Below are 72,089 nucleotides of genomic sequence, written 5' to 3'. Positions count from 1 at the left end.
TGTGGAACCATATAACGATTAAATTAAAGCTAAGAAAAAGTACGACTTTAACACTTCATAAGTTTGTACATTTGAAAATTGTATCTTTAATCAGAACTTTCAAACATATACTTGTCCGGCCATGAGAGGAAATATGCAGAACATTTCGTTTATTTTTTAACTTGAAACTACTCTTGATTTGTTTCTTTCTTCATTAGTTTTGGAACCATTTGTTTGAGTTTGATACATGCATAATAAATATGATTTCATTACTAATGTATTCCTGATTTCTAATTTGTTTACCAAGGGCACAAACCATTCAGCAGTAGTCAGTAGCTGACTAATGACACCAGAAACCATTGGACCTCGCATTATGGCACGACCCTGTCCTGCAAATCCAAAAGATACCAACTTGACTCCCAAGTATTCAGTTGGAAGAATGGTTCTCGTCTCTGGATTCTGTAGAAATTTTATACATCCGTAATCTATCATCACTTTCTAAGAAAATTTTGATTGAAATGTCGAAAAGTTACCATTTCTAGCAGTCTGTTTTCAGGAGAAACCATAGTGGGCAAACTTGGTCCATAAACATCAGCATCAAAAATACCAACTCTAGCACCCATACCAGCCAAAGTATACGCCAGATTTACAGCTACAGTTGATTTCCCTACACCACCCTGCATTAAACGTTATCCATCTACTTTAACAAGAAAGAAGAAGAGAACACACAGAATTTGCTGATGCAAAAAAGAACACCAAATCAGTAGCAATTTTTTATGGTAGTATTTCATAATGTTTATGATAGGCCCCAAATTACACAAGCGCTTACATGTAAGTGCGTCAGAAAGAGTGAGGGCGTGTGAGAGAAGAGTTAACATGATTTCAGATGACCATAGTATTTTGTTAGTTAGGACACGAGGGCCACGGAGGTGGGGGTATATACCTGCGGATTGTCTGTTGGGGGGGAGTGTCTTTTTTTGGCTGTGTTTTGTATGGATATTCTTTTTGAAGATTGGGAGAGGTGGGGCTCACAAATCTTCCCTTGTTTCCTTGTTATCTTGGTTATAAATAAAATTGTCGGGCAGAGCCTATCAATTTACACAAATATAACAAGAGAGAATTTAAAGAAATCATGCAACAAACTCTTTTCCAGCAAAGAAGTCAATCTTAGAAGTAAATGATCTACGCATTGGACAGAGATTCATATCAAGTTGAGTTGAAAATGGATGAAAATGAGTAGCCTACCTTGCAACTAGAAACTGCCACAATGCTTGAGATTCTCTGCAAACCAGGTGGAAGTTCGCCAGCATAAATAGGCTTTGCTGGTTGTGCTGACATTGTCACTTTCACATTTTTAACCCAAGGAAGTGCTGCTACTTCCTCATTTGCCCTCTGTTCAAACTGTCATGTAATGTACGCAACCTTTAATTATGTTATTCGAGCAATAAACAAAAATACCCAGTTCAAACTGTCATGCAATGTATGTTTCTTAAGAGAACTGTGGAAGAAACTTATCTGAAGTTAACAAAAACAAATGCCAACTAATGAAATTACTGTAGCACATGTACAGAGAAAAATCATGGAAAGAACCATGTAGGATGACAAAACTCAGTTCCATTTCTAAGAAACTCGTGGTTAAAAACAAAAACTCTACCCTTCCAAACATATGTCAGTTCTTGTTCAAACAACATGATTGGATCATTTACCATGTCCTTGACTGGACATGCTGGTGTAGTGAGCTCTAACCGGAAAGAAACCTGTGATCCAACAAAATCATCTAGTTTAATTAACAATAAGAAGACATAACAGGAAAAAACTGTCAGTTTTATACTCTCAATAAACCTCTCCTAAAGCCTCATCAATTTGGAGATCTTTCACGAAACCACATGAGACAATATCTGTTCCAAAATCTGGATCGATAATTTGTGACAAGGCTTTTAATACATCAGTCTCAGCCGTCTCAGTGGACATTACAGAAGCACCGGCTACAATTTACAGAAAACAGAAGATATAATTTGGTTATAATATGATTGATGAAACAAATATTTCATGAGAAGGTTAATATTGGATATAACGATAACAAGGACAAATTGGTTTTAAAGCAATGCTCTGATGCCATACACTTGTAACAACTTGATTGTCTGATGACTGGTGTGACAAATTTTTTGCTTAGCTAACATACAAATATGAGATCTTTTGGGATATAAGCATGGATATTGGTTGGTGCACAGCTGATAAGCTGGACTTCATATAGTACGAAAGGCAGACTTCTTTTGCTGAGTCTATAATCGCATGTATTGTATGCGTCCCGATCTTACTCGTTCCTCAACAAATTTAGAGTATAAGCTTTCTTTGAATCTTGATACATTTTGCTCGTCCAAAAGTGCAAAGTGATGGCATGGTTTCCTTATCTTAGCTTAAATTTCCCATTAAATATTGACAACTTGATGAATGAATCAATATTATCTTTTATATACATTCTTTTATTATTTATCTCTTCAAACTTGCATAATTTGCCTGTACAAAAATAACTCAAAATGTAAGGCACCAATTATCATCACAAATCTCAATGATTCAATCCCCCACCTTGTTTGAACTCAACCAAAAAAAGTCTTCCATGATTCTTTTACCTTTTAAAATATGTCAATCTTTATTTTCCCTTAATTCAATGTGGGCATATTTAACACTGGTTCCGAAGCAATGAAAGAATGAAGTTTTAAAAGAAATTCTCTACTTGGAAGCTTTGATTCACAACTTTTACATTCGTGCACTAGAAGTTATGAAGTTTCTAAAAATCTAATCACTGTATATTTTGTATACACATCAGCATACGAGTAAACAAGGACGACCATATTACAAAACTTAAAACAACAGCATTCAACGAAGCAAACATTCAGAGATCTCAGTATGCATTCCATTCATAATACAATAAGTTATCATGAACAACTGAAATATATTAAACAAGAAATCGTAAAGATAAGCAAATAATGTCAACTCTTTTTTCTTATACTACTCGAACGTACCACACCTAATTTACTATTCTAATAAAAATATGCTCCTCACCTATAATGCAATTCCACCGCGCAAAACAAAATAGCAACTTATCAAATTTCTTGTCTCCAGACTCCAATACAACAACAAAAAATCCAAATTCATTCAAGTAGGAATTCACGATCTGGCTAAAGATTAGCAAGGCTCAACAAACCTCTCTACCCATGATAAATGAAGGTTTCGCAGTTCTAAAATTGGATTTAACAAACAGAGAAGCAATAAAGTGAAAAGTTACCTTCAGTAGAAGCAGCATTTCTAGTGAATGAACTGGGAATGAAGTTTCCACGTAATAGGGAAAGCGACCTATCAATTCTTTGGTTGTAAACCAAAGACTTAAAAGCCGAGAGAAGCAGAACATTATCTGAGAAATAGAATAGTAAATTGAGAAACTAAGAAGAGTATTCATCATAAGGAACTGAATATAAGGAGAAAAAGGGATTGAAACATACCTGGTTTTGATTGAGCTTTGATAATATTGAGTGAGAGACATGGCGATGATGGAGTGTGAAGAAGCATTTTTAGAGCGAATGGAAGCGGAAAGCCGTTTCAGTGTGGGTGAGAGAGACGATCCTGAGTGAACTTTAGCTTCTCAACTTCCTGCTCTTGCGGTTGCCATGTAATCTTATTCCTAATCCATTAGAATTCCGTGCAACGACGACGTTTCATTGTTTTGCAAATCTTAACTTTGTTTATTTATTTATTCTTTGCGAATTTGTGATCATGTTCTCGAGTCTCGTCTTTTCAAGATTACCGATTGCAGTTGTTCCACGTGTACCTATGACAAATTTTTTTTTTTTTTTTTTTTTTTAATTTTCATTGCAATATTTTCTTAATTATCGATAAATGTGATAACAAAAAATAGAATGGTAATGGGTGGCAAAATAAATTGGTCCATCTGGTAGTGAAGTTCTCAAGCGATTTTTCTCGTGTAGTGACTTGGTCAACTTTTTCATGAAGTTGTATTCGTCAACTTCCATGTGAAAGATGAACTTTCTCTAATGTTGACTTTGTCACCATCACGAAAAAGTTGACTTCTTGTAAAAGTTTATTGGTCAACTTTATTGATAAGAGTTCCCGAGTTCAAACCCATCACCTCTCAAGTTGTATTAAAAAAAATAATTCAAAATCTTTTTAAAACACATATACTTTTGTATTTTTCATCGGCAATTAAGTTTTATCATCACTTGCAAAATGTTTTGTTGTGTTTGTTTGGAAGAGGATGAGCGAGAATACACAGACGATGATCTAGGGGGGTTTGAACTTGTGAGATTTGATATTTACTTTCAAGACTTCTTGTTGGAGTTGTATAATCTTAGTGGGGTTACCCAAATAAACATGAGTTCACCCTAAGAATTTTATATACAATTTTACATGCATGGTTCCTACATATTTGATACAAAATGATTAAGAATTTAAATTCTATTTAAATGGTGATGATGCAGGTAGCCTTCTATCTATTTTTAACGAAGTTGAAACCTATATATGACAATTGTGACTTAAAGAATCTAAGTTGTTTATACCAACCAAACTTTCAGTACAATTTGCCTAAGAATATCCAAGTTCTTATATTATCTTACACGACCTTCTTTCGAATAAAATTATCCAACTGGTTATTTTCAGAACAAAATTATCTATCGGTTATGTTCCATCACTAACCACCTTAGGTAATAATATGTTCCCCATTTAACCTATTTGAAGACTTCTTTATCCACATAATCTTGAGTCTGATGCCCCGTCATCCTCATTGTACGGAATGGAGGACAATGTTTGTGTAGATAGGGGGTTTGGGCATAATGTAACCAAGGAGAATGGGGTAGAAGATGAAAACATAGCCGTAGAAGGGGTGGTTGGGGTTGATGTAGGAGAGGAGAACTTGGACAAGGGGGAAAATGTAGTAAATGAAGAAGACTTGGACTTCAATTGAAATTACATGAGGAATTAGGTGATGAGTCTAACTATGATTGAAGAATATGATAGCTACATCACGAAAGATGTTGAGTGTGATAATAGTCAATTTGAGGTTACAAACCCCAAAATTGGAAAATACTCATGTGCAACCTTCGAGTGCATGTCCCAGAGTGGCCATGACTGAGTTAGCTTGGATACTTGAGAGTGAAACATTGATATTGTGATAGGACAAATATATATTTCAAAGGAAGAGTTTTCATTTGCACCATCTCTCTTCGCTAGCTATACGTCAAAATTTTGAACATAGGATTGACAAATCCACGAAATCATTACTAGTTGTCAAGTGCAGACATGATGCTTGTCAATGGAGGATTTGAGCTAAAAAGCTTAAGAGTTCTCAATTGTTTAAAATTACGAGGTAACAAAATGTCCATATATGCTCACAATAATTAATGGAACAACTAATGGATCATGACCACCGTCAAGCTAGAGGTAAATTGGTAAGTCATTTGATGAAGTCCAAGTTCACCATTGTTAGTTATGAAGGGAAACGAGTCCTTACTCAATGAAATAAATTTTACAGAGCTAAAACTCAATTTTAATTAGGAAATTGAAATACCCATCCATTAACAAAATACTAAAGAATTTAATTCAAGCTTCTAGGCTAAGCATGCTTTTGAAAAAAAAATTCAGAAAAGAAATCTCACGTACGTTGAAGTTTTTGAATCTATAATACGTCTTTTTGGGAGTCATAAGCTAGAATACCACTAATCTAACACTTGCCTATTCTTTTGAGTTGTGAGGTTTGGTTCCCCAAACCAAACGTGAATTTGTGATACCTTATGTAGGGCAATTGAGATGGAGAGATAAATAGAGAAAAATAGAGAAGGGTTTTTAGAGCATTTCCTCTCACTTCTTTGCTTTGTATTCGCTAGATATTTGGAAAAAACATGGGGGAGAATCCTACGTAACAAGTAACTCCCACGTGTAGGAGAGTTACTTTTAATTTAATTTTACATTTAAATTAAAATAAATAAATATGATATAATTTAATTAATTATTTCATTTAAATCATATTTAAATGAACATCTTCCACGTAACCTATACTTTTAATTCAACTAATTTAATTTAATCAAATTTAATTAACCTAAATTCACTAGAAGAAATTTAGCCTTTAATGTCGGGTGAAAAAAATGACAAATGAGCTTTAATGTCGGTTTTCAAAAGGCGGATGACCGACATTAAAGATAGAGCTTTAATGTCGGTTTAAAACCGACATTAAACATCCTGCCTTTTGAGAACTGACATTAAAGCTCTTTTTTATTATTTATTATTTTTTTATTTTGTAAGAAATTAAAGCTTTTCTCTCTCTTACTTTACCCTTTTCTCAAAACCACCATGTAAATACAATGCCTCTTACAATTTTTTTCGCAATTCTTTGCAATCTTCCGTCTCTTGACCTCTCCAAATTTCCTTACAAGTCTCTCATTCGCACCGTTTTTGAATCATTTCTTCAAGAATGTTATGAACAATGCCCTAAAAACCAACTTGTGGATGCCTCTACAGCTATGAAGAAAGGGTACGACGACGATGGCGATCTCATTGTTTGCTGGGTTTGTGTGTTTTTTCCTGCCTCTTCTCGTTTCCAGTAGCTTGTGATTGTATTTTCTTTTTGCTATTATGTTTTTTATGAAATTTGAAAATTTGGTGTTATTTGGCTCAGTTATCAAGCAAGAGGAAGGTGACGATTCAGAATTTTAAGGGGAAGACTCTGGTTTCGATTATGGAGTTTTATAGAAATTAGGATGGGAAAGACCTAGTTCTCAATGGATAAAAGAGATTCTGATCCAAATTTTATTTTTGTTGTGTTTATGGATTTTTGTTTGTTAATATATTACTTACAGAGACTGCAAATTAGGCAAAACTCCTGTCAATTTTTTATGGTGGTTCATGTCTTGACCGTTCTCTCTTTTATTGCATTATAGGTTAAAGTTGGTGAGCTTGAGACAGAACTAGTTGAGATAAATGCAAATAATGCGAAGTTACAGTGTTCCTACAATGAACTTGTGGAGTATAAGCTTATTCTGCAGAAGGTAACCCTTTGTTGTAATGTAGTTCTTATGGATGATCGATGCTACTTTAGTAGTTCAGGATTTGAAAAGAAATCAATATGAAGAAAAGACGTTACCTATGATCACCTTTGGGTACTCAATTTGCTCATCCATGGTTTTGCTGCAAGAGGTAAGTTTAATACAAAAAATCCCTTCGAATTTGGACCAATCTATCTATTAGCATTTTGGGCCTCTAAATCCACTGATATTAATACCAAAAAATCCATAAATACCAGTGCATTTGAATCTCTTAGTTTTGGAATTTTTCTCCATCACTTTTGTTCTGCCTTCACATAGTGCTTACCGTGCTTCTACTTTTGGACTTGAATCTCTTAGTTTTGAAAATTTTTGTTTTCAGGTAGTAAGTAAGCAAACATGGTGTATGCAGTAATGAAGCCTATAAAGCCTAGTTTGGAGGAAACACAAGAGCAAATCCACGAGATTAGGATCACTCTTTCTTCAAAAAATGTGAAGAACCTTGAAAAGGGTATCTCCTTATACCTTTATTTTGAAGAAAATTTGATTTTTCTTTTATCTAGTGTTGCATTTGAACTCATATGTTGTTTGTCTCTTGGTTTTGCCTTTTTGTAAATTGTTTCTGAAATGTTGATTCTTCCTCATTTGCTTTGTGATTGTTGTAGTTGTTTCTAATTTGTTAGTTTTTATTCACTTTTCATGTTCTTCTCAATTTTTAATGTGTTAGTTATTTGTTATTTATTTTTCAAATGAACTTTTGATGGTTGCTCTAAGAGAGTCATCCATGATTCACAAATGCATTCAATCCTATTAGGGGGACTTGACTTTACTCAACAACAATGGTTTTGTGTGTTGTAAGTTGATACCTTTAATGAGGGGTTGAAAATTTTTCTTGCTATTTTAAACCTGAAACTTTATGCAAAAAAAAAAAATGTTGAAGATGAAAGTGTATCTGGGGATTCATATTCGTCTCAAATCAGATTCATTCTTTTTCAGTTTGTAGCCATTAGAAATTTTTGGTTTTTTTTTTAATATTTTTAGGTACTGTTATTCATGTTGCTGTAAGGAGTTTGAATTTAGTTCTCTTGGTTACTAAGTGGAATAGAAGAGAGGTTGTTAGGAAAGAAAAAAGGGTTCATCGATGCTTGTGATGCTATCATGCCATTAGGTGCACAGAAGGTCTAGGACAGCCCTCCTTACAAAACCACATTTTTCCTGCCAGTTGCTTTTCATTTTTTATGTCCATCTTCATATGATACCCCATGTTAATATAGTCATTTTTTAAATAGGGTCCATTACTACTTATATTTTTAACAAAGCCTCGATTGCAGCCGCTTGTACTACAATAAAAGAAACATTGGAAAGATTTGTGTAAAAAAAATTATCTGAGATAAATACAAAACTGGTGATTTTCCTTCAATTAGAAACCTCAACAATCTCAGTTTCATTATTACTAGAATCTCCCTAGCGCTTGTATGTACTTGCTTTTTAACTTAGTGTATGTACTTGCTTTTTGTATATTTCAATAACCAAAGGTAGTTTAGTTACATTTCTTTTTTAAATGACATTAGAGATACTTGATTTTAATAATCGGTGATTTTCTAAATTTTAAAGTAGTTTCAGTTTTAATATTGTGTTCTTTTTTATGGTATTGATTTGGTTGTACATTTGGCTGAATGTCAAAATCAAGAAAATCACAAGCACCAAATAATATGTAGGAAATTGATGGTTCAAGTTCAACCTTCAGTCAACTTCTTGGAATTGAAGGTATTACACAAAAAAATTTATCTTACCATGTTTCTCAATTTCTCAATTTAAAAATTTTCAGGCTAAACACCATTATGCGAAGCTAAGGGATCGTGTAGATAGTCAGGCGATCAAGTAGAAAGCTAAATGATCTTTGAAGGTTGAAGACTTTGAAGATTCATGAGTGAATGAGAATGTAAGTTTCTGCAGGTGTCCTTGGTGTGAAATTATTTATATTTTCTTGTGTTACTGATATTTTCCTTAATGAAATTCATGAGTGAATGAGAGCCATCTGAAGTAAACTTCGAAATTAGTTATTGATCCAATTTGGTAATTCTTTTCTGTCGTGCATGTAGCAGAGTCTTTGATGAATAGGAAATGCTGAAGTTGGATATTCAGCCATTGCTTCGCTCTTGAGTTATTGGTCGTTTATTTTGAACATTTTTTCTTTTTTAGTCCCTGCTCACCTAGAATTTTGAATAATGTGTGATGTGAAAGGACATTTAGGTGGACAAACTACAAATGAATGATTAATTATTATTAGGTCTGCACTAGACTTGGGGTGGTCGATGGCATAGGTTGTTGGATTTGTGGTTGAGTATTGTGGTTTAAAACTAGGAAAATAGTGTAATTGTTCTTTTGTGTTCATTTATCAAAATTTGTTATCTATTCAATCAAGACACCTCATTCCAATTTTATGAAGTTGAGTGCCAAGTCAACATTCCATCAAAATTGCAAGGACCAAAAATAGTATAGATCAAAGTTTAGGAGCAATGGAACATAGATGAAAATTTGCTCAGTAGATACATAGATACAATTATAAAATGCACATGAATATGTAACTTAACTTTTTGAATAGTAGTGTCTAAGTTAGTTTTCTCTTCACAGCTTGTTATGAGAAGAGAAGAATTAATTGGTTAAGTATTTTCTCTTGGTTCAAATTCAACCACTCTAATTAAACTTTAAAACATTCTAATCAATAAGCATTCTCAATATTTACATTTGATTTTTGCCGTAAATGTTGGTCTGTAGTACTTTTTTTCCTTCAACATATGATATAGTTTTGCATTCCAATGTTGGAGAAACGTGACCTTTAATGTCAGTGAAAGTGCCATCTTTTTGTTAGCATGAAAGACTTGAAACTTGAAAATATTAGGTTTAAAAAAAAAAACCAGTCCCCTTTGTATGAACATGTGTCTTTGTATGCAAAAAAAAAAAAAAAAAAAAAAGCAGGTGTGCTTGAAGCCTTCTTGTTACTTTTATGCTGAGTGCTATATTTGTATTAGTTGTTATACAACTTTATTCCAAAATCATGGGTTAATTTGTCTGTCACCTTCAATATATTTGACCCCATTTAATGACTTATGTATTTTATGCAGATTATTCCATTTTTGTAGGTTGCCCAACATACTTAAGGAACTTCTGTTTTAAAGGTTAGAACACTTTCTTCTTATAACACTTGCATAATTATGCAATTCGCTATTAAGTAGTATTTGTTAAGGACTTCATGTGTTTGTGTACTTTGTTTCCATCACTTCTGAGCAATGATGAACCTTCTATAGAGGCATATATTAGTTGCTCTTCCGATGGAATGTCTCTCTTTTATTCTTAACATGCGTATGAGCTCATTAAATCACTTATGTACCAAGTAATTGCACATAGATGTTTGGAAAACCAAGGTTGTGATGTAGTTCACTTCTTTTTAATATAAACGATGACAAGTGACATTTGCTCCCTTTATTGAACTGTCATTTCAATATTTCTGTGATACATACTTCAAGATTGCTTCCTTATTGAACAAGATATTTCACTGAAGTTGAAGCATTTATTAGAGCTCTTCACAAGTTCTTTACTTGTTAGTGAATTGTACAGGCATATAATCATTGTGGCATCGCTCGATTTGCAAAATAGTTGAACCAAGTATGTATTGAGATTGTTGTTTACTCATTTGTGCTTTTGTGAACTATAATATTAACTCGTGAACATAGGGAAGGTTAGCTCTAACCATTGAAATATTTAGTGCCTTGAAATTGCTAGGATCCAACATTTTTTTTTCAAAGTTACCTTATTAGAATTGTAAAGATTAAATGGTTTATTTTGATATTGCTTGTAGAATGATTGAAGTCATCAGATTGAAAGCTAAGCGATTGTGTAGATAGCCAGACAATCGTTGAAGGTTGAAGACTGAGAAGACGTTTAGGATTTCTTATTTAAGTCTTGTTTTAGGATCTTGTTTCATGTACTATTATAGAATGTATATATAAACACAATATTAAGTTTTCATTTTGTGTATACAAATGTTAAAGATAAATATTATTGTTTCTAAAATAATATTAATTTTATTGATTTGTTGGAGCGAGAAAAAAATATTTATCTATATGGATTCAATGTTGGTTTATAAAAAATGGACAATAAAACAACAATTAAATAAATATAAATTTCTAAAAATGGACAAAAACAAGCCTTTAATGTCAGTTAACTGACATTAAAGGCCTTTAATGTCGTTTTTAAACCGACATTAAAGGCCTTTAATGTCGTTTTTAAACCGACATTAAAGAGGTCTTTAATGTCGTTTTTAAACCGACATTAAAGCCAAACTGACATTAAAGGCCTTTAATAACACTCGCAAAGATGTCGGTTGTCAAGTGACATTAAAGCCCTTTAATGTCGGTTTTAAACAGACATTAAATGTCAGATTTCTTCTAGTGATTAAAAGATTCATTAATTCTCTTATTAATTAAATATTAAATAAACTATATTATATTTAATATAATCCATATGTAGATCATATTCAAATAAATATTTCTCCCATAATTTATAGTTTTAATATAAATCCAATTCATATTAAATTAATTTGAACTTAATCAAATATTTTATTCTCTCGTAAACTAATTTCGAATCAAATTCAAAATCAAATTTATATTATAAATTAATTAAATATAAACTTTATATTATAATGTATCACCATACATTATATTATTTCCTAACTGAATTGGAACATTTCAATTTTATCCAAAATTTTTAACCTCGTTACTCTTTATAAGCTAAGAAGGGGTTTTAATGGGTTTACAGATTAGAAGCTATAGCAATATATGATTAATTAGCTAAGCTCATTTACCACATTTAATTAATATTCGTTAACTGTGTGTACACGCCACTAAAGCTCGCAACTAAACTCTTCTCATAGTAGATATATTTTTTGTGACCACGGATAAAGACCAATAACAGCAAGTTAGTCCTTCACAAGTGTCCATAACACTAGTTAGGTTAAATTATATCGCTTTACCATAGATTATTTCTTAGTACTTAATACTAGTGCTCCTTTTATCAACAATTTGTTTATAATTTAACCAATAAAGAGAGACCTCTCTCGTGCTAGAGAGGGTAAGACCCTCCGTTCAAGTTTCGAAGACACCATTATTTAAGGGAACATTCATCTATATACCTAAAGTCAGGAAGAAGTGATTCCATCTTGTGAGATTATGTTCTCAACTCCCCACTTGGTATTTTCTTCAAAATGCTAGGTTTATTTAGTCACAATCTGACCACTTTCACCCATACAATTCAAAGGATAACCTCTCTGAATATGAATTCATAATATATTCAAGAATAAGACTAAGTTGCCTAGGTCATTATATTGAAATAGAAACCTAACTAGTTAATAGATAGTGGTTATTATTGCGTGGTCCAATCTTATGCAAACTCATTGCATAGGATGCCTCCACTTGCATTTCACCTACACAAAATGTGTTGGATCCTTGCATTTCTTTCAAATACAAAACAAGTTGTATTCATAGTGATACTTGGCTAAAGTACCTAATCTTATCTTTATATTATAGACCTTTAAGTTGTACCTTGAATATTGATTCATGTATGTCTTGACATACAGTTCAAGACTTATAAGAGAGCTTAGGATGTTAGTTTATTGATTTAGGTTATTAAAACAAAACTAATAAAATAATCAATAACACTTATTGAAATTATGATAATAACACTCTATTAATAACGGTAAATGAATTACATTTACATTTACCTATATACAAGTTTTAGGACATAAAATCTAACAAGTCCAATGTATAGGCCGAGAGACATCATGCAATATATACAAGAGAATTATGATTTTAATATAAGTTACACAAAAGCTTGGAGATCTATAGAAGATATTTTAGTAATGGTTTGAAGTAGGCCAAAGGAGTCATTTGGCTAGCTGCATGCTTATAGAGAAGCTTTGAAGATAACGAAACTTGGTACCGTTTACAAATTGTTGTTTAAAGACGATTGATACTTCAAGTACATCGTCATGGCTTAGGATCCATCAATATGAGACTTCTTAAACTACTTAAGGTAGATCTTGGTTGCTGATAATACAAACTTACAGGGTAAGTTTAAAGGTGTCATGCTAAGCGAGAATTCGGTGGATGGGAATGGTTAAATATTTCTAGTGCATTTTCCATCATTGATAGTGAAACAAAAGAGACTTGAACATGGTTTTTGAATAGGTTAAGGAGGTGTTTGGGGCTATTATTGAAATTGTCAGTGTATCGGACTACAAACCAAGCATTGACAAGGTAATTAGTAGGGTATCCCCTCATGCTTTTTGTTGTTTCTATGTAAACCCTAATTAAATCTAACCTTTCTTAATGATTTCTAAGTTAAAAGGAAAGCCAAAGTTTAATGTTGAAGTGTTGTTTTGTGTTGCATAGTTTGCCTTGTTGAAGGAAGGGTTGAAGAATAGATTAAGTGTTAAGGTGTTGAGAGGTAGGCGGCCATGTGAAGGAAAGAAAGGAAGACTAAGTGGTTTTTGGCTAAGTATTGAAAGACTTGACTTTTTTTAACTTTGTTTGGTGGCCAAAGAATTTGAAGAACCTCTAAGAGCATGTCTTAAGCAGCTAAAAAACACCTATGTGAAAAGGCTAAGGCGTTAAAGGCCAGTATGTTGGGCATTGAGACATGCCAAGAGGAGCTAGGTGATGAGAACCTCTAAAGTGCCAAGCTAGGCACTATGGCAAGCCAACAAAAGAGCATGCATGGTGATTCATGCGGCTAAGAGCATGCGAGGAGGCTTGTAAGGTTAGTTAGGCGACATGGTTTTATTAGGAGGCTTTGGGAGAGAAACTAAGTTATTAGACATTTTTAGAAGACTCTTAGGCATTCAAGGCAAACTTTTGAGTGGAGGAAAAGTGTCCACAACATGCAAAATTTGAGATTGCGGCAAGCAGGAGGTAGCAAAGTTGCCATGTAGAGAGCTTTATATTAAGGTTAGTTCAATTGAGGAGTGCTCTCAATTCTCTGTGCATTTTCTCTTAAACTAGTTACAAAAGTTCACTAAAATAGTCTATTTGATAAGATGAGGTTGCCAGACAAAGAAGAAGTGAAGAAGGTGTTGATCAATTTCAAAGAAGAAGGGAAGGTTAGAATTTGAAGGTTTCTAAGCAGAAACAAAATTCTAAGACAACTCTAAGCAAGTTTGAAGAAGGAACTTTTTCATTTTAAAGGCTAGATTAAAAGTTATGAATGCTTGAAGTTGAAAGAGGTTATCTAAAAAATTCGTAGTTTTCTGGATAAGGTTGAAGGTAGCCGAACTATCAGATTGCAGGGCTCCATGCATGCGCGTGTTTTAAAGGTAAAAGGATATCTGGGCTAGAATCATGCATGCGACATGGCCAACGCACAGCCAGAAGGCATGAGGTACGCTCCCAGGCCATGCGGTGGGCCATGTGTGCGAGGAAGTCCAGATGCATGCAAGGAGTGAGGCACAGAGCTATGTCACGCGACCAATAACGTACGTTATGCTAAGCTCGAGGCAAGGACTCGATCAAGCGTTTTGGTATTTTTATAGGCTATGCAATGCATAGTGTTGCCTATAGATTTATAGTGATTAAATAAGAAATATCTAATAATAATAATATCATAATGGAATCCATTGAAGCTAAACTCTTTGAGGATATATTTCCTTTAAAGAAGGAAGGCCACAAAATTATTGGTTCCTAAAAAAATTAATGAGGTTAGCTCTTCGAAAGGTCAAGACAGTAAAAAACTAAATCTAAACTTAGAAGAAGTAAAAGAGGTAAGAAAGCTACGTCTTTAGGACATTTGAAAGTAAATCAATTACGAGTAAATGGATTTTTAAGAGAAAACTAAATGCTGACGACACTATTGATAAGTACAAAGCCCGCTTAGTAGTTAAAGGCTTTCACCAAAAAGAAAGGTTAGATTTCTTCAATACAAATTCTTCAATGACGACGGTTACATCTATAAGGATGTTAATTACATTAGCAACTTTACAAATGACATAAAAAGTTTGGTCTAAAAGACTTATGACCGTCGGAGATCGAAAGACTTATGACCAATACGGAGCAAAGGGAAGAAACCGTCGGGGGACCGCTTTTTACCCCAGGACGAAAAAACTGAGTCCGGGGCATTCTCGCTCGTGTTTTCTTGGGACGAGCACCAGAAGTCCTCGAGCTCAACCCGTTTCCTTCGCTGCAAGTGCATTTCCAGTGGTTTTTGACACTGGACGAGCGTTCGCCACTCGTTGGAAGCATTGGCCATTTTTTGGACTGTTTTGGATCGCACCACAGTTCTCCCTCCAACGAGCTCGCTTCCCGACCTATACCTTTGGAAAACGTGTCAGGGAGTATGCCAGGAGTGTGGGTTGAAGTCCTCGGAGTACGAGCCCCGAAGATCGAAAGACTTATGACCAATACGGAGCAAAGGAAAGAAACCATCGGGGGACCACCAGTTGAGATATGAGTTGAAACAAGCATCCAAAAAGTTTGATCACACTATGTTATCAAATGGATTTAAGATAAATGAGTGTGATAAATGTGTCTATGTTAAAACAAGATGAGTTTCCTGAAGGAGTTATCGAAGAAGTGAACGACGTGATTGACGCAAGGAACTTTGAGTCTTTGGATCTGTAAACTAAAGGCGATAAGAAAGTAAAGTCATCGATTGAAGAACCACCAGAAATAGAACTCAAGCCATTGCCCAACCACTTGAAATCTGCATACTTGAGGGAGAATGGCACTCTGCTTGTCATTATCTTTGTCCACTTGAATTTTGAAGAAGAGAAGGTGTTAATGAAGATGTTGAAACACCACAAGAATGTGATAGGATATGAACCCCATCGGACATTCAAGGAATTAGGTCATCTTATTGCATGCACAAAATCAGGCTAGAAGAAGGGTAAGTTGGCGTTATTCAATACTAGAGGAGATTGAACCTCGTGATGAAGAAAGTTGTAAAGAAGAAATTATCAAGTGGCTCGACTTGGGGTGATCTATCCAATTTCTTATAGTGAATGGATCAACCCAGTTCAATGTAAGCCCCAGATTGCAGTTCAACCAAATTCAATCGTTGTATCTTACAAAGACGATCGTTGTTGGCTGATTACAAGCTTGTGCAGAGTGACTTTAAGACAAAGCTTATCATAAAGTATGCCTCAATTACAACTTGAGTATACATATTTTCTTTTAGGTGTTTTCAAGTTTTATTTATTTTCATATCTAAGCTTTGTTACATCATATTACTTATGAATATTATACATTAAGTGTATTTGTTTCCAATTGAGGTGTAATCAAGGTGTTAGTGTATTCCATTTATGTTATATTCAAAGTTTCATCCAATAAATAAATATTAGATACGCCCGGTGTTCCATCTAAAACAAAAAACTTGAAATTGTTAAATTACAAGTATATTATGTTTTTTTTTCTTAAGTTTTGGACATGTTTGGTCTAAGTTCAATTGTCTTTAGAAGACAAACTTGATTACATATAAATTACTTTTAAATTCTAAAATCCAAACAATACAAATCCTTAAAACAACATTTTTATGTTTTTAATATATCTAAAATTTAAATTTTAAATTTTTAAATGCATGAAAACATTAAATAAAAATAGAAAAAAAATTAGAAATACACTGTCATAAACTAAGTTCATTTTGTCAGGTTTCCTATGAAGCAAACTCTTAGTAATTTTCGAACAATATGTTGAGAGGGAAAAGAAAACTCTTATAAGTGGAAAACAAGAATGCACGTGTCACACTCTCTCTCGATTCAATTACCTAAACCAAGAGATTATGTGACAGATAAGAGAAGTGCCAACATCCCTTGGTGGGATGATAATCGATGCTATGGATACAACTTCCATAATTACAACACAGTTCCCAACTTATTGTCTACTCACCCATGTTTAGCTGCTTCCTTTAAAATTTAGGTTAAACGCTTAGTATAAATACAAAAAGAAATAATATTGAAACAAAAACATAAACATTTATTGACTTTAATTGTTTAGTAGAACTTGGTGAGCTAACACAAGCAACATTTAAACACAAGAAGAATCCTACACTTTTGCAAACTGACTATGACTTCCAACATACAATACAAAGAACTATGTGATGAACCTAACAAGCAAGAACTTCACGCGGCAAGGGCAAACGACAACTTTTGTAGGGAGCATGGAACTTTTGCTACAGAAGGGAAGAACAAAAATAATTTTCGAAAACATGAGTTCATAAGCTTAATGAGTGACGAGAGTTAAAGAATTTAAAGAAAATAGAAGGTTTGTAAACATAAATAATTTTTCAACAATAATCACAATTTGAAAATCCATCACATAAAGCTTAAAGAAGCGCTTGAAATCCATTTTCTACTCGAGCACTCATCTGATAATGAGCTTTTCACAAAAGGCACCATATGTCAAAAACCTCCTCGAATTTGTATCAGTAAACCCTTGGTCAGACACAGCTTAACGCACCTAGGTCCTAAATTTGGACAACGACTCAACACATTCAGTTTGTCGTGGCAAATACATCTCACGGTGTCAATTCTGCTAAGATATACAGAACTCAACGCACTATAAGATTTAGAGTCTGTGGTAGTAGTCTTTATGTGTTATTGCAACAGTTTTTAATCGTTGGGAGATTTGTCGCAGCAGTTTAGAAACCGTTGACAGATCTTGTGTTGAAAGCCTCTATTATTGTAGAGGTTTTAACAGTCACTGGAATCTATTTTCACGACCTTTGCAATAGGTACCTATATTGTAGCAATTAAAATTACATAAAATGCAACATTTTAGCAACTTTTTTAGTTCGCATGCAACAATTTAGTAATCGTTGCAATCATTTGCAAAATGCTGCAAACACGATTTGGACGACAACAATTCTTTAAATAAATTAGCAACTGTGAATAACCTTTGATAATTAAATCAATTAAAAGAACAATTCAAGCACCTTGTACAAACAGTTTGATCAATTTTACTTTACAAATTTTATTTCACCTCCAGAAATTATAACAAGTAAAAATTCCTAGGGGAAGTAATAATAAAATCAAGTATTATCTGAAAAATTGCAAGATAAAGTATTCAAAATACTATATTGAAATATTGTCAAAATGCAATACCAAATTGTCATAATATATGCCCAACATTAATATATGCATTCAGAGTTCAACTTTTTATTCTGGATACCAAATCAATGGTTTGAAAACATCAATTCCTAGAAAAACATTTCAACATATTTCAAAACACATTTAAAAACATTATGCTCAAAACATGTCAACACATTTTGTATGAACATCATTTCAAACTCATTTTGGTTTGAAGGGTCAACTCACACTAGTTTCACTTCTCTTCCCAACTTCTCTTCTTCCTTAGCAACAACCTAACGCCTTATTCAAGCTCTAATTGTAGCAACACTTCAATCTCCCCCATTCTCTTATTCGCCATCGTTTAAAATGAATAGTCTCCTCTATTTATACCTTCCTTTAAAAATCCTTAGTCAACGCTTAGCTCTTAACTTGTCACCACCTCCTACTAGACCCTGATAATGTTCACTCCTTTGGCTTATCTTTAGTTTATCTTTCCTTAATCTCGCCATCTCTAATCTAACATTCTAGTTACATGACACCTGTCCCTCTTCCATTCTTCCCTCTAGGTGACCAACTTGTCTACCCTAAAATCTTACAAAGTTCACAACTTCAACGTCTAACTCATTGCCAGCCCTCATGATGCTAACCTTAAAACTCCCCATTCAAACTTCTCTTAATTTCTTCTTCTTAACAAACATACCTTCCTCTCCTCACTCATACTTTTACTGTCTCATCCATGGTACCAGCTCTCAACATGGGAGGCAGACATTACAACCTGAGAATTTAGTAATCTCATTTATAAAATGTAAATTATATAACAATTATGAGTAATTACATCACTTTCCTTATTTACTTGTATTAGGTTGTGTATTTATATTTTCATACTTCTCATGTAAAATATAGAATATTCAATGAATAAAATATTCACCACATGATATTAGAGCACAAGTTATGACCTAGCCGCCGCTCCTCCATCTTCTCCAAGTTTTACCGGTCAGACATCGCTGACCACCCTCTGTAACTGAGATCCGTACTAGACCACACCAGTGACTTACGAACTTCACTCAACTTGCTTTGAGACTTAGACTCGCTTAGATCTGCTCCGCTTCAACATCACCTTGCTTCAAGATCTTACAACCGAGATCCACTCCGCTTCGGCTTCACTCAATTAGATTTGCTCCACCCTAGCTTCACTTGCCCAGATTCACTCCGTTTCAGTGGTACCTTGCTTTAGGATATTGCAATCAGATCTACTTTGAGAACTTGCTCAACTCACAAACTTTAGTGGGATCGCTTCATTTCGGTCTTCTCTGTCTCGAGATATACTTCATCTCGATCTTTTTTGCCCAAGATCCCTTTGAGATCCACTTCATTCTTAATCTACTCTAAGATTCGCTTCGTCTCGGTCTTCTCTACCCCTAGGTTTGCTCTGAGATCCACTTCGTTTTGGTCTTCTCTACTCCTATCCAGTTCTCTTTGTTGTGACGTTTTAGCTTGTTTCAAAAAATGAAAAAACCTATATTACTTGATCTATTAGTACAGTACTTGACGGGACCAATTACCTCACTTAGGCCAATCAAATAAAGAGTTTTTTTAATTGGCAGAAAAGTACGATGGGTTGTTACTGAGGTATCGTTAAACCAACAAAGCTAAACAAGGAGGATGGTAGTAAATTTATCAAACGCCTCGAAGAATGGGACAGTAAAAATCATAGATTATCACCTGGCTTGGTAGCATATTCTATCTTTGCTATTCATGCAAAATTTGATGCCTTTAAGGATGCTAAAAAGTTATGAAATTTTTTGTCTACCCGCTTTAAATTTATCGGATTAGTTCATTACTATCAATTGCATAGTACCCTTGTGAATCTTAATCAAGATGTTGGTCATTCTATTAATGAATATCTGGCAGTTCTTCAACCTATCTAAATCGATCAACTTGATCAAGCTAAAATTAGCAGAGATCATCTTCGCCTTATTAAGGTTCTTATGGGATTCCATCCAAAATATGAATCTATTAGGGCTGCCTTACTACATTGTAGTCCCTTGCTCTCATTGGATGCAACTATCCAAGAGATTTTATTTGAGGAAAAACGTCTTGGCATCATTCCCTTCAAACAATCAGATGTTGTTCTTACAAGCACTTATCCATCTAATGGAGCAATAACCACATTTTATAAAAATTGTAAGCTTTTGTGTCAATTTTATTGATTGTCCAAAAATAGAGTGCATGTATTGCCATAAGCGTGGTCATATTTTGAATAATTGTCCCATAAGACCACCTCAACCTCTAGCTTATCCTACAAAAGCAAGGAACTTTAATAAACCTGGTACCTTCTCTATTGTTGCGGCTACTGCCTCAGATGATTATGTTAGGTCTCCTATTATTAATGTATATAAAAGAAAGGGCAAGAATGTAATCCCACAGGACAGCCTGGATGGAAGAAAGAATTAGAATGGGATAGTGGGTTAGTGGAATAGCATGTGGGCCCGACAGGATAATGTCTTTTGTCTTATTTAGGAGCTTGTCCTATAAATACTAGAGGTAAGGGATCAGGGGAGGCAGGAAAAATATTATGAATTTCATGGTGAGAAAGCCCTTGGCAGCTGAGGAGGATTGCCCTAGTCTTTAGAGGATAGAGGGTATGTTTTATTGTTTTCTGTTGTTAATTCCGTGTTATTTTCCTTCATCATCTTATAGCTACTGCTATTTGGCTTTATAAATATATAACTACAGAGTGCTGCCTCTATTTCTGCCATTAAAGTAGTTAAAATAGTATTATAGAAGTAAGGAATCTCAGATTCCTCCTCCCCTAATCTTCAAATAAGTGATCTTCGGAGCTTATTAAATCAGTCAATTTCATTATCTTCATCTACTCTTACCGTCTCACTAGATAATCGATGGCTTCTTGATTTTGCCTGTTGCAATTATATGACATCTAACTTTTCTCTTATGACTACCTTCTAGTCCTGCAAAATCTTTACCTCCAATCCGTACTGTTGATGGCAACTATATGAACATCTCTCATATTGGCACCATTAATACTCCCAGTCAGAGTCTTCCTCATACTTACTATATCCCAAACTTAACCTTTAATCTTGTGTTCATTGGTGAATTGTGTGATCTTGGCTTAATTGTTTCCTTTTTTCCCAATGGTTGTCAAGTTCAAGATCCATAGATGGGACATATGATTGGCACAGGTTGCAAAGTGGGAAGATTATCCAACAAAATATTGGATTTTTCCACTAACTTAATCCAAGGGCCTTTTGGTCATTTGCCCATTAAAGTCAAAGTCAAACTTTGACTTTTTCAAGTCAAAAGTCAATATTTTGACTTTTTACCATTTTGTCCATCTTTACTAATTCCAGCCTCCCGAGCATGAATCCACATTCCTTTTTTGAAATTCAAATCACATTTGAATTAGCCGATAAAAGTTTAACTTTTTAAAGTCAAAAATCAACATTTTGACTTTTCACAACTTTGACCATTTCCATCAATTTCGAGCTTTCGAATATAAATTTGTATTCATATTTTTAATATTTAAATCACATTTAACATAATACTCTATAATCACCGACTATATCACATGTATTCATCGGTTTCTCTCTCTACTTAATTCGAACAATTCGAATTATTCCAACATATTGTTCAAAGTTAATTCCATATGAGCTAGCATGGGAACCAAATGGACCTATAAATCATGGGCTTTAACGATTTGAAATTAACTAGCTAAACCCTTTTAGACCGAGCTAATCAACATTCGTTAACTAACGAGTCATTCCACTAAAGTCTCATAGTTGCACTCACTTTACTATAGATGTATTTGTGTCCATTTGATATAATCATGATCAGTAAGTTAATCCTTTACAGGTTGTTCGTAACCTTAGTTGGGTCAAAATACCATTTTACCCCTCTTGTTCCTTCAGTTCCATTGATCCACTATTGAACAATTGGTTTAAGGTCCAACCTATAAATCGAATTCCTCTCGGGCCAATGAGAGGGTGGAGTCCCTTGTTCAAGACTTGGATTCAATCCTTAAGGGAACAACCTATTTATTAACCCTAAAACGGGTAGGTGTGAATCCTGTCTTACATCTTATGTCCCTAGTCATCCACCCGGTCTGACCACTAAAATAGAAGGCTTATTATGTCAGCACCGTTGAGCTGCCCTCACCTTGCAACTCTAAGGATAATACTGTTTGAACATAAGTTCATAGTTATCTCAGGATTAAGATTAAGTTACCTAGGTCATCATAATCGAAATAGCCAATTTCTATAGAACGGTGTTATAACTAAAAAGTGACTATTTCATAGTTCTAGTCTTACTCAAACTTTTTACATAGGATGCCCTCACTCCCATGTCTCTACATGAATGATTCAAGATCACGTCGTTTCTACTAACTACAGAGCGGGCCGCATCCATAGTGTTCCTAGAATAAGACGCCCAACCTTATTCATACACTATAGACTGTTTTGACTAGAAACTCGAACTGGATCTACGTTTATGTCTCTATATAAAGTTTACGTCTACACTAGATAGCCTCGGGACCTTACTTAATTGGATTCAAGATTATAGTATTCTATTTTCACTAATAAGTCCTCAATAACAACTTTATTGAACAGAATATAATTTCAAACTACAAACTACGAGTTTTAAGACATAAATTCCAACAAACTCTCACTTAGACTAAAACTCCTAGTGTGAGAAAATAATGTTGAATTTAACCATGAGAGAATTACTCATATGAGTACAATAAACATATGAGTACAACAAACTAGGGCATATACTCATGAAGGACTTTGTAAACCAAACAGCCATGAATTGCTCAACAAGTATCGAGGTTACTACAATGTCATTGCGATGCATAGTTACCCAGATAAAATAGTGTACTTTAACCTTATGTTTCTTCACACTACTGCTCTTCCATTTAGAGTAAATACTGATTTCAACATAGACTTTCTAGAATCTTTGGAAATCAGAATCAATGTATCTGATAAGGTTCAGATCCTTAGCACTATACACGAGCACATAGTCTTTTAAATTTCTAAAATATTTTAGAATATACTTAACGGTAATTCAACTCTTTTGGAATTCTATATTTTACATCTAGACAACATTTTGTCTACATAAAATGCTTGAGACTGGCTAGTATTCAGTTCTTGTAATTCCAAACAATTTTGGATCTTTAGAACACATTATGTATTTCTAAATCTCTTATTTAAAAGTGCATAACTAGTCATTTCTAGACGTCAGATAGATAATCTACATCATTCATTGTCTATTTTGTAAGTCAATGGATCCTCTTAAACCGTCATCAAGTATGACAATTTGGTTTTCGATAAAACCAGGTAACGATTAGACTAATGAACAACCTTTCACTACTTCAAGGCACTCTCAACTTTTGAGAAGGATGTGACTAACTAGATTTATCAAGTATGACAATGGTTCCCTAGTTTTATCAACTACTTTAGTGGATGAACTAGATTTATCTATAATGTCTTTGGAAATCCTAATACTAATTTACTACTTGGTTTGATGATTTATGGTGAGGTTTTCCTCTAAGAATTTGGTATTTGTCTATACAAATTCCTTTTTCCTTGAGGATCAAATAGCATAACTCATCATAAAGCAAACCAGGTTCAATAAGGCTTAGTTTCTTCTTTCAGATACACTATCTTGCTTAGACGTACTAGCTGTAGAGAATTGTGACTGATTTCTGTGCCCTATCAAATAGTTTTGGAATCTTAAGTCCACATACTCTCCACCTCGATCTAATCGAAGTGTCTTTTTACAATTTTACCTAATTGAATCTCAACATCAGTCTTATATTCTCTAAACTTTTCAAGAGAATCAGACTTGTGATGCAATAGGTAAATATGACCAAAACTTGAATAATCATCAACAAAATTGATGAAATATTCATATCGTCCTTGAACATTGACATTTATTGGCCCATAGAGGTTTGAATGTACGAGTTCTAATGGTATTTTGGTTCTGAGACATTTTTTGATAAAAAATCTCTTGGTCATTATTCCTTTTAAGATAAGACTCACATGAAGGTAAGGAGTTATATCTTCTAACTAATTTAGAAGTCTACTTTTAACCAATCTCTCAAGTATGAAATATCTATCTAAACAACATCAGATGCTTTTATTTGTTTTCCAGCAGAACATTCAGAACATAAGTTATTAATAGATTGTTTTAACAAAGATACCTCGTGAATAGCTTCAGCCTTCAGATCGTTGCAGATTATAGATATACTCATGTGCCTTAAACGTTTATGCCATAGCATAGTTTTATTCGATTTAGATAAATTTCACTTAAGATTTTTGAAATTATTATCTCAATGATAACAGTTATCTGAAAGACGAGTACCATTCATAACAGCATGTTTCTTTGAATCTAGCACTTCACACTTATCTTTTGAAAAATGTACAATAAAGCCTTGATCACAGAACTGACTAATACTGATTAAATTAGGGAACAAACCTTTAACTAATTTGACGTCATTGAGAATAGGAGCACCAGTCCGATTGATATTTCCTTTTCCATTACATTTTCTTTTACACCATCTCCAAAAGTAACTTGTTCTGTCCTACTCTCTTCTAATTCAGCAAATAGAAGAGAATTTCCCATCATGTGTCTAGAACAGTCATTGTCAAAATACCAGTCTTCAGAATTGCAAATATGAATCGAAGTGAAGGCTACACTACACTTCTCTTGGATGCTAGTTTCTTTTACTCTTCATATAGTCTTACCAGGAGCACGAGCATTTGGGGTACTTCTTTTATAAATATTGTTTCTTATGTTCGATCCTTTCTTGCTGAAATCATTTAGTTTGTAGCAAAACGATCTAATGTAGCTTGGTTTTCCACAGAAGTGATAGACCCACCTTTTATGACGAACTAGCCATTCAACTCAAAGAACCCTTTAAGAACTCTTCAGATTTAGGGATAGTGTCTTGACTCTTGTTCTCTAAGGCCTGAATAAAAACAGTAGAACTAGTTTTAGAGGTCGAGTTTCTTTCTGAAAAATCAAGACCCTATCATTCTTTATTTTCTCCCTACTTAATATATCATGTAGACTGTTAGTACCAAAAGACAGGAGTCTGACCGATTTGAACAAGGAGTTGTAGTCATTTTGAACATTACTCAACTCTTCCTTTAAAGTTGAAATCAATTCCATTGGTCAACAATTATCCTCAGTAAGTACTAAATTACAATTGCGTTGTCGTTTAAGAACATGATCCTCTTCCCACATAGACAGAACTTCTTTAAATTTTGATGGAGTAGCTTTAACCTCTTTCTTTACGGAAGCAATAGGTAAATCTTCCTCAATAGTCTTTGTGATAGAGCTAATTAGTGCTCTTCCAAAGTTTTCACAATCACTATCTGAGGATGATTCCTCATCAGATAAGGTAACTCTGTGTAACGACCCAACTCTTTATACTAAGCTAAGGTCATTACTACTTAAATGATAATAAAACTTTCTTAAATCCAAAAGGAAAAATAACCAACTTTCAAATTTTAAAATCTCAAATACTCATTAAAATCATAAATAACTAAAGTAAGTAGAAATAAATCTAAAAAATAAAATCCTAGTCGAGCTTTATCTAGTTTCAAAAAGAAAAATAATGAAAATACAAAATACTAAAATTAAAACAATAACGTAATGGCGGAAGCACAAGTGTTTTCCTATGGCACGCACGGTCACTTCTTGTCATTCGCTAGTTTACCTCTACCCTAACCTCTACCTCGGTCTGAAAAATTAAACATAAAAGAGCTAGTATAAAAAATATACTCAGTAAAGGACTTACGACTAGTCCCGGTAGGTGTTTATTAACTTCCTATTAGAGTCCTGTAAAATGGTATCCCTAAACTGGCACGTTCCCGAACACGTGCAATCTGTAATCCCGTAGGAACATCTCTGGTCTTCGATGAACACAAGAAACACCTAGGACAAAAATAGTCTTTAGTAAACTCGAAAGAAACACTAAGACAATTGGGCTGTGAGTGACCCTATCGAATCACTCGTAATATATCGTCTCATACTGGACTGGTGATCCCGTCGGACTACTTAGTCATAAAAAGGTGGTGATCCTGAGGGACATCCATGTGGGTACGACTCTAATAGATAAAGCTAACAGTACATCCTAACCATAGTATGTAGCATAACATAACATCATAAGCATGACATGAACATTAATCGTAGTATTCTTAATCAAGGTTAACATTTCATGCATAAACATCGTCATCATATATCATCATCAATATATATCATGTCTTAACTATCAGTCATCTTAAACATAAACTCTCTCATGACTATCAGTCATCGTAAGCATAAACTCTCTCATGACTATTAGTCATCATAAACATAAACTCATTATGCATCTTAGCTACCTCAATGCATAATGGAAAAATTACATGCAAGCTCTTACTTCAGTTTGAAAGTTTAGTAGGAGAATCTCTTACTTGGAGATTAGCTTAATCCAAAAATAATCCTCATAGCAAAGTCAAGCTTCCCAAGAATAAATCCTAAACAGTAAGGGTAAATAGCTAAGTTCAATAACTTAATTAATAGTTGCTTAAGGATCAAAAAATTCAATTAATTCAACTTACCCAAAGTTGAGGTTGAATCCAATTTACTCTTAGTTGGGAAAAATTCCACAGCTCAAACTTCTAATTGATCTAACTAGTCCTTTAAGAAAAATAATTCAATTTAATCTAAAATTAAATTATTTAAGGTTCAAAAATCAATCTTTGTTGGGTATGCCAAAAACCTAATCAACTTACCAAAATAGATGGGAAAAAGAACAAAAAATTAAGACTAGCAACTCAAAAATGGCTTGGCTAAGGAGGAACCAGCTAGACGGATAGGGCGGCTCGCGGCTCACGATTGGAGGTGGCGGCGCATACAGAGAAGGCTCGACGCGGCTTGGATTCAGCGGGTGCACAACGTGGGTTGGGATTGGCAAAGGCGAGGCTCGGGTTCGTGGCTCCAGATGGCTCGTGCATTTGTGAAACCAACGATCGGTGACCGATGAGGCTCGTCGATGGCTGCTGGGCAGATGATGTGGTGAAAGACGACGCAACAAGAAACGACTTGATCGACGGACGACGGGAAAGATGAGCGACTTGCGATCGGAAACGAACGATGCGGTGAGGGGACGATGAACAAACTTGCAGCTGGGCCTCGATCGAGAACACATGAAAGGTGCGACAAGGCTCGTCGACGATTGCTGAACGAAGACAATGCAACGTGATGACTAGCTACGAAAGGAGAATCGACTCGGATAGCTGAACGTCGCCCGATGGAGGGGTCGGCTAACTTCATTTCGTGGTGGTTGCCGAACGGAAAAGGGTGCGCGGCAACACATTGATTGGAGTTTGAGATTAGGGTTTTTTTAGGGTTACTTAAAGAAGGGGATGATGAATAGTAAATGCAAGCACTACGAAGCCTATTTAAACAAAATAATAATAATAAAATTATTTTCATTTTCTTTTCTTTTTCCTTATTCTTTTCCAAATAACCAACTCTTTCTCTCTCTTCATTTAAAACACATCAAAATCTTCTTTTTATCTTCCCAAAACAATATATTCCTAAATAATTATATTATCTTCATAATATAATTATTTTAACTTCAATTTCAATTAATTACATAATCATAACTATAATTAATCAAAATTTCATACAATTCCACCAACCACACTTTTACTTAAACAACCAATTCCAACCATTAATCCAAATTCAATTAATTAGATATTTTTCTAAAATATCTAATTAATTCTAATTTCTACGAATCAAAGATTTCCAACAATTAAATCAAATAACACCCAAAATAATTTCAACAATTGTCAAAATTAAACTTAAGATAATTAAGAATAAATTACCTTAATTCGGAGCGTTACACTCTGTAAATCCCTTTTTCTTACATTTCAATTTGTTTGCACATTCAGCTTGGTAATGCTCAAATCTTTCACATTCATGGCATCTGATGCTTCTATCAATCCTGACAGATTGATTATTACCTCGATCACCATCACTTCATCTCGATGCAGAAAAAGAACTAAAAGATCCTGAACTAAAATTTCTGGAGTTGTTAAACTCTTTGTTTTGCTAAGTAGTAAATTCTCCAGACTTCTTATAAAACTTGCTTTTAATTTTAGAAAACTTTCTTGACAGTAGAGCAAAGTCTCTGGTAAATTCTCATCTGATGTTGTTTATGGTTTGATTTTGTAACATCATCACTTTTCCCTTGGAACGCAATGCCACTTTTCTTCTTAGTTGCATTGTTATCAAATGATAGTTCAAAAGTTCTTAAAGACCCAAATAACTCATCAAGTTTCATGGTGGTGATGTCATTAGCTTCCTCTATGGCGGTGACTTTTATGTTGAACCGAGAAGGAAGAGTTCTCAAAACTTTCTTTACCAAATTTGTATTGGAAAGCTTTTCCCTAAGAGCAAAAGATTCATTCGCCAAGTCCATAACACAAAGTACATTGAATTCAGTTACTATTTCATCTTCAACTATCTTGAGAGCTTTAAATTTTGAAGATAAAACCTGAAGCCTTGATATTTTAACTTTTGAAGTCCCTTCATCAGCAACCTTCAGAATATCCCACGCTTTTTTAACTGATGTGCAAGTATTTATTAGTTTAAATACATTTTGATCAACACCATTATATAGTGCATTTAATGCTTGAGAATTTCTAAGAGATTCTTCATCCTCTTCTTTAGACCAAGAGATTTCAGGTTTCAAGGTGACTTTTCCTACAACATCCTTAGTAGAAGGATGTTCCCATCTAGTGATCACAACTTTCCAAAACTTACTGTCAATAGATTTTTGGAACGATATCATTTTTACTTTCCAGTATGTATAGTTCGCCACATCCAGAATTGTGGGTCTTGATGTTGAAGTTCCTTCCGCACAGAATTCATTAGATGTAGATAACCTTGCTCTGATACCAGATGATAAAACAATGAAGGTGTCAGCAGTAGTGTTTGAGAAGATCCCTCAATTAACAATAGAAGATACAACTGACTGAACAATAAGTAAAGATAGTAGGAACACAAGACATTGTTAACCCAATTCGATGAAACAACATTTACGTGTAGGGGTCCTTGACTCGAGATCAGACATTTGATTTCCTTAATATATAAATCATAATTATAGTCTTATGATCAAAAGTACATAGTTTAAAACACCTATTCTTCACGCAATATTTTAAGTGATACAACTTTACGGTAAGTAAATCTATCACTAATCTATTTTAAAGATGAATTAGATAAATTAAAATCTCCCCCTTAATCATGTTTCTTATCATTCAACAGATTAACGTTGTGTAATTAAGGATCTCCCCCTGAATTTTGTTAATCATAAAAAAGAAATTAAGATTCTTTATTTCTTCATGCAACAAAAGCTTGATCATCGTAATTAGGCCATCAGAACTTTTCTTCACTGAAAAACAAAACAGAAATAATAATCCACACAAGCTAGAAGACTTACGCACTTGGTTTTTCGATTCAAAGAGGTTTTTGTCCAATTTATGTTCTACGCGAGCACACACCAACATATAGAACCAATATTCAGTGACTGAATAGGAAATCAAATCTTGGATGCCGAAAACTTCTCCTTCAAATAATATAACAACTCTAAATAATATCTTTTTAATGCAGAATAGTCTTCACGTCTTCACATATAAAGCTTTTTGCCACATCGTCTTTCACAAGAATAATACTAAACAAATATAACAACAACGGGCCCGCAAATCTTCTAACAATATCTATGTTTGAGGTGTAAACTTTTTGGGGATGTTGAGGTAAAAGATTGAAATTGTAAAAGAGTAATAAGTTATGAAATCTAGAAAATTTTGAACTCCTAAAGCTCACAATGTAAGAGGTGGATAAAATATAGAATTGGTATTTTCAGTGGTGGGACCCACAAACACTTTGAGACAAATAAAAAGTGGAATTCACAACTTCATACTTCTATGCTTCTACTTTCAAACTCCTCATGTCAAATACACTCTTATAGTTTGAGAATGAAATAGTAAACAAATTGTAGCAAATAATAAAATAAATGATGAATGTAAAATATTAAAAACTGCAGCAAATAGTAAACAATGTAGCAAATGGAGATTTTGGAATTGTGTCGATGGTAGTTAATTAGGAAATACAAAATAGTATTGGTTGTAGTAAGAGGTGGTAATTAGAATCTTCGGATAGTCCTTGCCCGGACATTCCTAAGGGCCCGTTTGGTAACATTTATGTTCCCTATTTCCTGTTTATTGTTCCCTATTTCTTCTTTTTTTTAGAACAAGAAACAGGAACGTGTTTGGTAACTGTTTTTGTTTATTATTTCTTTAAAAAAAGAAACAGAAACAGAAAATATGTTTGGTAACTGTTTCTTGTTTTTATTATTTCTTGTTTAATAGTTTGTTTGATTGCTCCTCTTAAAGATTTATTTTTATTTTATTAATTTTATTTTATTCACATGTAATTTAATTAAACATTAAATAAAAATTTATGTCCTACATTAAACATAAAAATGAAAATTATCAAAAGTACTTTATATCATTTAATAAAAAGAATAACATAAACATAAAATTGTATTTATCCTTCAAATGTTGTCCAAATTTGATTCACAATATCATTTCTCACTCAGGCCATTTCTCGTAGATGCTATCAACTCATGTCTAATTCAATTATATCACTCTACAAATTGGCCGACATTATGTGTATCTTCAACGATCATTAATTCATTGCTAAAGTCATTGAAAAGATCAGCTTGACGATCATTCAACCTATATAATTGTGAACTGTGCAACATGCTATCAGTATATATTTTTGTGCCTTGATCGGGTAAGGAGGCATTTGCTTAAGAATAGAAAATTGAGCCTTCAGCACGCCAAAACTACATTCAATGACATTTCACGTACAGTGAAGAATGTCGATAATTAAACACTTCTTCTCTACCTCGAGGGTGATGTCTCCTTTCTCTAAAATCTCGTAAATGGTATCTTTGACCTTGAAATGGTGCTAAAAATCCTGGCATATTTGACCATCATGAATCGACAAGATAGTATTGATCTACATATAATAAAGCAAATAAAAAATTATCAAATATGGAATTAAAGTTCTGGAAAACACATAATTATTTACCTCTCTTAGGCATAGGAAATTTATTCTCGGGATTGTTGATACATTCTAGAAGTATGTGAGAATCATTGGTTGATCCTTCCCAATCGGACATGACGTACGTGAATAACATATCAAATGAATAAATGCACATTATATTCCATGTTATGTTAGTTTTTCTTCCATGAAACGTTATTTGTTCATTTTGGGAAATACTTGCAGCAACATGAGTGCCATCAATAATACCAATACAATCCTAAAGGATAATAAAAACACAAATATATTTCAAAATATTATATTTCTGAAAATAAATCAAAATATTACCCTTAAAGAAAGGGTAATATTCTGAATTTGATACGATCTCTATTGGTACAGTGTCCATATTGGGTGGGCGAATAATTTCTCTAACAAGCTTGCAAACTTTTCTCAAAACAAGGTTAAAAGCTAGAGAAATAGTATAACTCGAATGTTGAAATCTTTCTGCTGCTATACGATTGCTTTTATTATGTGATGTGATTAATAAGAATATAGAAATTTTTTCTTAAACGGTAAGATACCTAGATGATTTCATATTTGTCTTTGATTTTAAATCTTCATAAAACCTTATGAATGTAATTATTTTCATCCTAAAACAATCAAAACATCTACTATCGTTTCTATTTAACAACTCAATCACATAATCATGTCCTCTCAGTGCATAGGTTCTACATGGTTGTTTTGAAGATTGTATCATGTGCAAGCTCATGTAGAATAAAATAAAAAGGATGTAGATACCATCATCATCGTCATCAGAATCAAAATCATCATCAGAATGATTATCTTGAATCAAGTCCATATCAATTCACTAGTTATCCATAGATCAAACACGAAAAACGTACAAATCCATTTCAGTACATAAAACGTGGTCATGTTAAAAACCAACACAAAACCATAAAGTCAAATATATAAAATTTTGAGATTGTGGGGAAAAATTTAAACATTAGTACATAGTAAATCCAACAAAGGAAAGTGATCACTCCAATTAAAAATACCAAGCAAATCATACCCTTCTTTAACCAACTCCTCTAGCTCAAGCCCATCTCTCTTGCCATTACAAAACTCATAACATTTCCCAAAAACAATCATCATCACATTATTTAAAGACCCAAAATGAAGAATCTCCTTAACTCTAACATCCTCTTTTAAAACCATGGATTTCTCAATTTCCCTCAACATAGAACACAAAAAGGAGAAACAATCTTGCACGATTATAGATTTACATAAAACACCAATCAAGAACCCAAATCTTGACTCAAGACCAAAAGATTGATGTTATTTGTTTTTGCTTATCTTTATTAGAGAGACTGTATTCAAATTATACCTCCACCCAACAAACAAATAAAAGCAAATCAAATCCAGTACATTTCAAATTTCAACCCAATTCTTGAACCATTCTCAAACAAACAATTTCCAGTATTAATCCACGTTCAAGAATGAAGAGCCAAAACCCAATTCAGACACAGAAAAACCAATTGTCGGAAACGACTCAAGTTTACATGCAAGAAAATGAAAATGTTATTGTCATTCTCAACAAAAAAATGTTTACATGCAAGAAAATGAAAATGTTATTGTCATTCTAAACAAAAAAAAAATTCCATCAGCCAGAAAAAAAATCATCGTCGTTCTCAGCAAAAAAAAACAGATCTAAAAAAATCCATCAGCAAAATCGACAGGAGAAAGAGGGATTGAGAGCCATACCTTTAGTTAGAGAACAAAGAAGAAACAAAGCACGAAGAGAGCCGAAGAATAAACGGGAGAATAAAGAGAGAAGAAGAATTGGGGAGGAACTAAACAAAGAGAAACGGAGAGCCAGAAAAGAAAGCCCGAGAACGAAGAGAAAGAAGGGAAGGAGAGAGCAAAACTAGAACAAGGAGAAACTTTTTTTTGTCGTTCCCAAAAATTTCTTATTAAACCAAAAACATTTCTAATTATTTTGGGAACAAGAAACAGGAACGTTACCAAACACGTCTGTTTCTTAAAAAAATTAGAAACAGAAACAGGAAACAGAAAACAGAAAAGTTACCAAATGAGCCCTTAGTGTTTTGGGTCAAAAACATCTTTGAACTTCAAAAGTTTCAAAATTATCTTTAAACTTTAAAAAAATTTCAAAAATGCCCTTATTGTTAGTATCTGCATACAACGCATTAATAGTCATATTTTAAAAATATCTTTAAACTCTTAAAAGTTTCAAATTACCTATAAACTTTAACAATAGCCTTGTATAGAGCCCTTTTCTCTTACGATCTATATGATTAGCTTTTGAGATTGCGAATTCGGTATAGAACAAACAAAGGAAGAAAAAGAAACTAAGCATCTAGACTCACATAATTGACTAAAAGATACAAGATTTAAAGCAGCACTAGGAATATAATAAACATCAAAGATAGAGACATGGAACGTAATGATTGAGCCAACACCTACCTATGGCATAGAGCTACCATCAACAGTCACAACTACTACAAGAATTTTGGTCTCTCTAACGCAAAGAAACATGGACAGACCTTAAGAAAAATAATTAAAATAATGATTGTGTATCTTTTAAGGCCATGCATGTATGCGTCGAGAGATAAAAGGATATTCCCGACACCATTAATATTGCATTGAGAGAATTCCCGAAACTTATTGGACTGCGTCGAGAGTTTCCCTTTACAAACCTCACAAAACATATCTGAAAGAAGGAGAAGAAGAAAATCTAAAGCGTCACTGCCCTACCCAGGTCAAAAATGCTAACCACTACAGTCACTCGAAAATTGTCGTCATCATCCATCTACCCCTATCCTACGTTGTCGCCGCCCTGTCTCATTGGTATGTACTTTATTTAGGTATATTTTTAATTTTACCCTAAAATCTCTTTATTTTTTGAAATCTCCCTAAAATTACTTTGATTTGAAATTTTGTTTGATGAATTAATTACTTTGTTTTGAGATTTTGTTTAACAAATTGTTAATTCGAGAAGCTTCCATAAAACCTCCTTTATTGATTCTAGAATTTTTGTTTGATGAATTGTTAATTTTACTCATGGTGATTTCATGGGATTGCCGATGGAAACTTTGGATAGTGTTAAGATTTAAGTATGTGTAGTTTTTTTGTTTGGGGGTGGGGCTGGAAAAAATGTTGCAACATTTAAAATTGTATTGGAATGTGCAAATGATTTGAAATTGTATTGGAATGTAGTTTTTAATTTATTAGTAATTTTGTTGTTGGAAGTATTAGCTAGCTTGTAAATATTGAAGTATGTATGCTTTGTGCAGTTGGGGGAGGGGTAATGTTGCAACATTTGAACATAAAGATTGAAGTGTATTGCAAACTTTGTAAAGTTAGTTAGGTTGTAAAGATTTATTAGTTTCTGTTATTGTTTCTTCATTTTGTAGATTAAGTTGTATATTGTACCATTATGGATAAGTCATGTATGAAAAAGAATAGAATGTCAATTGAGTATAGCTTAGGGATTAAGATTTTCATTAAAAAGGGTCTTGAACATTTGAAAGTACCAAATGTCATGAGTTGTGCTACATAGCATCGTAAGCAATTTTCTGGTTGTCCTGTTTATAGAAAAATTAAAGTTTGAGAACAACTCTATAAGGTTTAGATGAGATATTTAGAAATTAACTAAAACTTTATATTTATATGTGCTAAATATCAAGAGATTCGTAGTCTAGATGCTCTCAACTCCATTTTTTCTAACTTTCAATAATCAAACCTATTTAGCTTTTAGGTCTTTAACGATGAACAAGGAATAGATCAAACATAGAAATAAATTGTCAGTTGAGTATAGAGAGGGAGTGTCCCAATTTTTAAAGGTTACAAAGTTTCATATTGATGATTATGGACGAACAAGTTGTCCATGCAAGAAATGTATAAACTCAATTTAAGAGTCATTAGAGGGTGTGAAGCAACATCTATTAATAGTTGAAATATCCCTTCCTAACAAACTGGATGTATCATGGAGAGCTAGTGAACTTGCGTAGAGGTATAGAAAGAGTTGATGAAGGAACTAGCAACCTTTTTCAAGAAAATGAAATGTTGGATTTGCTTAACGATTTACAAATTTCGATTGAACATAAAGAAGCAATAGAAGAAGGTTTGAAGAATAAAATGCCCTTTAATGGTGAAGAACAATGTATAACAAACTTATATGAGGATTTAATGAATGGAGCACATAATAAACTATACCTTGGTTGTTCAGAACTTTCCTCCTTAAACTTTTTAGTTAAGTTGATGCATATCAAGGTATTCAATGGTTAGAGTAACAAATCCTTTGACATGTTACTAGTACTAGTAAAAGCATTTTTTCTAGCAGATACTAATATCTACTTCGTTCTATGGAACTAAATGAAAATTACATGACGTAGGCCTAGGATACGAGTCTATTCATGCGTGTACGTACGATTGCGTATTGTATTGGAAGAAATTTTGAGATTTGCAACATTGCCTAATTTGTGGTAAGTCTCCGTACAAAGTTAATGATGACAAAGGAAAAAAATTTGCATAAGGTATTGTGCCACTTTCTTCAATACTAAGATTTAAAGTGATTGTTTGCATCAGAAGAAGGCGCTTCTAACATAAGATGGTATAAAGATAAGAGAGTCGTAATCGAGGATGTGTGTTAAGACATCCAGCTGATGCAAAGGGCTGGAAGCATTTTGATCGTAAATTTTCTGATTTCGCTTCAGATTCACGGAATGTTCGTTGGTGGGCGTTCGTGATCCCGAGATGCAAATCAAGGCTTGATCGACAATGTACGATGAGAATCATTTCAACAATACAAATCAAGGCTCGTTCTTTCCACCTTCTTTACTATTTAGAATATTTGTTTGACAGCTATGAGTGAGTGTCTTTTTGTTCTAAGGTGGAGATGAACTTATTTATGGGATTAATGCGTAGTAATTTTATGGATTTTGTAAAATTTAATGTTTTTTAGTATTAAATGTTCAATGTGATAGATTACATATTTTACCAGACTTATAACATTAAATAATTGTTAATCTCTCGTGAAAATAGTCAAGGTTAATAATGAAAGTTGTTTAGGACTTTGTTTAATCCCATGCTTCTTATTTTGGTTTCAACTATGAAGAAATGAGTAATCAACTAAATTTTGCATGAAAAAAGTTTATTGTTAGAACATAGTTTAATTTATTGTTAGAACATAATAAACTAAAGTTTAGTGCCTAGTTTTAAGCATCTCAGTAACACAAAATTTCATAAAACGACATTTTCATTTCTTAATGAAATAACTAATGAAATCAACACCCTAAGGCACTTTCTTTTAAACCAAAAATTCCATTAATCATTTGATTTTCATCCTTTAGACAAAATTGACGCAATTCTAAAATAATTAGATCAAATCATTAAGTTTGATCTCCAAGGATGATATTCGACCCCACAAGACCATTTTACTATATTATGCTTGATGTGTGTCCTTCACTGCATCACAAGATGGCCAAGGTTTCCAGCAAGTGGAGTGCATCTAGTGGTAGAGAAGATGCGAGGGAAAGAGCTTGAACAGAGCAAGTGAGAAGGCTAATGGCACCTAATTTTTGCTCGGATGATAGAAATTATGACCGAAGATGAGTTGTTGCCAAAGAATAACAGAGTGGAGGCTAGGCAACAAGTAGTATAAGGCAAACGGGTTGTGAAAGCAAGACCAAGTTCTTTGGAGGGATGGAAATAAGCTTGAGGAACTCATCTATACCATGTAAAAGAAATAATCAATAACCAAATTCCAACAAAATCTATTTTAGAAATTGTTGTATCACAAATACTATTAATTTTATAGATGTCCGTTAGTCTGTGGCCATATGGCCACATGTCAACCTATTAATCATCATACTCATTCTTAGTGGCCATGTAATTCACCTTATATGTGCCAAATTGCCTAATCTACCAAATACTATTAATTTATAGATGTCCATTATTAGTCTGTGGCATTTGGTGGATTTATTTATTTATATTATTTTAATATTATATTTTTTCTATTTTCGTATTTCGATTGTTCCTCGATTTTACAATTGTTACATATCTTCTTAAAACGGTAGGAAAATATTACAAAGGTAGACGTGACCCTCCATATCAGCACGCAATAACCATAAATCAATGTTTTTATTTCTTTTCTTGAAAAGTTGGCCATTTTTATGTTTTTTTCTTAAATTCTTTCATTACGTGCAAATTTCCTAAAAATTTAACATTTAACACGACTTTTCAAAAACCTATCAAAATCTAGCAAAATATACCATATAGTTTGGTACCATAAAATTCTATGAAATCAATGGATTTTACTATGTGTGTAATTTTTTAAAAATATTGTTATATACTTATTATTATGGGGTCTTTTAAAAAATATAACAAATCGACAAAATATTTATACCGTATAGAACAATTCTGAAAACGAAAAAAAACTCATAGACCCACAATGAAAAATACCAAAAATGTCTCATCAACCACACCGTCAACAACGCGCTTAATGTATTTGGTACAAATTGACTAAGGGTGCGTTTGGGGGAAGGGTTGATTTATGGAAGGGTTAACCCTTGTTTGGGGGAAGGGTTTAGAAATGTAGTTTTATGATAAGAGGTGTTTGGGAGAAGGGTTATGTGGGAAGGGTTATGATAGTGTTATGAATAAGATGTGTTTGGAGGAAGGGTTATGGGAATTTTATGATAAGATGTGTTTGGGGGAAGGGTTAGGTGGGTAGTTTTATGAGAAATTTATGATAAGATGGGTTGGGTTAATTTTTTTTTTTATGTAGTATAATATTTTTTTTTATATAGTATAATATTTTTTAAATGAGATTGTAAATATAATAAAAAAAATTCTTATTGCATACTTTTTTACGAAAGCGTCGAACCCGTCTTATTGCAAACAATTTATTGTATGTGTAATGTTATTAAGTTAGTAAAGACAGTTATCCAATTTGGACTTAATTTCTGAACATATTGTGAAAAATTTATTAAAATTCATTTTTTAGAAAGACAAATTAATTATTTCCTATTTGTAATTGGCGATAGTGATGACCTCTATTTTGAACATATATAATTACCGTATAATGCCTGGGTGAAATTGTTACTATTTTTCTTAATTTAAATAAACATTATGAATGAAAAAAAATAGTTGTCTACAATAGCAAAAGCATAAACAGTCAATATCATACAGAAAAAAAAAAAGTAAGCAAATAAGAAGCAATCTAGGTCAGTAAAAACATAAACTATCTCGTCATGTCTCGTAGGAGGACTGTACAAAATCTCTCTCTCCCATCCTCAGGCATGAGTACAAAACCCCGAAGGTCGTCCATACGAAACAGAAGATACCTTTGCAATAACGCCCTATCCAAACTCATTAGTTGTGGCATCTCACACAATATGCGAAAGAATTCTGTGCGCACATGGTTGTCATTGACAAAGGCGCGTGTAGGCCACTCCGCAATCATCCTGAGTTGCTCGTTTGTTTGGTCGAGCGTCAGATGCATGCCTTCAACATCCACCTCTCGCTGACTTCCCCTCTTCCTCTTGGATCCACTCGATCCGATCCTACCCTCTGAAGCGCGAGAAGGTCGTGATGCGCGTACATCGTCCTGCGACATGTCAATCCCCTGGCTGTACACAGGCGGGAACTCCTCGTTTCCATCCACCATGTCAAATCCCTCATATCCGCTAGGCTCGTTAGACCCCACGTCGGCGAATGTCTTAGTGAACCGACCTGTTGCCCTATCGCGACCGTACACATATGTAAGTTCGTTGTAATACGAAATGGTTTGTTTAGGAGTCCCTTCGCTGCAGAATGAGACTGTCTTATCAGATCCGAAATGACGAAATGGCAAGCGAAACACACAGTCGCAACAATGGAACCTCGAGCGGCAAGGAGGGAGATTTTAGGGGATTTAATGAGGGAGAACACTGAACGAAAGGGAAAAAGGGTTTCGCACGAACACGGGTTGAGGGGAAAGCCTGAACACGGGTTAAAGACGATAAGGCAGGGGAAGGTTTCGATCGTTTGAGGGGAGAATGAAACCGTGTTAAGGAAACCTGGTTTCCTTAATACTGGGCCCAAACAGGGGTTAGGGTTAGGCTAACCTAAGCCCACAGTACCAACTCTTCCCCAAACGCACCTTTAGATTTTGCTATTATTTGGTACATGATTGTTTAAATTTGCCTATTGTTTGGTACACAATCGATAAGATTTGGATAGCCAAATGTAAATGATTTGGTTACACGCGATTTTTTTAAAAAAAAATTTGGTACACGACCGTTTAAATTTGGCTAAAAGATTTTTTTTAATTCTTTTGCTATACGATCATTTATTTTATTTTTTACATGATCCTCTACATTTGGCTACTTCAATTTAAATGATTTTTTTCAAGATTTTTTATACGCAATCTTTGGTAACGTAAAAAAAAAGGAAAAGAAGAAAGACGATGAAAAGAAATCGCAGCGAAAAAAATACATTTGATTACCCTAATGTAAATAGCCTAAAGAAGAGAAGGAAAAAAATGATGGAAAAAAATAACAAGAGAAAAAGAAAAGAAAGACGATGGAAAAAAATCGACAAAAGGATAAACATGAAATATTTAGAACTAAATATTTTAGTAATTATAAAAAAATAGGAAAAGAAGTTTGGACTTCCTTAACTGCCTTTGACTAGAGAACACCTTGAGCGAGTCGCCGGCCTATAAACAAGTTAACGGTAACAGTACAGCAGTAACCAAATTCAAAAGTTCACAGTGCGGATAAGTGAAAAATGAAAACACACCTGAAATTTGAATTTCAAATTTGAATCTCATCGACTCGTAACGGCCAAATTCCTCTCTTCCCTCATTTCTATACTTACCTTTGTTTGAACTTCACTCCTCTTCCTCATTCCACAATCCGCCATGGCTTCTCTCACTCCCGGAATCCTCTTGAAGCTCCTTCAGGCCATGAATTCCAACACCAGAGTCACTGGCGACCACCGTTCTGCTCTTCTCCAAGTCATAGGCATCGTTCCAGCCCTCGCTGGTTCCGAACTATGGCCCAATCGTGGATTCTACATCCAGCTATCCGATTCCCTCAATTCCACTTACGTCTCCCTCTCCGAACGCGAAACGGATCTCATCCTCTCGAATCGGTTGCATCTTGGCCAATTCGTTTACGTTGACCGCTTTGAATTCGACACACCGATCCCTCGCGTTTGCGGTATTCGTCCAATTCCAGGGCGACAAGCATCTGTTGGAAGCCCTGAGCTTCTAATTGCAAGGATTTCGGCTTCTAAGAGGGAGTTTGTGATTCAACCTGTGATGGAATCGGATCAATCGGCTGACCCGATTGCGGCATTGTCCTCGAATCAAAAATTGGAGGAACCTCAAATTAAGGAATCGAAGAGTAATTCGAAGACTGGAAATGGTAGAGGAAGACAAGCCCTAGCTCCTCGAGATAATTTACAGATTGAAAATAAGGGAAGTACAGAAGAAACCAAAGCTCCCCATAAGCCTCAGAGGTATTCTTCTCCGGCAGGAGGTAAAAGATCTATGTCAGTTGGAAAGAAGAATGTGCCGGTGGTTGAGCGAGATCCTTCTCCGGCTGGAAAGGGGAAGAGGTCGGCTTCTCCAGTGCCGTCGAAAACTGTTGTTCCAAGTTTGGTAGCTGCTCGTGAAGAGAATCGGGTGAGTTCGAAGGAAGCCGCCATTATTGTTCCTTCGAGGTATCGACAGCCATCCCCAAATGGGAGGAGACAGGCTTCTCCTAGTGTACGAAGAGCTTCTCTTTCTCCAGCAAGAAGGCTATCAGGGGGTTTGAAGGTCTCTCCTCTTTTGGCAGTCGCGGATTCAGCAAGCAAGAAGAAGATGAATAACATTGCTGCTGGAATTTCTAAGGTTTCTGAGGCACTTGTTGGGTCTGCAAAATCGAATAGGAAGAGTTGGGATGACCAATCAACTGCCTCTTCTACCTCTGAGGAGCAGAGAGATGGTGGGGTTTCAAAAAACAAGCCAGATCTTCAAGCAATTCTTCGCACACAGGTACAATTATCATACATTATTGGTTACTAGAACTTAGTTAAATTGGATGTTTTTCCCTTCTCAAATTTTACATGATTTAGAACTCTAAGTCGATTATTTTGTATTTTTAGAACATCCTCACTAATTAAATTGTTCTTCTCTCTTAATAAAACCATGGAATTTATGCGTCGATTCTCCATTATTTAAAGTTTTCTTATTCATTATTTGTCTATTCCGTAACGTGTTATATTATATAGGCTGCCATTTCAAGAAGATTGAGCGATGCAAATGATCATAGACCCAAGAGTGAGGAGGCACAAAGAAAAGAAAGAAAGAAGTCATTCAGTCCATCTGAGTGCGAGGTTCCAGATGAGAGAAAATTTTCGGGTCTTGGAATTACTGTTCATGATAAGAAATGGACTGATGGCAGTGTTCTAGTTGATGCAGCTCCTCCAAATCTTGTTAAACTAGCGAAGGTTTGAATTGAGCTTAGTGACTTAATGAGTTGTTTTAAATGGACTTTATATGAAAAACTATGAAAGAAATGTTTACTTAAATAATATTCTTTGGCTAATGTTTTATTTGTATTATTTGATGTTATCAGGATGCTATGCAAAGGAGAGATATTGCTTCTATAGCTGCAGCTGAAGCATTAGAAGAGGCAATTTCTACTGAATCGATCATAAGGAGCTTAAGGTATTACCCCCACCTTTTCACTTTTAATGTCTTAAATAATGAATGTTATAACTGAACTGAATTGAATTGAATTGATATGTATAAACTTCCGTTTCATTCCTTCATTCCAGCATGTTTTCAGAACTTTCCTCTACACACAAGACTGGAGACCTTTTGCATGTGGTGGATCAGTTCTTCATAATCTATAACGATGTAGTCAAATCGACTGAGATTGCCGAATCACTTTTTGCCAGTCGGAGTGGCAACAAGAAGCCCAGTATAATTAACTCGCCGGAGCGATCGAAACCTGCCCAACCTGCCTCTCTTTGGGTTGATGCCGCTTTGGCCACTAACCTTGAGATTGTCTCACTTCTCACCGGTCAAGACAATAGCCCAGCAACCATCTTGCGCAAAAGCGTATCGAAAAACCAAACTATGGAGGGCTCTTCACTTCCCAATTCCAATATGGTTCAATGGACAAGAGGTCATGAAATGAAAGAGACAGTAGAGCTTGCTATGGAGTTGCAGTCTGAGATGAAGCTTTGGTTTCTCAAGTTTGTTGAGGATTCCCTCGATGCCGGTTCAAAGGTCTTTAGTGAAAGCTCTGGAGATGCCGTCAAAACGTCGCCTCCAATACCAAATCGTGGCTCCATTGCATCAGTTTTATCTCAGTTGAAGAGAGTTAATGACTGGTTGGACCGTGTAGTTTCAAAACGAGATGATCCTTTGAAAGAAAAGGTGGAAAGGTTAAAACGAAAGATCTATGGTTTTGTCATTCAGAATGTTGATTGTTAAGTCTTTTAAATTCGACAACAGTGCTCCCGTTGTGTTGTTTTTTTCAACTTTGTTGATTCTTTGTCAAAAAAAAATCATATTTAAGGAAATGTGTGTTTCATTTATTCGTTTAATTGCCATCTGCATTCGTTATCTTTATCTGAATGGAATGTATTTAAAATTTACAACTTCTTGCACATCATGTTTCATGTTTTCAACAAAAAATTAACAAAGATACTGGTCGTCTATTTTATCACAACACGAACAATGTCAGTATAACCTGCTACCCACCAACAGAACTTTAAAATCCAGCCTTCATATTTTACCTCAAACTTTCTTTGCATGCCTCAGTAAAAACGTCACTCTTCTTCTACAAATGCTTCCTAACACCATCACTTGTTTCTTCACCTTTCTCTCATGGCTCCACCGTGGGTTCAAGAGCTCCATATTCCTCACATGGATATCCCTGTAACCATTAACCGTATGATTCAAATCATGCCGGCGGGCCCTATCCCTACGGCAGACGGCGACTCTCTTTACCTCTCTAACCTTGACGATGTCGTCGGTGCCCGTGTTTTCACTCCCACGGTCTACTTTTACGAGTTGAACAGCATCAAGTCCCGCGAGAAGCCGGTAACAGAGATGCTTCGAGATGCACTTTCTCTTGTTTTAGTTCCTTATTACCCTTTTTCAGGTAGGCTCAGAGAGACGAAAAATGGGAAGGTGGAAGTGTTTTTCGGATCAGAACAAGGAGCTTTAATGGTAGAAGCTCATTCTGACATAACATTGAACAGTTTAGGGAATATAACGGTTCCAAACCCAGCATGGGAGCCATTGATCTTTAAGTTCCCTAATGAAGAGCCATACAAAGTACTTGAAATGCCATTGCTTATAGCACAAGTTACCCTTTTCAAATGTGGGGGTTTCAGCTTAGGCTTGAGACTCTGCCATTGCATTTGCGATGGCCTTGGCGCGATGCAATTCCTAAGCGCCTGGGCTGCCACAGCCAAATCAGGCAGGCTCATAACAAACCCAGATCCATGTTGGGACCGAGAGTTTTTCAAGCCTCGTGATCCACCAATTGTGAAATTCCCACACGTTGAGTTCATGAGAATCGACGATGGCTCGACCCTGACGATGACACTCTGGCAATCAAAACCCGTTCAACGATGTTACCGAATCAGCCGCGAGTTCCAACTCTGGTTAAAATCTAATGCCCAACCAGACGACATGTCGGCCTGCTCAACGTTCGACGCCATGGCCGCGCATGTTTGGAGGTCATGGGTGAAAGCCCTAGATGTTAAACCAGTGGATTACACACTCCGGCTTACGTTTTCCGTCAATGCTCGGCAGAAACTCGAAAACCCACCATTGAAAAACGGGTTCTACGGTAACGTACTCTGTCTCCCCTGCGTTACGAGCACCGTATCGGAGCTCGTTAATGGCGGTCTATCGAAGACGACCCGATTGGTTCGTGAGGCGAGGAATAAAGTGTCGGAAGAGTATGTGAAATCGACGGTGGATTACATTGAAATGGATAGGCCAAGGAGATTGGAATTTGGGGGGAAATTGACGATAACGCAGTGGACTAGGTTTTCGATCTATGAAGGTGCGGACTTTGGATGGGGAAGACCGGTGTATGCAGGTCCAATAGATCTATCTCCGACGCCGCAGGTTTGTGTATTCCTGCCGGAAGGTACGAGGGAATCGAACGGGTCAATGCTGGTATGCATTTGCTTGCCGGAAAATGCTACGGAGAAATTCACGGAGTTGTTGTGTACAGCGAGGGTGGATTGAGATTGGTTCCTTGGAAGTTGAAACGTTTTCTTGGGAAATGACACGTGAAAAGCACGTGCGTTTCTCTTTCTCTTTCTCTTTCTCTTTCTCTTTCTCTTTCTATACGTCTTTTAATTAATCTTTTCTGGCTATTCCCGTGATTATTATTTTGCACTCCATGGTCTCTTCATATTTAAATTTGTTAAATTGCATAGATACCTTACGTTTAAATTTTATTTCATTCTTCCTCTTAACTTCACTAAATATCAACAACCGAAGCTTATATGCAATCAACATTCTCAAGGCCAACCAGATACTTGTATTATCCACCAATAAAATAAAGTTTTAGGTCGTTTTTGGTTCATGAAGTTGAGAAATAGAGTATTGGAATTCTTTCGTATATAATTTCACTCTTTCTTTGATTTGATCAACTTCAACAATCATCTTACCCTACGATAAACTTCAACAAAAGTCACATTTGATATTCAACTTCAACGACAACCACTTTTAACATCAATTTCAACATTCACCTTAGGTAATCAAGAATAGCAAAACTCTAACTCCAACCACCAACTTTGTTGTTCATCTCCAACGACTAACTTTATCGACCAACTCGACAATAATATACTATAAAAAGTAGAAAAAAAATGTGGATGGTAAAAATGATTTTAATACAAAATTGAAATTATTAGTTTATAGTGTTTAATAGTCGTTTTTTTATAGTAATTTGATATTGAGAAGTTTTCTAAGAATGATGAGTTGTTACAGACCTCCTTGTTGCAAACATCCAGAAGATCAATTGCTTCTTAACCTCAACATAAACAAATAAGTTGATGTATTGTTTATACTTACTTGGTATGACTAATTAACTAATTAAACTAAAGAACAATACATAAAGGTGATAACTAAAAAATTGAAATAAAATTACATAAAAGTAAATGTAGGCAATGACTTCTTGCATTAGCAATCCAGGGGCCCACTCATAAAATCAAAAACCAATTGTATACAATTAAAAAGTTGAATATAGTAAATAAGGGTTGTGGAATGACAAATTTTGGTTCAATTACAAATTGTCATGCATTTATCAAATTAGTGACGAATTTAAAAATAATTGAATTTAGAACTAATTAACCATTGATATGTATCCCTATCGAAATTAAAAACATAAATTGACTAATCCCGATTGTCAAGTGTTTTCATCATTTTTGGATCAAACTAATTATTTTTTGTCTAATTAAATATTATTCTTTGTGCTAAAGTCCAATTAAGCCTAAAAATATACTTAAGTTAGCTCACATGCTAAATAATGTCCAAATCTAACTAATTAGGGTCAGGGTCTGGTCCATGGACTAAGCCCAAACCCATAAAAACCATTAGAGAACTCCATAAAATAGAGGAGTTCTCTTCATTTAAAAATTAAAAATTAGGGCAAAGGAGTTGACTTTTCCTTTCAAATCTAACCAGAATTAGTATAAAAGAGGAACTATTGGAATATATAGTTTTCAAGTGAATTGGAATGCAGGGAAAAGTAACGTCTCAATTAAACACTATTTTTCGAAATGATTTATTTGGATGTATTTACTGGAGAAATTTGATTCGTGGAGTTGAACTTGTGTTGATATTATATTTATATTGATTTGATGTGATGTGGTTCGATATCTAGAATTTGATCGAATGCTTACGCTTGATTTGAGGAAGCATATAGCACATGATATTCTTGAAGTTGGAGTCTTGGAAAAAAAGCTTGTATCTTCAAAGAAGGGTAGTCGACCTCAGAAGCTAAGGATCCTCTGTATAGAGTTCTCTAGTGGGTTTTTATGGTCTTGGGCCTAGTTGGTCCATGGACCAAATCCATGGGTTCAATTACATGGATTTGGATCATATTTAACATTTGCGCTAAATTAAGCTTATTATTTTGGGGGCTTTTACAAGAATAGTAAAAAAAATTATGAAAATAGAGCCCGTGTAATTATATTTTTTTTAATTGCAAAAGTAACAAATTTAAAAGCAGATAATCATTTGATAGCCCTTTGATAACCATCTGATAGTCCTCCGGTAACCCTACGATAACCATCTGATAGCCATCATATTTTTCATATTTGCAATATGCAAAAAAGATGTGATATGAGCTTTTTAAAAAAAAAATGTCATCTTATGCAATTTCTCTATTTTTTTTAATTTTAGCCCAAGTAAATAATATTTAATTGAACCAAAATAATTAATTTGATCAATTGTCATAGTAAAGACATGTGGCATCATCAAAATTGACCAATTTGTCTTTTAAATTTAATTTGTGATTGGTTCCAAAATTTCTTATTCAACACATGCATATTGCAAAATTTAAACTTTGAAATTTAAACTTTAGAAAATATACAAATAAATATATTCAAAATTTAAATTTGAAAGATAAACATAATATATAAATTTAAATATTGAACAGTTTAAAATTCAAAATTAAACTAAACATGTAAATATCAAATATAAAATAATTATAGCTAAATAGAAAAGAAATTTTAAAACTTACATCTAAAATTTGAAAATATTAAACATATATATGAAAGATTAATAAAGAATGGAAAAAAATAAATTAGAAAAACATCAAACATGTATATGAAAAATTAATAAAGGAAGAAAAATAAATTAAAATTGGGAAGGTGATGTTAATTTAATAAAGTAAGATATTTTTAGGAATGGAATTTGGAGGTTGGGATATTTAATATATATATTTATATAAATAAAGAAAAATGAAAAGGTGAATAAAGAAGTTGAGAGTGAGTGACAACTATTCACGACTAGGGTCCATGACTTCACTACCTTATTTTTATCGATATTTTTCCTCCTACCTCATTTTTTACATTATTTTTTAAAACAATATTATTAAAAAAAACTCCAAACCTTATCTTAGAAAAAATTATCTAAAACCAAAAGCTTTGTTAGTACAATAGAGGGGAGATGGATTTGAACCATAGATCTCTTGTTACAAACACACGTTGGTATGCCAATGGAGTTATACTCGGTTTGACAACTACTGAACAAGCTACAACTTTTCGTATTGGGTGGTAAAAATTTAAAGGTCCCCGATTCATGTCCTTTACCAACAATGAACCTGAAACAAGCGATAACAAAAAAAAAAACAGTTAAGATCACGAGTAAGTTGGCTAATAGAAATTAAATTGAAGGAACTTGAGGCAAAGGTAATATAGAGGATAAAGAAAGGTATGGGGTGAGAGTAATGGTGTCAGATCCAAGCACAGAGGAGGTTTATCTACCTATTAAAGTGATAGATCGGGATGAGACAAGGGACAAAGGTGTAAAAAAACAAGTTAGAATTACCTATCGTATGAGAGGTGACATTAGTGTCAATGACCCATTTAGTGGATGATGTAAGAAGATATTTTATATATATTTGCATATTTGGTGGATGATGTAAGAAGACATTTTATATATACTTGCCTATTGAACTCTTATGTTCTCAATTACTTGAAATGCATTTGATTAATAAATGAATTGAGCTTGAAATGAAATGGAATGATGTAATGAGATTACGTTTGGTACCCTATGCGATGAGATGCCTCACACTTGCTGTATATTCTGGTGTGTGATGCTTTATTTTTGTTATGTGATCTGGGATAAGATACCCTGTTCTTTTTGTGTTATATGGAATAAGATGCCTCATACTTGCTGTGTGATTCGATATGGGAAGCCCATTGTTTGATGTGTGATCTGGCATTGGAAGACACGTGATGAAATTGATGGTGAATTGTTGTTGCGTTGAGATTACTCCAGACAGCCGCAACCCAGCAAAAGAGTATGGTAAACGCTTGAGCTAAGGAAATGGTATAAAGATATAATTCAATATGTAGATTGATTTTGCGATATGACTTATATGATTCATTATGTGAGATACATTCTTTTGCGATATAAAATGATTTACCATTGTTTGTTAATGATATTGGGGATCGTGTAAATCGCCTAACGTATTGAAATGATTTGATTTGAGCTTAATGTTTACTTATTGAAACACATAACTATTCATATCACTTGGTTTCATGAAATGAGTTACATGCTTTATACGAGAAGGTGATTTCATTAAAGGTGTTGGTAAAAGACCCATCTTACTAGACGTTTTTATCTAACCTATCAAATGTTTTTTTCCCCTCTCCTAGGTAGCAAAGGATACCCAGTGTTCACCTTGTCGTCTTAATTGCCTATTGTGCCATATGTTATTGCATCATCTTGGTAGTGATCACTGTTAACTTGTTAGCATGTAGAGTTAGGCAAGCAGTCAAGTTGTTTTAAAACTTGTAAATATTTTCAGTTTGATGAAACTCTTGTAAACGTTCTAAATGTACTTTTGGGAAAATTTCAATGAAGTCTATGTTATTCTGCAAATATAAGTTCTCATCTCGCGTTATATTTGATGTTGTCTTTATTTCGCTCACTAGGCGTTCTGTGTGCTATCTTGTGAAGAGATTCGCACTAAACGTCTAGACGGTCATACCTTCTCATGATAGCATGAAGAGATTTGGGGCAAGACGTGACATCCGCAGACTGTCGCCAACCAACATCAATCATCGTTTCTAGCAATCGTCATCGGTGAACCTCTTACCACCATTTTTCACACGATTTTCAATAGCCAATTTTTGTCTTTTATTTTCTCCACAATCGCTCTCAGCCAACCTTCGACAACAACTTTACAATAATCGCCATTGCTAAACTTTGAGTCTCGTTTTCTAGTGATTTTCACATGACAACTATTGACCACCATCAATCGTTGTCGGCAAATCTCCAATCATCGTTTCTCTAGTTACTGTTTTTCGTTGATCGCTGATAGTCAAATTTCGCCTATTGTTTTTCTGACAACCGCTTTCGATCAACCTCTGATACTTTCCTTCCATCAATCATCATCGATAACCTTTTGAAGAATGTTTTTCGATATCTACCATCTAGCAATTTTCAAGGATCATTTTTTAATAACTACCGCTCACATCCTTTAATTTTATCACAGGTTTTCGATGTCCACTTTATGACATTTGTTGTCAACAAACTTTCAATGACATTTTTTGTTGACCGAGGACAATCAACTTTTGTGTTCCTTTTTCCACAACTGCTATCAACTAACCTCCAACATCTATTTTCGGTGACCATCATTGGTCAACTTCCAACTACCATTTTTTAATAATCGTTATAGGCCAGCTTTTGAGAAATGTTTCCAATTAATTGTTGTGAGTCAATCTCTAGTTATTGTTTTTCAACATTGTCACCAACCAACTTCCATAGACTGCTTTTTAACAACTGTGGCTGGCTAACTTTTGTCCACCGTTTTTTGGTGAATCTTATTGGTTAACTTTTGTCAATCACTTTTTGTTGATCGTTTTTGGTCAACTTTTGTCAATTGTTTTTAGGTGAGCGATGTTTGTTAACTTTCACTGGATTTTTAGTGATCGTGGCTGGCCAACTATTTTTTATCATTTTTCAGGGAGCGATATCGATTAACTTTTGTTCATTGTTGTTCATTAATTGTTGTCAATGAACCTTCATTTATCATTTATTGGTGATTGTTGTCAACCAACTTTCATCGATCATTGTTCAACGACCATTGTCAGTCAACTTTTGTCGACTGTTGTTGGCTAACTTTCATCGTCTATTTTCATTGACCATTGTCAGTCAAGTTTCGTGACATTTTTTTGTAACCATTACTGACCAACTTTCATCATTTATTTTTCGATAACAATTATTGGCTAATTATCGATGACCATTGTTCAATGACCGTTGTTAGCCTACTTTAAGCGACCCTTTTTAGGAACCGTTATCGACAACTTTTGTCGACTATTTTCGATGATCATTGTCGGTAAGCTTTAATCTCCAGTTTTCGATAATAGTTGTTGGCCACTACCGACAACCATTTTTTGTGACAGTTGCCAACCAGCTTTTGTTGGTTCTTGTTCAATGACCATTGTTTGTCGACTTTCTTTAATCATTTTTTTTTTGTAATCATTATCTATTTACTTTCATTGACCTTTTTGGTGACTATTGCAGACCAACTTTGTCGACCGTTTTTTGATGTTCATTGCCATCCAATTGCCAACAACCATTTTTTCAATGAAAGCAATCGACTAACAACCATTTTTTCAATGAAAGCAATCGACTAACAACCATTTTTTCAATGAAAGCAATCGACTGACTTTTAACAATCATTGTCGCCAATCGCTAGTTATCATTTTGAAGTGACCATCGTCGATTACCTTCTACCCCCTCCAACCACCATCCTTAATTATTAGCCAACTTCTATTGAAACCGCAATAAACAAATTCCTTTATCATTATTTGAAGTCATAAAAATGCTTTTAGTATATCACTACAAGAAATCAATGTTTTTTCGATGCACAAAAAGACATCGGAAGAAACGACGTCAAAAAATACGTCTTATCCCGATGCCACTTTTTACACGTCGGGTAAAAGAACTTTTTTCGACGTTGGGGTGAATAGCGTCGGGAATAACAAATTATCCTAACGCCCCATGCACGCGTCAGAAACTATCAGTCGAAAATTTTCACATTAATTATGTTAGATAGATTTTCCCGATGCATCCTGCATGGCGTCGGGGACGTCGTCGGGAGTAATCAGAGATTCCAACGCCATTGGTGGTTCATAGTGTCGGGAGATGTCTATAATTTTTTCAATTTATTTAACTTCTCCCGACGTCGTACATAACGACGTCGGGAGAAGTTTATAATTTTTAAATATATTTAACTTCTTTCGACGCCGTACATAATGGCGTTGGAAGAAGTTTATAATTTTTTTAAATATATTTAACTTCTCCAACGGCGTCAAGAGTTCCTCTTTAAAACCCGTTTTTCAAATTTGTTCGACAAATCTGAAAGGAAGTCGAAAAATGAGAAAGAGAGAGAGAGAAATTTCAAACTTCCAAAAGAGGAAGAAGATTTCCGTTGTCATCCACCATCCGATCTTCGCCGTCAATCTCCGTCGTCCGATCTTCACATTCTCCCACCGCTTCTCGTCGTCGGTAAGTCAATCTCTTTTTTTTTTCTTTCTTTATTTTGGTTTAGGTATTAGAAATATAATTAAACTTGTGATTATTTTGTGGATTTGTATCAATAATGTTTAAACTATGTTCATTTTATTGTGGATTTGTTGTTGATTGTGTAAATTTTGTTTTGTTATGTTGATTTTTTGTTATTGTTCTTTATGTTCTCAGTCCTCCCTTCCGGTGTAAATTTTTTGTTATTGTTGTTGATTTTGTTATTTTGTTATTGTTCTTTATGTTTAAACTATGTATCAATAATGTTGATTGCTAATTTTTCCATTCATTTGTTTAGATCTCATTCTCAGTTTTGCAAAAAAAAAAAAATCTTCCATTTAATAATGGAAGGTATTTTTTTTAAAAATAGAGGATCTCCCGACGCTGTATTTGTGCGTCGGGAGATCCCTTGACATCTCCCGACGCTCTATTTTGTGCGTCAGAAGATGTCAAGAATCTCCCGACATTATATTTTGTGCGTTGGGAGAGCCTCTCTTGACTCATTTCCCCCGACACTATTTTCAACGCGGATTATGCGTTTTCAACGGGCTTCATATATCTCCCGATGTTTTTGTGCGTCGGGAGACCTCCATTTTCTTGTAGTGTATAACAAATCAAACAATTTTTACCTAATAACACTTTTGAAAAAAAGTTGCCAAATACATGTGTGTTTTTATTTTAAAGAGAATTTAGAAAAGTGTTTAAATGGAAATGCATTTTTGAAAACACATTGTATTCTTAAAACATTCCAAATAGGTTCCTAATGGAGCAGGAAAAAAGTGACGTGACCATCTATTCAAGCACGTGTCCGCGACCACTAGATTATGATGTCTTGTATATGTGGTATAGATTACACCTTATGAAAGAATACACTACTTCGATGTGAATAATTGGAACATATATTCGTCGATCTCTCTCTCTTTACCTAATTCGAACCATTCGAATCACTCAAACATATTGTTCTAAGTTAATTCCATATGAGTTAGTAGGGGAACCTAATGGACCTATAGATCATAGGCTCCAACAATCCGAGATTAATTGGCTAAACCCTTTTAGATCGAGCTAATTAACATTCGTTAACTAACAGGTCATTCCACTAAAGTTTCGTAGTTGCATTCCCCTCACTATAGATATAATTGTGTTCATTTGATATAACAATGATCAATAAGTTAATCCTTCATAGGTTATTCGTAACCTTGGCTGGCTCAAAATACCATTTTACCCCCGAGACTACATCTTGTTCCTTAAAACCACCGATCCACTATTGAATAATTGGTTTAAGGTCCAACCTATAAACTGAATTTCTCTCGGGCCAATAAGAGGGTGGGATCCCTTGTTCAAGACTTGGATTCAACTCTTAATGGAACAACCTATCTACTAAACCTAAAACGGGTATGAGTGAATTTTGTCTTGCACCTTACGTTCCTAACCATCCCTCGATCTTACACCTGAAATTGGAGGCTTATTGGGCCAGCGCCGTTGAGCTACCCTCACATATGCAGTTCTAAGAATAATATCATTTGAACATAAGTTCATAGTTAGCTTAGAATTAAGATTAATTTACCTAGGTCATCATAATCGAAATAGTCAGTTTATATAGTCAAATTATAACTTAAAAGTGACTATTTCATGGTTCTAGTCTTATGTAAATTCTTTACATAGGATTCCCTCACTCTCATGCCTCTACATAAACAATTCAGGATCACATCGTTTGTACTAACTACAGAGCGGGTCGCATTCATAGTGTTCCTGAAATAAGGTGTCCAACCTTATTCATACACTATAGACTGTTTGGGTTATAAACTCGAACTTGAACCACATTTATGTCTGTACATAAAGTTAAGTCTACACTAGATAGCCTCATGATCTTAGTTAATTGGATTCAAGATTATAGTATTCTATTTTCACTAATAAGTCTTCAATAACCACTTTATTGAATAAAATATAGTTTTAACTACAAACTATGAGTTTTAGAACGTAAATTCCAACAACAAATTTCTTTATCATAATTTGAAATGAAAAAAATGCTTTTAGTACAAATCAAACAATTTTTACCTAAAAACACTTTTAAAAGAACAGTTACCAAATACACATGTGTTTTTATTTTAAAGAGATTTTAGAAAAATGTTTAAATTGAAATGCATTTTTTTCTTAAAGCTTTCCAAATAGGCTCTTAATGAAGCAAGGAAAAATGATGTGACCACTTATTCAAACACATGTCCACCACTAGATTATGACGTGTTGTATATATGATCTAGATTACACCTTATAAAAGAATACACTACTTCGATGTGAATAGCTGTAACATATCAAAGGACATGAATCTTCATTCAAAAATTTATCTACACTGATATCGTGATATTTCACATTCATAACCAATATCACACTTGTACATATATGAAATGATACATACTTTAACCCATAAATAACGGTAAGAGAACAAATGACATAACTGTTAGCTTAAACATCTTTCTATTTGTAATTTTTAATAATAATGATATTCATGATACCCATACATGTATGAAAGAATGTTTAAAAGATTAAAATTTAAGAATAATATCTAGGATTTTGGCAAGACAAGATAATGTTTAGCATCTATAAAGTGTTGGATTTTTCATCACACTTTTTTCTTTCTATCCACTTCAATTGATCACCGTTCTTTTAAACCAGACACCTATATTATGTTAAATAAAGTTATATCGAACTAAGAAGCTTATAAAAAAAAATGTCTTTCATATGCTCAATTTTGAACGTTACCCACTTACCCTAAGTCCCTATGGTTGACTTAATAATTTAACATTAGCTATGAAAGTAAAGTCCTTAATCAAAGGGATAGTTTTAATGGCGCTTCGGTCCTTTAATCAACGGCTTAGATTAAACACATCTCACAATCGAATTGATGCCACGTCATTATATGGTCCACTGACAGGTGACGATAACCCCGACCCGAATTTTTGTGCCCAACTGACAGTGGTGTCTCTCAGCGCTGGGGAACAATCGTTTCCGACCTGTTTTCGACTTTTCTTCTCCCTCCTCCCACTCCGACGACGACGGTCAGACTTAATTCATTCTCAAGTAATTTGCTATTTCTTGTCTGATGATAATTCTCGATTGGATTCAATCGAGGGAATCAAATGCCCTTTTCTTATTTGCATGATCATTTCCACGGATTACGCCTTATCAATTCCCTTTTCGCTGTATATTTTGATGATTAGAGTTTATTAGGGTTTAGTTTGTTCAATTTAAAGCTGGAGAATTTGATATATAACCGTAAGAGCTGGGGGCGAATCAGTCTCGGTCTCACAGAAGCCCGTCGGCGGCTGCATCTGTCCAAACCGGCGCGGGACTCTGGTTCTTTCTGCGATCTAACAATGTGCCTCCTACCCATACTCTTGCTTACCTTGCTAATATCGAATCTGTGAACCGGCTTACGTCTGATTCTCGACAACCTCCTGCTCGTCCTCCTTCAATGGAGCAATCTACTGTTCATTCTTCCAATTCTGCGCCTCCTGAAGAGCCTGAATACTTGGCTCGCTATTTGGTCATTAAGCACTCGTGGCGTGGCCGCTACAAGCGGATTCTATGTATTTCGGCTGCTTCGATCATTACGTTAGACCCTTCCACACTGGCGGTGACTAATTCATACGATGTCGCTAGTGACTACGAGGGTGCCTCACCGATTATTGGGCGAGATGATAATTCGAATGAGTTTAACATTAGTGTTCGCACGGATGGGCGTGGGAAGTTCAAGGGGATGAAGTTCTCTTCCAAATACAGAGCGAGTATACTGACGGCGTTGCACAGAATTAGGTGGAATAGATTGGCCCCCGTGGCTGAGTTTCCGGTGCTTCATCTTCGGCGACGAGGCTCGGAGTGGGTTCCCTTTGTAAGTTTCTTTCTTTGCCTACATCCAGAATTGAGTGACGAACTATTTTCTATTTACCGAGTACCTTTAAAATGAAAACAATTGTTTAAACATTGCGATTGTGTCAAGGAACTCTATCTACCCTAATGTACAACTCTTAGGCTGCAACCAATGGTCGAGAGTAACACATACAAGAAACTGAAAGAAAGTTGTGTTTGCCTTGCCTTTAACCCAGGGAAAATTATGTTTTTATCTTTATACTTGTCTCGTCAGAGTTGAAGCATAAAATTAAGAGTCAACAATCAAAAGAGTTGAATCAAAATGGCGAGGCTATTGATTAAGGCACTTTTGTTTTTGACTACTAATGGTTTCACATGTTCAAGTTGATTGGGTGGATTAGGTTCGGTTGCTGAATGGCTTGGCATTATGTCCACTTTCTTTTACAGAAATTAAAAGTTTCTAATGTTGGTGTGGAGCTTATTGACGTGAAATCTGGAGACCTTCGTTGGTGCTTGGATTTTAGAGATATGGGCTCTCCTGCAATTATAATCCTACCTGATGCTTATGGGAAAAAAAGTGCTGAATATGGTGGGTTTGTTCTGTGCCCATTATATGGAAGGAAATCAAAGGCCTTTCAAGCTTCTTCTGGTACTTCAAACAGTGCCATCATCTCAAATTTGGTAAGTTGGAATCTTAGACTGTTGCATATACTCTTAATTTTGACGTCTAGTTGGTTAGCAGTTTGTGCAAATATGAGGTTTGTTCTTCAGGGAGAAATGACCAAAACAATACCTTGAAAGGTTTAACATTTATAAGAATTTCTAATTTTAAGACTATTTTATTGTAGACGAAAACAGCAAAATCCATGGTAGGATTGTCACTTTCAGTGGACAGTTCTCAATCTCTTACAGTGACAGAGTACATAAATCGAAGGGGTAATTCATTAAACTGTTTTCTTTCTTTTATGCACCATTCTTCTAAAAAAAAATTCATTTGTCCTATCTTATTTGAAATTTTTTATTAAATCTAGCAAAAGAGGCTGTTGGAGCTGATGAAACCCCATGTGGTGGTTGGTCTGTTACGAGATTGCGTTCTGCTGCACATGGAACTTTGAATGTTCCAGGATTGAGTTTGGGAGTTGGCCCTAAAGGAGGACTTGGTGAACATGGTGATGCTGTGTCTCGTCAGCTTATTCTTACAAAGGTCTCAATAGTTGAAAGACGCCCAGAAAATTATGAAGTAAGTGGAGAAATATTTAGCTTTTTATTATTTATTTGCCATCAATTTGAACTTCTCACTACGAATTTCTCTTGGTGTTTGATGTAACCACATCTCATGTGTCTGAAGCCCCTCCTTTCCTCTTTATATGAGTAGTGACATAATTGTAACTACAGTATAAATTGTTAGGTGGAGGAAATAGAGGGAGTTGGGGGGTGTAGAGGTTAGACATAACTTTGGCCTGGTATTGGTCCATTGTGGACTTAAGAGAGAGATGACCCTCTCAAAGACTATTATTATGGTTTTCTCTTTGATATTGCAATATAGTTTGAGGTTGTTCTCTTATAATTTGGATGGTATCAAAAGCTCAAACACTGAAGGAAAATGAACCCCGTCCATCTTTCAACTCTCCCTTTGTAGATTTCCTTCAAACACCCCTTAAGATTGCTCACATTCCAAGCCCTTCCATCTGCTCATTTGAAGTCTCTCTCCCTCGATTATGTGTTTAGATACCCCAAAATGGTGCATTCACTTTGAGGCCTCTGCTTCCCTGGGGAGTTCGGTCTCTTCCCTACACCCGAGCGTATTTTGGAAGTCCACCCTCTCCCTGCATTTAGAGCACCTCATGCACTGACCAGATTGTGGTCCCCTTTACATTTCATTGTAATGCCTCTTTAATTTTATTTGTTGCCTCAATGAAATTGTGTTGATTGACAATAATAAAATGTGCTGATATTTAAATTCATTTTCAGTATTGAACATTCTGAATGTGAAGTTATATGAATTGATTGGCATAGCACTTCTGCAATTGTAGTTGTTTAAGTAACTAATTATTTTGTGCACTTGAATTATCAAGTAATAAAATTTATTGAGTTGATATGGCAGTTGTTTAAAAAACCGTCCTACAGAGTTATTAATTAATTACAGTTTTTTTAATATAAGGGATTAGTTAGTTAAACATGATTTAAATGTTGTTGTAGATGTCAACTATATATTAATTAAACAATTCTGATGCTCAGTTGCTCATGTGTACATTCTACAAAATGGACACATACTGATTTCATATTTGCTTCAGTTAGATATGATAATATAATGACTGCAGATATGTAAATCCCAAGTAGCCAATTCTGAGCCATCATATACACCTATTTGTTTCACAAAATCACAAAAACTCACATTCTTCACAAGAAGAATGTGAGAGGCAAGTAATTAAACAAATGTGAAGTCTGAGTGAAGTTTCTGTGAACAGAAATATTAAGGCAACTATTCAGAAAAAAGGTTCTCACTTGATTAGATGGGTTGATGAAGGAAAAGGCAAAGGTTCTCACTTGATGGGAGGTTATTGAAAGATTTGTTTCTTTAGGGGGTTTGGAAATTCAGAATTTTTGGATGCGTAACAAAACCCTTTTAGCCAAATCGTTATGGCGCTTCTCCTCTGAGCCCAATTCTCTGTGGTGCAGGATCGTTGCTAGTAGACATGTTCCCCATCCTTTTGAATGGTTGTCTAATGGAATTAGAGGGTACCCACCAGAATTTGTGGGAAGACATTTTGAAAGAACTCCCTTCTTTTGCTTATCTGGTTTGTTGTGTGGTGGGGAGGGGAGAGATATTTGTTTTTGAGAGGATCATTGGGTGGAGGAGAGACCTCTTTGTGTTATGTTTCCTCAATTGTATCACCCATCGTCTCTTAAAAATCATTTTGTTGTTAATTCTTTAGTTTGGTTCGGGAGCTCTAGTTCCTTTTCTTTTAGGTTGTCGTTCTCTTTCTGATGGGGAAGCTGTAGATGTGGCCACTTTTCTTTCTTTTCTCGAGGGCCACCCCTTTAGGTTGGGGAGGAGGGATGTCAAGTTTTGGAGCCCCAATCCTTTGGACGGGTTCTCGTGTAAGTCGTTCTTTCATTGTTTGGTTGATCCTTCCCCCTTAAATGAGTTGGTTTTCTCAATACTTTGGAGGATAAGGTTCCTAGAAAGGTGAGGATCTTTACTTGGTTGTGCCAACATGCTGGACATGCTTGTCAAGAATATGCCTTTGCTTGTTGGGCCTTTTTGTTGTATTTTTTGTCAGAATGTGAAGGAAGACCAGGATCATATTCTTTGGTGATGTAACTTTGTGAGTGGAGTTTGTTATCCTTTTTCTACGCGTTCAACATGATGAGTGTTCGTCATAGAGATGTCAGTGCTATGATCAAGTAGTTCCTCCTAAATCTGCCTTTTGGGGAGGGGTTGGTTTCTTGGCTTGCTGCTGGGGTGTGTATGGTCTTATGGGTTCTATTGGTTGGGCGGAATAGTAGGGTGTTTAAGGAAGTTGAAAGGGATCATAGGGAGTTTTGGTACCTGACTCCCTTCTTCGCTTTCATGTTTCCCTTTGGTCATTGATTTTGAAGACCTTTTGTAATTATTCTATAGGGGTGATTTCATGTAGTTGGAGTCCTTTCCTGTGATGGGAGTCCCTCCTTTTTCTTTTCTTTTTTTTTTTCCACCTTTGTATTCTTTGATTCTTTCTTAGTCTATATTTTAATTAAAAAAAGGCAACCATTCAGCATGATTGCACATGTATCTTGCTTGTTAGATAAAGTTCTGTAAATCATCAAAAAATTTATGTACAGGCTGTTACAGTTCGTCCTTTATCTGCTGTCAGCTCCCTCGTGCGGTTTGCAGAGGAGCCCCAGATGTTTGCCATTGAATTCAATGACGGATGTCCTGTTCATGTGAGCTTATCTTTTAAATGTTCAGTCTAGATTAATATTATTTATGAACTTTTAATGGACAAGGCATGAATAACAGGTATATGCCAGTACGTCTCGTGATAACTTACTTGCAGCCATTCGGGATGTATTGCAAACAGAAGTAGGTAGATGATGTATTTGCCTTCGATTTGTTTTACTATTTAGCATCCATAAATAGATTTCAATGTAAGTATCATTGGTAACTTAATGTTGTCTATTTTCATATCTGCTGCTTACTTTTAGGGTCAGTACCCAGTACCTGTGTTACCTAGGCTAACAATGCCTGGTCATCGTATTGATCCCCCATGTGGAAGAGTCTACCTACAATTTGGCCAACAGCAATCTGTCATTGATTCGGAAAATGCATCCATGCATTTGAAGCACTTAGCAGCAGCTGCTAAGGATGCTGTGGCTGAAAGTGGTTCAATACCTGGATCAAGAGCTAAACTTTGGCGTAGAATAAGGGAGTTTAATGCATGTATACCTTACAGTGGGGTTCCTTCCAACATTGAAGTACCCGAGGTGACCCTCATGGCCTTGATCACAATGCTTCCAGCTGCACCAAATCTTCCTCCTGAGTCCCCTCCATTGCCACCTCCTTCACCTAAAGCAGCTGCAACTGTAATGGGCTTCATCTCATGTTTACGTCGATTGTTAGCATCAACAAGTGCAGCGTCACATGTGATGTCATTTCCCGCTGCTGTTGGGAGAATAATGGGTTTGCTTAGAAATGGTTCTGAGGGTGTAGCAGCTGAAGCTGCAGGCCTAATTGCAGTGCTTATTGGTGGTGGGCCTGGTGATTCAAATCTGGTAACTGATTCTAAAGGAGAGCGGCATGCTACAATCATTCATACCAAGTCAGTGTTGTTTGCTCATCAAGGTTATGTGGTTATTCTTGTCAACAGACTGAAGCCAATGTCTATTTCTCCTTTGCTTTCGATGGCTGTTGTTGAAGTGCTTGATGCGATGATATGTGAACCACATGGTGAAACAACACAATTTCCTGTTTTTGTTGAATTGTTGCGCCAAGTGGCTGGCCTCAAGCGTCGCTTGTTTGCACTCTTTGGACATCCCGCTGAAAGTGTGAGAGAAACTGTGGCTGTGATAATGCGCACAATTGCAGAAGAAGATGCAATTGCAGCAGAGTCAATGCGTGATGCTGCTTTACGAGATGGTGCTATATTAAGGCATTTATCACATGCATTTTTCCTTCCAGCTGGTGAGAGACGTGAGGTTAGTCGGCAGTTAGTTGCTCTATGGGCAGACTCTTATCAACCAGCTTTGGATTTGTTATCTAGAGTTTTGCCTCCCGGACTTGTTGCATATTTACACACACGATCTGATGGAGTAATGCATGAGGATTCAAATCTGGAAGGATCATATAGTAGACGACAGAGACGCTTACTCCAGAGGAGAGGCCGTACAGGTAGAGTGACAACATCTCAAGATCAAAATTTGCTAAATAGTAATTTTGAGACTGGTGATCCCTCTAAGCAGATAAGTAGTGGTCCAGTTTCAACCATTCAAGCTTCTGTTGCTCATCCTAGTGACAATGTAATTGGTGATGGTACTTCAGCCCAACGTGATCAATCTGGTGTTCCTTCTTCGATTGACGTTCCGAGTACTACCATACATGAGGCGTCAGAACCAAATATTGAGTGTGCTGATGCTAATCAGGAGTCGGGACTTCCTGCTCCTGCTCAGGTTGTTGTGGAGAACACTCCTGTTGGATCTGGCAGGCTACTCTGTAATTGGCCTGAATTTTGGCGAGCTTTTAGCCTTGATCATAATCGTGCTGATTTGATTTGGAATGAGCGCACAAGACAAGAACTACGTGAGACATTGCAAGCTGAGGTTCATAAATTAGATGTTGAAAAGGAACGGTCTGAAGATATTGTACCTGGGGTCACCCCTGTTGGAGAAAGTATGACTAGTCAAGATAGCCTGCCAAAAATTTCTTGGAACTATTCTGAGTTCTTAGTTAGCTATCCTAGTTTGTCTAAAGAAGTTTGTGTAGGTCAATATTATTTACGATTGTTGCTTGAAAGCAACAGTACAGGCAGGGTTCAGGATTTTCCACTCCGGGACCCGGTTGCTTTCTTTAGAGCACTTTATCATCGATTCTTATGTGATGCGGACACAGGACTCACAGTAGATGGTACCATTCCTGATGAATTGGGTGCATCTGATGATTGGTGTGATATGGGAAGACTGGATGGTTTTGGAGGAGGTGGGGGCTCTTCTGTTAGAGAGCTATGTGCAAGGGCTATGTCAATTGTCTATGAACAGCATCATCAAACTATTGGTCCATTTGAAGGCACTGCTCATATAACAGTTCTCTTGGATCGAACAGATGATAGAGCTTTGAGGCATCGTCTTCTTCTTCTTTTGAAGGTGCGCAAATGCTCAAAACCCTTTCCCCTGTCCACCCCCCCTGCCCCCTTGAGTGATATACTTGTTTTCAAAGACCATAAATTATCATGTAGCGGAAAGAAAAAAAAAACTTCACTATCTTAGTTTGTCCAGTTTGTTCAGTTCTTTGCTCCCTTTAACGAAAATTATTGAATTGACTGTTTTGGACCAAAACTAGCACGGAACAATTTTCAGAATGATTAATATTTAATATGGTCTTCTGATTTTACCAAGATATTTTTCTCACTTATATTAACTTTGCATGCAGGCATTAATGAAGGTATTGTCAAATGTAGAGGCATGTGTTTTGGTTGGAGGATGTGTATTAGCTGTTGATCTGCTGACGGTGGTTCATGAAGCCTCGGAGAGAACTGCTATTCCTTTAGAGTCTAATTTGCTTGCCGCTACTGCTTTTATGGAACCTCTCAAAGAGTGGATGTTTATTGACAAAGAGAATGCAAAGGTTGGGCCATTGGAGAAGGACGCCATTAGAAGACTCTGGTCAAAGAAAGCTATTGATTGGACAACACGATGCTGGGCTTCTGGAATGCTTGACTGGAAGAGATTGCGTGATATACGTGAGCTGCGGTGGGCATTAGCTGTTCGAGTTCCTGTTCTTACACCAGCTCAGGTATGAATATTTATTGTGTGCATATATGTTTATTGAAGAGATCATCTGGCTACATTACACATTAATAACCCTTTTGTTGCTCAATCTGTTTTCTGGACCTCCTATGGCCATTTTCCAACCTTCCTGCAAAATACCTTGTGGATGTACACTTGCATTTCTACCTTTTTTTTTTCCTGCCTGGTTATTTTTCCTTTCAAGCAATTTATTGAGTGTGTTGGTACTTCTTGATCATTGTTATATACTCCAACTAAGTATAGAATATATTTTGTAACCTCTATATGTGTCCACTGATATCTTAATATAATGAGTTTGTTGTATAGATTGGCGAGACAGCACTATCCATTTTACATAGTATGGTATCTGCACATTCGGACTTGGATGATGCTGGAGAGATAGTCACGCCAACCCCTAGAGTAAAACGAATCTTGTCCAGTCCAAGGTGCCTTCCACATATCGCTCAGGTGAGATCTGGAACTCTTTTCCTGTCGTTCACAGAGTACTTGAGACGAGGAACCACTTTTTAACTCTTAGCTTGAAGTGATGGTCTGGTTGGATAAATGTGCTGCTTTTTGTATGAGTTTAATGTTGTAACTTAGTGAGAACTAAGAAAGTTGTAGTTGAGGAGTCTTTTTTTTTTTTTTTTTGTAAAATTCATACATCAATGAAATTTGTTTCCTATAAAAAAAATGAAGTAATGTTAATAATTATTTTTGCCCTATCAAAAAATAATATTAATGTAACTTTAATGATAAGTAGTAACTCATAATTTAAATTTTAATGAAAAGAACACTAGGAATTACATCTTAAAAACAAGATTTATAAATTGCAAGTATGCTGAACCTTTTTTTCTTCAATATAAAAAAGTATAATAAAGAAAAAAAAGTATAATTGTTCTGATGTATGGTGATGATATGATGCTGCCTAATTCTATCACATATCACTAGTTTGCATTCAGCGGTTACTTATTAGTTATTAATAATAATTGTTTGATAGGTCGATTTCTATTTATTTTTATTGGCTTACATACATTTTGAAACCTTAAGGTTGAGTGTTTATTTGAGTTCTCTTGTCTTTCTTTATTTTCTTTTTTTGACCTAGCCATAGAGAATGTATTTCAGTGACTATTTTCCTCCTTATGGTGTGTAGGCTATGCTCTCTGGGGAACCAAACATTGTGGAATTTTCAGCTGCTTTATTAAGAGCTATTGTCACCAGAAATCCCAAAGCCATGATTCGTCTTTACAGCACTGGTGCATTCTATTTTGCCCTTGCCTATCCAGGATCTAACCTTCTTTCTATCGCACAACTCTTCTCAGTGACTCATGTCCATCAAGCATTTCATGGTGGAGAAGAGGCTGCAGTTTCCTCTTCTTTGCCTCTTGCCAAGCGTAGTGTTTTGGGTGGACTTCTTCCTGAATCCCTGCTCTATGTATTGGAGCGCAGTGGCCCAGCTGCATTTGCTGCTGCAATGGTTTCTGACTCAGATACTCCCGAGATCATATGGACTCACAAAATGAGAGCAGAAAACCTTATTTGTCAGGTGCTTCCGCTTGCTTTGGGTCTACTTTTGCTTCTATGAATGAATTTTTCTGCTTTACATTCAACAGATGTCAAAACTTTAAACTGCTTCGCTTTTACCAGGTTTTACAGCATCTTGGCGATTTTCCCCAAAAATTGTCACAGCATTGCCATTGTTTATATGAGTATGCCCCTATGCCACCAGTGACTTATCAAGAGTTGAGGGATGAAATGTGGTGCCACCGTTACTATCTGAGGAACTTATGTGATGAGATACGATTTCCCAACTGGCCAATTGTTGAGCATGTTGAATTTCTTCAGTCATTACTTGTTATGTGGCGTGAAGAATTAACACGCAGACCTATGGATCTCTCTGAAGAAGAAGCTTGCAAAATATTGGAAATTTCTCTGGAAGACGTGTCAAAGAATGATAGTAATATGAAACATTCTTCTGAAAATGGTGAAGAAATGTTTGGCATCTCTAGACAAGTTGAGAATATTGATGAAGAAAAGCTTAAACGGCAATATAGAAAACTCGCAATGAAATACCATCCTGACAAAAATCCGGAAGGAAGGGAAAAGTTTCTTGCTGTGCAGAAAGCATATGAGCGTCTACAGGTAGGCCTTTGAAGCATTTTATTCTGATGCATGCCCCAGTTTTTTTCATCAAGCTGATAATATGGCAAATAGCATATTGACAATCAGGGTTTTGAGTCCACTTTCAAAGTATCCTCTAGTATAAGCTAGTGCATTTACCACTTTGTATCTGTACGCCAAAGACTAAACACATTGTTAATGAGAAAATAAAAGATAAGAGGGGAAAACATTAATATTTTGACTAGCATGTTTCATTTTAGCCTGTGGATCCTAATAGACTCAAATCTGTCAAAAGTTTGGTGAGAATCATGAAGAGAGAGGAAAAAATGGCATAACCCTATAGTGTGTACATGTCATGCATAGTATTTTAAAATTCTGGCAAGTCTCCTAAAAAGAAATTAAAACATAAAAAATGAAAAATAAGACGAGGAACGAGAAATTGGAATTGGAACCAGTTCTTCGATCATTTTGTAACCTTATTGATGCTTTAGCGCTTGTGATGCCCAGACTTTATAGTATAAATGTTTTGCTTATTATAATCTTCTTTGCTGAATGTTCTTCGGGAATTCATTTGAAATAAAATCTAGTAACCTTTATGATATATTGACCAATGATGTGTAGAATTTAGTTCATGTATGTACACAATACATTACATGGAAGTAGAATCTTATTTTATTTTGTTACCATCACATGACTGCTGTTGGCTGTATCTGAAAGAGCCAATCGCACATTTTTTTTAATCAAATACTTCTCTGATATCTTTCTTAGGCTACCATGCAAGGGTTGCAAGGTCCACAACCTTGGAGGTTGCTTCTTTTGTTGAAAGGTCAATGTATATTGTACAGACGTTATGGAAATGTACTCGAACCATTCAAATATGCAGGTTATCCAATGCTGCTAAATGCTGTAACAGTGGACAAGGAAGATAACAATTTTCTTGCATCTGATAGAGCACCTCTCCTCGTGGCAGCATCAGAACTTTTGTGGCTCACGTAACTTTCCTATTTCACTATTCTTTTTCACATTGTTATTTTGTTCATGAGATGGATAAAATGAACTAAAGTTTCTTCTTTGATGTGATAGATGTGCATCTTCTTCGTTGAATGGTGAAGAACTAGTGAGGGACAGTGGAATTAAGCTTCTTGCTGTTCTTCTTTCTCGTTGCATGTGTGTGGTGCAACCAACTACTTCTGCAAACGAACCATCTGCTATCATTGTTACCAATGTCATGCGAACCTTTTCTGTTCTAAGCCAGTTTGATAGTGCAAGGGTTGAGATGCTTGAATTTTCTGGACTAGTTGATGACATAGTTCATTGCACTGAACTTGAGCTAATACCAGCAGCTGTTGATGCTGCTCTCCAAACTATTGCCCACGTTTCTGTTTCCTCTGAATTTCAGGATGCCTTGCTAAAAGCTGGGGTCTTATGGTATGTGTTTCTTATTTAATTCACTCTCTTTACCTCTCTGGTTGGTTTTGAGCAGGACTCGGTGTTACGATTGTAATAGGAATTGTATTAGGGTGTTAGAGGGATATTGAGATATAAATGGTAACCAAACTACAAAACCATTCCTCTTAGATTGTTTTGCTGAGTTGTCCATTTATCTTCCAACAAAATGATCACGAGACAAAATTTGTATCAGTCTCTTTCCAGCTCCATTTCTTTTGGTTCAATTAATAGCCAGACTTGAATCCCTGTCATCAGAAATGAAAACTTTCTAATCCTGTTTTTCGACTTTGTTAAATTATTTTTAGGTACCTTTTGCCTTTGTTGCTTCAATATGACGCAACAGCGGAGGATTCTGACACAAAGGAGTCACATGGTGTCGGAGCCAGTGTTCAAATTGCAAAGAATTTGCATGCCTTGCGCGCTTCTCAGGCCCTCTCAAGGCTTAGTGGTATGTGTAGTGATGACAGTCTTACACCCTATAACCAGGCTGCAGCTGATGCTCTCCGTAGATTGTTAACTCCAAAAGTTGCTAGTCTTTTGAAGGATCCAGAACCTAAAGATCTACTGTCCAAAATAAATGCAAACTTGGAATCACCTGAGGTACACACTGGTCTACTACTTTATTTTTCTCTGTTATTCTGTTTTTTTACTCTTAGATATTTGAAGGCAGACTTGTTTGATATTCAACCTAGATCAATATCCCATTTTACCTTCCTGTACAATGAATTTAGTTTCCTTAAATTGGAATTCATGTCTAAGTTTTCTAAACATTAACCTTGTAGATTATTTGGAACTCATCCACACGAGCAGAACTTCTGAAGTTTGTAGATCAGCAGCGCAGTAGCCAGGGCCCTGATGGGTCATATGATTTGAAAGATTCACACGAATTTGTGTATGAGGCATTGTCAAAAGAGCTCTATGTGGGCAATGTTTATCTGAGGGTTTACAATGATCAACCAGATTTTGAGATTAGTTGTCCAGAGGTTTTTGGTGTTGCTTTAGTTGAATTCATAGCGGACCTTGTGCATAATCAGTACTTTGTAGATTCTGCTTCTCAAAATAAACCTGTTATTACTAGTGACAGCTGTAGTTCACAAAATGAACTTAATTCCAGTGTTCAATCTCCCAAGGCTGAGCAACTTAACAATGAGGCTTCTGGATCAATTAGTCAGCTGGGCGAGCCTGTTGACACAATGTCAGCATCAGATGGACAGGGTCCTGAGGAGGAAGAAGCTTTATTGGTCAAGAACCTTCAATTTGGATTGATCTCCTTAAAGGTACGCTGCTGATTAATATTCATCACGTGAAGTTCACTTAATGGGTTTATTTTCCGCTGAGTTTGTGGGTCATATTTTTTTGATGAAATCAACACCTTTCATTCAGAAAAAATGAAAGAATACAAGGGCATACAAAAAAACCAGCCCAATGAAACAACCCCATTAAAAAAAGGGGACCAATTAAGTAAAATATTGCCTATGGAATAGTTATAGAAGATCTTCAAAATTGAAGCCCAATATTTAACCAAAGACCAAATCTCACTATGCCTCCTCTCCCTACCCCGAAAAACCTGATCGTTTCTCTCCTGATGTCTCCTATTTGGTTGGAAGCAATGCAACATATCTGACACTATTGTTCTCCATTATAATTTTCAGAATTTGCTAACACGGTATCCAAATCTGGCTTCCATCTTTTCTACCAAAGACAAGCTATTACCACTGTTTGAATGTTTTTCTGTTGCTGTTCCATCAAAATGCAACATTGCTCAACTTTGTCTCGGTGTGCTGTCACTTTTAACTGCATATGCTCCCTGCTTAGAGGCTATGGTTGCTGATGGATCTGGTCTTCTCCTTTTACTACAAATGCTCCACTCCAATCCTCAATGTCGTGAAGGGGTTCTTCATGTTCTTTATGCATTGGCAAGTACTGCAGAACTCGCCTGGTCAGCTGCCAAGCATGGTGGTGTTGTATATATTCTTGAAATTCTCTTACCTCTGCAGGGTAACTGTAAATTAAATTTTATCTTTTCCCATCTATGGATTATGGAAGGGACAATCCTTAACCTATGTTATTATGTATAATATTCAGATGAAATTCCTCTTCAACAAAGAGCTGCTGCCGCCTCCTTGTTGGGAAAACTCATTGGGCAGCCCATGCATGGCCCTAGAGTTGCTATAACTCTTGCTAGATTTCTTCCAGATGGCCTAGTATCAGTTATCAGGGATGGACCTGGTGAGGCTGTAGTGGCAGCTGTAGACCAAACAACCGAGACACCAGAACTTGTATGGACATCAGCAATGGCAGCCTCATTGTCTGCCCAAATTGCAACTATGGCTTCAGACTTGTACCGTGAGCAGATGAAAGGCCGTGTCATTGATTGGGATGTGCCTGAGCAGGCATCTACGCAACAAGAAATGAGAGATGAGCCTCAGGTATATACCACCACATATCTGCCATTTTACATTGTCTGCCTTCATTGCTGGAAATCTTACCAGCTTATGTTCATGCAGGTTGGAGGAATATATGTTAGATTGTTTCTAAAAGACCCCAAATTCCCTCTAAGAAATCCAAAGAGATTTTTAGAAGGATTGTTGGATCAATATTTGTCATCTATTGCTGCCACACATTATGATACACAAGCTTTTAACCCTGAGCTTCCTCTTCTCCTATCTGCTGCGTTGGTTTCGTTATTGCGAGTGCATCCAGCACTAGCAGATCATGTTGGGTATCTTGGATATGTACCCAAACTTGTTTCTGCCGTGGCTTATGAAGCCAGACGAGAAACTATGTCATCAGGGGAAGCAAACAATGGCAACTATGAGGAGAGAACTCATGAACCTAGTGATGAATCAGAACAGCCTGCACAAACTCCACAGGAACGTGTGCGTCTGAGCTGTTTACGTGTCCTACATCAACTGGCAGCTAGTACTACATGTGCAGAAGCTATGGCAGCAACTAGTGTTGGAACTCCTCAGGTATTTTTACTTATATTATTTGCAATGCCCTGCAAAAAAAGTTTTATGTTCCTTGGCCGGTAGGAAAACACTGTATCCAAGGATGATCAATATTAATTTTACATGGCACTTGTGGGATGTTAGTTTTGATTTAAAAAAGATGTTAGCGTGATTTTCTCACTCTTGGTTCTTGTTGAACCATTAAGGGCTTGCAGTTCTCTGCACATTGGAACGACTTGCTAGTCTCTAAACACCTGAGCCATCAATCATCTTTAATCTGCTTTGGTTTCATCATTGTGTATTATCTGACTAGAACTTATATGGTTCTAGGTTGTTCCTCTTCTAATGAAAGCTATAGGATGGAATGGTGGAAGCATACTTGCACTCGAGACCCTAAAGCGTGTTGTGGTTGCTGGAAATCGAGCCAGGGATGCTCTTGTTGCCCAAGGGCTTAAGTGAGTATCTTATTTAGTATATTAAAATTCATTTCATGTCTCCTAATGTTGTGCCAAAGAGGAAAAACTGTTTGATGGACGTTTGTCACACTTTTTGACTTTTGTACTAGTATTAATAGATTTTCTAAACACCATAAGGCAAGTACATGTATTATAATTTAGGATAAAGGAGTTGCCTTGATTTCTAATTTGGGTCAACAAGTGTGACATAATAATGCTTGATTAGATGCCTTCTGTGTCAAGTAGTTAACCATACTGTTCTATGATGTTCGTGTTTGACCCTGTAATTAGATACCTTTGGTTCTTGTATCTCTGCCTCTGTTTGTTAAGCAGTTTAATGGCAACTTATTTTAGTCACTGTTGACTACAACTATACTTACATACACTGTAGGATCTTTGAGATGCCAACCTCATGGATTGGGCATGATGTTGGCAAATGACTCAAAACCCCTTAATCCATTTTGGATGTTAAATATCCCATGAAATTTTGGAGTGTCAATGATTGCAAGGGTGGTGTTAGTTTGGGCTGATATGAAAAATATATATTGTAAAATTTATATGCTTAAGAAAAGAGATGCAATCGAACTTTGTTTTTCTTAGGCTTTCTGTATTCATTCTGTATTGCATAATGATGAAGGGTTGGGCTTGTCGAAGTACTCCTTGGGCTTCTTGATTGGAGAGCTGGGGGAAGGAATGGACTATGCTCTCAAATGAAATGGAATGAATCTGAAGCCTCTATTGGCAGGGTGCTAGCAATAGAGGTATGTGGTTTTGAATGTTTTTTTGTTGGTTGACTGTTGTAATTATTTTTAGTAGCTTGATTCTGCAGCTATCTTTTTTGGCACAGTGTATGGAATCTGTTAATGATTTTCAAAGTGTAAGATTTTCTTGAAGGACTTCTCAGAATATGAGATTGTTCCGTAAGGAATTACTGTGAAAATAGGATGAAAGACTTAAATTTATTTGAATTGAATTCATTTCAAGGAATTTGAATTGAAATATTTTCTAGTTTTGTTTCTATCTTTGGAATGAATCCTGAAATATAAAGAATTTTAATCCTTTCAAGATGTCTAACGTAGCTCACCTAGCCGAGTTATATTTTGATTAAACAGACTTCTCAATAAATGATTTGGGTTACTTAGTAGAGGTTTTATCGGGAGGACTTTGAGTGAGAAAAGGGATCGAGCTCTTGGAGGAAATGATGGACCCTTGTTGAAGGAAAATATTAGGGGGAGGAGAGAGAATCCAATCAGTTGGATTGTGGAGAGATTTGGTCGGAAAAGGGATATATACATAGGTTGATATATATATCGTTGAAGTTATCTTAGAAGGCTAAGCAAATAGCCATCATCTAAGCTTTCTTCAGATGTTATGCTCAACATTGGCTGGAATTTTTATGCATTCCTTAAACATTGACCATTACACAATAGTAACACCTCTTAAGAAACGGGAGCTTGACAAGTTCCGAACTCTATTTTCACTGAGACGTGAATAATTTTAGCAAATGGCTTACAGGAGGCTTTCTAATTTAGAAATGAGACGTGCATCAGTAAATATTCTTCTAATGCAACGTTACTATCTATATAAATTTTCTTCTCTGCCCATCCAGGTTTTGCATGCATTTGCGACGGAAGGGGCACATTGTTCTAAAGTGCGGGATATCTTAGACTCCTCCGAGGTAATTATTGACGGATAGATTTTGATATTTTTAGAACATTGTTTTCATTTACCTTAAATGTCCCTGAACTTTTGTCACTGTTTTGCCTCCTCTATATACGAAGAAGAGTGATGAAGATATGCATGCAAAATAATCGTGAATTTACAATGTTCTGAAGGGTATTAGGAAAATGGTTGCTTACACACTAGCAAGTTGAAGGACTGCTAATCCTGTGTTTATCAGTGATGTTTGTTATAATATAGCGTTTGGGTCGACAGAAGAATTGTAATTTCGAACTTCATCTATACTTTTAATTTAGTCGTGGATATTGTAATATAGGTTTGGAGTGCTTATAAAGATCAGAAGCATGATCTTTTCTTGCCATCAAACGCCCAATCTGCTGCAGCTGGGGTTGCTGGTCTAATAGAGAATTCATCTTCAAGACTAACTTATGCTCTTGCTGCACCCCCAACTCAAACTTCAAGGCCTTCCAATGGAAAATAGAATCCAGCTGTAGAACAAACAACATATCAAATTACAGCATTCGGCATCATTTTATTGAAGAATCCAAATCTATGCCCTGAGTGCATAAATTCCCTGTAAATTAAGTTGTTTTTGTACAGTTCCCAACATTTTTCTTTCACTCCAATTTAATTTTTCTTTTTTCTTTTTCGTTTTTTTTTTTCAGAGGGAAGGGGTTGTTTAATCATATAGTCTCATTGCGATTTTCATATTGTGTAAAGAAAAAAGAAGTTGTAAATTGAGGTTCGTTTACCTGATTCGAGGTGATTTTGTGTGAATAATATAGCATTTTTCATTTTCTAATGTGCTGATTTCTTTTCTTTATTAAGTGTTGTCATGGGAAGAAGTTCCAAGAAAGTGGTGGAACCTCACTTTTCCTAAATTCGAATCCCTGTGCATTAGTGATAGTTTCCAAATCAAAATTCTTGTGGGGAACCATTTATTAGTGAAATGATTATTCCACTTTTAACATAATATGTCAATATGGAGATGGATAAATCAAAATGGAAGATTGACGAAGCAGCAGCCTGTATGGTCTTCTTTGT

At 35.4% G+C, this 72,089-nt stretch overlaps 4 protein-coding genes across 6 annotated transcripts in view; 3 read left to right on the top strand and 1 right to left on the bottom strand.

Moving 5' to 3' along the window:
• Positions 1–3,692, bottom strand: part of LOC103501536 (fe-S cluster assembly factor HCF101, chloroplastic) — a 9,331-nt gene extending 5,639 nt beyond the window's left edge. Inside the window, exons 1-7 of the mRNA XM_008465138.3 lie at positions 3,480–3,692; positions 3,266–3,391; positions 1,822–1,964; positions 1,686–1,736; positions 1,225–1,380; positions 513–656; positions 296–438 (exon numbers count right to left, since the gene is read on the bottom strand). Of these exons, the coding sequence (XP_008463360.1) occupies positions 296–438; positions 513–656; positions 1,225–1,380; positions 1,686–1,736; positions 1,822–1,964; positions 3,266–3,391; positions 3,480–3,546 (830 nt within the window). The 5' untranslated portion in view covers positions 3,547–3,692. The remainder of the gene's footprint in view (positions 1–295; positions 439–512; positions 657–1,224; positions 1,381–1,685; positions 1,737–1,821; positions 1,965–3,265; positions 3,392–3,479) is intronic.
• Positions 3,693–40,034: 36,342 nt separating this feature from the next.
• Positions 40,035–43,128, top strand: LOC103501535 (uncharacterized). Its single transcript, XM_008465137.3, has 4 exons — positions 40,035–41,299; positions 41,536–41,754; positions 41,883–41,974; positions 42,085–43,128. Exons 1-4 carry the CDS (start codon positions 40,178–40,180, stop codon positions 42,746–42,748), a joined length of 2,097 nt encoding a protein of 698 aa, XP_008463359.1. The 5' UTR covers positions 40,035–40,177; the 3' UTR covers positions 42,749–43,128.
• On the top strand, positions 42,834–44,762 carry LOC103501534 (alcohol acyl transferase 1 allele RGa). The gene has a single exon (XM_008465136.3). It carries the CDS (start codon positions 43,145–43,147, stop codon positions 44,522–44,524), a length of 1,380 nt encoding a protein of 459 aa, XP_008463358.1. The 5' UTR covers positions 42,834–43,144; the 3' UTR covers positions 44,525–44,762.
• Positions 44,763–54,492: 9,730 nt separating this feature from the next.
• Positions 54,493–71,847, top strand: LOC103501533 (dnaJ homolog subfamily C GRV2). 3 transcript variants are annotated; one of them, XM_008465133.3, is made up of 22 exons: positions 54,493–55,430; positions 55,856–56,089; positions 56,257–56,344; positions 56,440–56,648; positions 59,234–59,335; positions 59,412–59,474; positions 59,597–61,747; positions 62,034–62,396; positions 62,717–62,857; positions 63,543–63,935; positions 64,037–64,531; positions 65,279–65,502; positions 65,594–65,938; positions 66,265–66,559; positions 66,742–67,236; positions 67,612–67,957; positions 68,045–68,388; positions 68,467–68,931; positions 69,241–69,365; positions 70,003–70,126; positions 70,975–71,043; positions 71,362–71,847. In XM_008465133.3, exons 1-22 carry the CDS (start codon positions 55,014–55,016, stop codon positions 71,524–71,526), a joined length of 7,653 nt encoding a protein of 2,550 aa, XP_008463355.2. In that variant the 5' UTR covers positions 54,493–55,013; the 3' UTR covers positions 71,527–71,847. The 3 variants fall into 3 exon arrangements, with proteins under 3 accessions (XP_008463355.2, XP_050937119.1, XP_050937120.1); XM_051081162.1 differs by lacking the exons at positions 54,493–55,430; positions 55,856–56,089; positions 56,257–56,344 and having other exon boundaries at positions 56,515–56,648; positions 59,266–59,335; XM_051081163.1 differs by lacking the exons at positions 54,493–55,430; positions 55,856–56,089; positions 56,257–56,344; positions 56,440–56,648; positions 59,234–59,335 and having other exon boundaries at positions 59,412–59,478.
• The last annotated feature ends 242 nt before the right edge of the window (positions 71,848–72,089 follow it).

Source organism: Cucumis melo, chromosome 2 (assembly GCF_025177605.1).
Source record: "Cucumis melo cultivar AY chromosome 2, USDA_Cmelo_AY_1.0, whole genome shotgun sequence".
In the NCBI taxonomy this organism is placed as follows: Eukaryota; Viridiplantae; Streptophyta; class Magnoliopsida; order Cucurbitales; family Cucurbitaceae; genus Cucumis; species Cucumis melo.
Note: the sequence above shows the minus strand (reverse complement) of the source record. Positions and strands in the feature narration are given on the sequence as shown.

Bases quoted from the DNA above. Each gene is read 5' to 3' on its own strand.
- LOC103501533 (XM_008465133.3), top strand. From the start codon at position 55,014: ATGGAGCAATCTACTGTTCATTCTTCCAATTCTGCGCCTCCTGAAGAG. The intron at 59,475-59,596 runs GTAGGTAGATGA...GCTTACTTTTAG, and splicing joins GGGATGTATTGCAAACAGAA to GGTCAGTACCCAGTACCTGT. The intron at 65,939-66,264 runs GTATGTGTTTCT...AATTATTTTTAG, and splicing joins CTAAAAGCTGGGGTCTTATG to GTACCTTTTGCCTTTGTTGC.
- LOC103501535 (XM_008465137.3), top strand. From the start codon at position 40,178: ATGGCTTCTCTCACTCCCGGAATCCTCTTGAAGCTCCTTCAGGCCATG. The intron at 41,300-41,535 runs GTACAATTATCA...TATATTATATAG, and splicing joins AAGCAATTCTTCGCACACAG to GCTGCCATTTCAAGAAGATT. The intron at 41,975-42,084 runs GTATTACCCCCA...CCTTCATTCCAG, and splicing joins TCGATCATAAGGAGCTTAAG to CATGTTTTCAGAACTTTCCT.
- LOC103501534 (XM_008465136.3), top strand. From the start codon at position 43,145: ATGGCTCCACCGTGGGTTCAAGAGCTCCATATTCCTCACATGGATATC.